At 39.6% G+C, this 72,089-nt stretch overlaps 4 protein-coding genes across 10 annotated transcripts in view; all 4 read left to right on the forward strand.

Moving 5' to 3' along the window:
* The first annotated feature begins 1,055 nt into the window (after positions 1–1,055).
* miip (migration and invasion inhibitory protein) lies at positions 1,056–12,389 on the forward strand. 6 transcript variants are annotated; one of them, XR_008388903.1, is made up of 11 exons: positions 1,056–1,709; positions 2,426–2,497; positions 3,336–3,499; positions 5,076–5,178; positions 5,842–5,953; positions 7,397–7,479; positions 7,585–7,711; positions 7,790–7,886; positions 8,033–8,164; positions 8,627–10,240; positions 11,562–11,699. XR_008388903.1 is itself a non-coding variant. In XM_053653395.1 (10 exons), exons 1-10 carry the CDS (start codon positions 1,376–1,378, stop codon positions 11,709–11,711), a joined length of 1,374 nt encoding a protein of 457 aa, XP_053509370.1. In that variant the 5' UTR covers positions 1,058–1,375; the 3' UTR covers positions 11,712–12,389. The 6 variants fall into 6 exon arrangements, 4 of the variants coding, with proteins under 4 accessions (XP_053509370.1, XP_053509371.1, XP_053509372.1 ...); XR_008388904.1 differs by having other exon boundaries at positions 8,627–10,221; positions 11,562–11,687; XM_053653395.1 differs by lacking the exon at positions 8,627–10,240 and having other exon boundaries at positions 1,058–1,709; positions 11,562–12,389.
* A 2,365-nt stretch (positions 12,390–14,754) lies between these two features.
* On the forward strand, positions 14,755–29,489 carry si:dkeyp-61b2.1 (tumor necrosis factor receptor superfamily member 21). The gene is made up of 9 exons (XM_053653448.1): positions 14,755–14,895; positions 16,294–16,336; positions 17,940–18,050; positions 18,144–18,324; positions 20,209–20,564; positions 20,711–20,851; positions 23,056–23,075; positions 23,177–23,348; positions 25,244–29,489. The coding sequence occupies exons 1-9, from the start codon at positions 14,842–14,844 to the stop codon at positions 25,462–25,464; spliced, it is 1,299 nt and encodes a 432-aa protein (XP_053509423.1). The 5' UTR covers positions 14,755–14,841; the 3' UTR covers positions 25,465–29,489.
* A 393-nt stretch (positions 29,490–29,882) lies between these two features.
* tnfrsf1b (tumor necrosis factor receptor superfamily, member 1B) lies at positions 29,883–41,903 on the forward strand. The gene is made up of 9 exons (XM_053653387.1): positions 29,883–30,097; positions 34,439–34,532; positions 34,613–34,738; positions 35,130–35,288; positions 36,251–36,341; positions 37,721–37,968; positions 38,291–38,356; positions 38,790–38,824; positions 39,967–41,903. The coding sequence occupies exons 1-9, from the start codon at positions 30,038–30,040 to the stop codon at positions 40,342–40,344; spliced, it is 1,257 nt and encodes a 418-aa protein (XP_053509362.1). The 5' UTR covers positions 29,883–30,037; the 3' UTR covers positions 40,345–41,903.
* Positions 41,904–47,088: 5,185 nt separating this feature from the next.
* LOC128624878 (E3 ubiquitin-protein ligase TRIM62) overlaps positions 47,089–72,089 on the forward strand; it is a 38,611-nt gene continuing 13,610 nt past the window's right edge. For both annotated transcript variants that reach the window (XM_053652707.1, XM_053652708.1), the window contains exons 1-2: positions 47,089–47,224; positions 48,810–49,388. In XM_053652707.1, coding sequence (XP_053508682.1) covers positions 48,975–49,388 — 414 coding nt within the window. In that variant the 5' untranslated portion in view covers positions 47,089–47,224; positions 48,810–48,974. The remainder of the gene's footprint in view (positions 47,225–48,809; positions 49,389–72,089) is intronic.

Here is a 72,089-nt window from a genome sequence, read left to right on the forward strand (position 1 = left end):
CCAGAAATGTGACAGATTTCCATATAAGGCTAAACGCTGTTAATGGCTTACACCAATCAGCCATAAGATTAAATCCACCTGCCTGATATTGTTTAGGTCCCCCTCCACTTGTGCCACCAAAACAGCTCTGACCCGTCGAGGCGTGGACTCCACAAGACCTCTGAAGGTGTGCTGTGATATCCAGCACCGAGACGTTAGCAGCAGATCCTTTAAGTCCTGTAAGTTGCGAGGTGGGGCCTCCATGGATCGGACTTGTTTGTACAGTACATCCCACAGACGCTCGATCAGACTGAGGTCTGAGAAAATTGGAGGACAAGTCAACACATTGAACTCGGTGTCTTGTCCCTCAACAATTTTTTGCAGTATTGCAGTGCGCATTATCCTCTGAAAGAGGCCACTGCCATTAGGGAATACTGTTACCGTGAAGGTGTGTACTCGGTCTGCAACAATGTTTAGGTAGGTGGTAAGTGTCAAAATAACATCCACATGAATGCCAGGACCCAAGATTTCCCAGCAAAACATTGCCCAGCGCATCACACTTCCTCCACCAGCTTTCCTTCTTCCCATAGTGCATCCTGGTGCCAAAACCTGCCGTTGTCTTGCCATCACAAGTCGCTCAGATCCTTACACTTGCCCATTTTTCCGGCTTCCAACACATCAACTTTGAGAACTGATTGTTCACCTGCCTAATATACCTCAACCCCTGACAGGTGACACTGTAACGAGATACTCAGTGTTATTCCCTTCACCTGTCATTGGTTTTAATGTGAAAATCAGCTATAATGTGTGTGTATTTGCATGTAGCCATGTTGTAGAAATAACTGGAATGTAGGATATTTTTGTCCCATGTGTATAGGTTTTAGAGTAAACCTTGAAAGTAAACAGATTTTTTTCCCCTGTTGATTCTTATATTTTATTGTCTTGTTACATTTCAGCTCTAACCTTTTAGAAGTATTTCTTATTTGTAATTGTAAAACAGTCATACAGTACATTTACAAAACTAGCAAACATTTTGTGGATAAATTAGGCTAAATCTGTCTGTTTAAAACGCAAGCCACTGGTGCATTGTGGGAAATTGCGTTAAGTAACCAGAGAAAGGTCTGCTAGCCGTTTGGGCACCAAACTCAAAAAGCAAATGGACGCTATGGTTCAATTTTTGCCACGGAATCCAGTTTAAGGCTTTAATTATTTTAAATAAATTCCTATTAAATTCGGGCGAAAAACTTCCGTGACGTTTGCTTTTGTACTTTAAATTCATATTGGTAACATTCGTTAACGTCATTGCAGCAGTTGCCATGGAAACCCGAGAGGCGACTTTAAACATGCTAGCTAGCTAGTCCGTTATTCAGTGTTAGCGAAACACAAAGCGGTCAAGATGTCGTCTTTTGAACACTTGGATGCTTTGCGAAGACGAAATAAAGAACTGCTGCAGAAATTGAACCGTAAAACCGAAAATATGCAGCGTCAAAATTTGGATTGTTCGATTAAACACGTAGAAAATGAAACCAAAACAACGGAGTCCGTTTGCGATGTTTGGAAATTAGTGAACAGTAGCGCACGCGACCGGAAGCCTCTAACAGAGAGAAGCAGAAGTTCGTTAAATGTCTCAGATGCTTTTATAAATCTGAGTGTGAGTGGAAACCGTTCAAAAGTGGTCCGAAATGCTTTGTGTAACCCGAGAGACGTCGTGAAGACATCAAAACTAGCAGGTAAGAAACCGGAAACCGAATTCGTTTACACATTGTCACTTCCGGTTCCGTATGTATTGTAATGCAGTGCTTCTTTTAAAGCACATTGGATCTGGAAATTCTTTTATACCACTGTCCTGATCAATATCTTTTGATAAGTGCATGCTTTGTAGAACATGGCTTCAGCAGTCAGATGAAACCAAGAAGATGTGAAGAAAATCCTACAGAAACAGCTGATCTTTATTTGGGATTAATCAGAATAATTTCATCGCTGACAGCTGTGTGATAATTACTTTTGAACTTTAGATTGAATGTGATTGGTTCATCTTGTGCACATTTATACAACCAGGTTATTGTAAGGTCCCCCTGTTTTTCCCCAAAATGTCTTTTCCCTAGATTGTTTTTCACTTAATTTTTAATTTATACGTTGTAATTTCACATTGCGGTGGAACAATTTCTGACATGATTTATCTTAGCTTAATTTTTATTTTTTATTTTTTTTGCATCACAAAAACCTAGACTTTTTATATCCATTATATATTTATTTTTAAGGTTAACTGAAGTTGATCTAAACTTCAAAAACAAGCCTGTAAATAAGATTTATCTGGACCACATGTGCTCTCTCGGTGGAAAGTTCAGAAATAATTATAATAAAATAAAAACAAAAAAGTTAATGATCTTACTGTACACATTTAACCAATGAGTTTGATATTGATGTATTTCCTTTATTTATACAGATAGCATCATAGAGATCCAGAGCTCTTTTTCAAGAGAGACCTGTTCATCATTAAGAAATAAAATCTTAGAAGGTATAGATTTATAGGTGCATCTAAAAAAAAAAATTTCATTATAAATGAGTTTGACCCCTCCTCCTCTGCCAGTTAGATGGGGCTGATGTATATAACTGTATCCAGGAGGACTGGCTTCATTCATCTACGTATTATGTTGTTTAACACCTCTAGATTTAAATACCAGGAAATATAATCTAAAATCTTAAACTCTCATCTCATATCTGTCTTTTGATCTCAAACCCAAATGTCCTTGATGTACTGCATTAACAAATGAATTGGCTTTGCTGTTCCCATAGTTTTGGAGGAGACTGTAGCTTGTCAAGGAACATTTACGTTTCACAAGGAAAGCTGTTTAAAAGCAGGATATTAATTTACATATGACCTGCACTCAGTGACTACTTTGTTTACCTGTAATCATTTACTTTTTTTGATGAAGTAGTAAAGTAAAGATGATGTATTTCTAGTTGTAAGGGCACATCGACCTTCCACTGAGTATCAAGTCCTGGAACAGGTCACATTTCTTCCCGATCCGATTCCATCGAGGTATTTCACGCCATGGACATTTGTGAGGTTGACTGAAGTTTTGCATTACTGCAGCAGAGTCAGATTGCTCACTCTGTCCTATCAAAAATATATGTAAATTCAGTCATATAGATATACAAGGGGACTCTCCTTAATTTGTTTGCTTGCGATATGGTTCATATTTGCATGGAGTTGCCCAGGAATGTTGAAGGAATGATAAAATGTTCTAAACACGCTAATTACGTTAGGGGAATAACAGAGACTATGACATGTAAATCCTTGCCTCATGTCTGGAATTATAACAGCTTTGTTAACGAAATTCTCTTATCCCCAGTAGAAATGTCAGACTGTTTACCAGAAGAAGAAAGGAAATTTCCATCAGAAGACGCCACGAGTGACGTCCTCCTTCAAGACCAAGGGAACAGTCGCCTACACGTTCGGTTTAATCCTACAGGAACGATGCAGCCCAAGTCCGTTATCTCACAGGAAAAGGGTGAAGTGAGTGGAAGTTTAATAAATGTGCTCACAGAGATCTTCCTTCCTGAGCAGTTTAATTCCAGACCTAATTTATACACTGCAAAAAAATATATATATCTTGTGTGGAAATATCTTGAATATGGGCTTATTTATCTAATGTTTCTTATAATCAGATTATAATGAAATGAGTATGAAATGATTCCCCTGTTTTTAGGTGAATTTACCCCTTTCACGCTTTAAATTTTCATATTCTGTGGGAAACAATACAGTATTTGTTTCTTTCTAAATAGTTTTAAAATATTTTTTTCTTTCTGTGGTTTGGAAAAAGAGGAAGAAACGCTACTATCCACTACATGAGCAATTTACTGACCTAACTACGGGGAGGAAAAAAAAAAGGCACAGATGTGTAATCTGCTTGTTGCAAGTGGCAGGCTTCTCCTTTAACCCTCAAGGACCCAAATATATATAATTAAAAAAAGGTCTATTTTTTTTCTCCACCTTTTACATATTGTTGTAGGAAGCCTCTAATGCAGAAATAAATGGGTTTGTGGGTTGTTTTTTTTTTTTTTTGACATTTCAGGGAAATATAATATTGCAAAGTTGGGCCTGTAGGAGAATTTCAGTGATTTTACTCACCGTCTGAAGAAATGTAGAGAACATCTAAGGTTCGTTTGCAGGGTGTACTGCTTATATAGCCCCATAACAGTAGCCTATATATCTATTGTCTAATAATCACACAATAATGATAATCAGACATAAACAATTTATTATAAAATTATGTTCAGATTGTATTTACAAAACCTGATGAACTGAATGAAAACTTTGGCATTTAGTCTGTTTAGTTCTGTTCGTAGCCATGTTCAATTATGATAGTCCCGGCATAAATGACGTCATACACGTTGTAGATAAGACGGCCTTTCCTGGCTGTTGTTATTCTGAAATGGGGGGAAAAAACGCTGATTATTTTCCAGGATAAATAATCTTAATTCAACTCAATCCCAATCCTACTTACACATTTTACCCATTCCACAGATTTCACACAAAACTGTCTGGCTAGCTTATTGTGTCTTCTACTTCTCATGCTAATATAATTTATACCTCCCACATTCCCGAACATTATCACCTGAAAAAAATACATATGCAGGTTTATTTTAGTAGTGCTAAAATTGATGTAATATTACAACAGTGTGCCTCACAAGGTTAACCATCCCCGGATAAGATTTTGCTATATAAAAGAATAATTGCTTGACATGGCAGTTCCATGCAGATGGAAAAAGTCATAAAACCTTGCTTAAATGTTTTAACCTCGTTATGAAATCCATATTAAATGAATATGAAAAATGATTAACCCTAAACATCCTGCAATGTGTCCTAGTAAACCATAAATGCCCTGTATTTGCATATTGGAACGTGGTGTGGAACGGCTTGTACATTTTATAACACGTAAAACATAACACACTAGCGGCAAATCTAAATGAATGGCACCGATTTAATAATAATGAAGATTTATTTATTTTATTTTTTTAACACTGATCGATTAATGAAAGAATTTGTAACTATACAGTAGGTGCAAGGATTCTTGCGTGTGTTGTTACAGAGCGTCGTGGGCCGAGTCAGGTTTGCAGACAATGAGCTGGAGACCGTATCTAAGTCGGAAAGACGACGTGTGCAGCCTTTACTGGGATATGACTGGATAGCTGGTAAGCTTATAAACTCTGAAATGAACCCAGATGAATGATGTTTCATACAGTAACAGGGTTTTTTTTTTTTTTTTGTGAATGTTGAAATCAGTAAGAGAAATACCCAGAATACCCAACAGCCATTCACTGCATCTGTAGCTGATGTGCGATGACCACGTTTGTGGTATCCATGCATCATCACCTAGACACAAATATTATGGTTTGGGGGGGGGGGGGGAGGGGTTAATGAAGTGGATTTACTGTTAACACTCTAAAATGCTATTCTTATCCCAGTGGGTTGTTCATCTTATACCACAGAAATTTTCCAACTTTCTAACCATTGTACTTGTTAAAGAACGTTCTCAGTTACGTTATAGCTGCTATACACTCAGTCATACACTCACCACCCTCATTATTTCTTTATCTGGAAATTAGTGAGACCAATTTTACTGGGAAAACACAAAGTGTAAACTCCTCTGTCCTGAAGACTTAAAGAAATAAACTAGAAGCTGTTTTACATAAATGTGTTTTGCATAAACTGCCCCATAACTGCTTTCATTATAAGTGATTTTGGAGTAAACTTGTCTAAAATTCATGTTCATGGTAATTAAGACATGGAAAAAAGATGAAGAGGTGCTGGAATGTTCATGTAAACAACCCTGCTCTTGATGCATTTGTGTTTAGGCCTGCTTGATGCTGAGAGCTCCCTGAGTGACCGCTCCGAAGACTTTTTCAGCGAGCTTCGCACCTTTCGCAGAGTCAATAAGGAGGAGTGTGTCCACAGTGTGTCCTCATGGTCAGAAGGGAAACGTTTTGTGGTTGTTGTTTGTTTTTTTGTTTGTTTGTTTTAATTTGTCATATGGAAGTCTTTTCAGCTTGTTTTGTGTGACTTCTTGTATGCGTCGGCGTGCATCGGCATGCATGTGTGCGTGGTTGTCGTGGTCTTGTGTTTCAGTTTCGGTTTACGGGCAGATAATATCATATTGAGAGAATATGAAGAGAAGTTCCTTTATCGACATGGCATGCGTCTAGTAGTCATTTGGGAACTAGAGCTTGTGACCGAATTTTATGGGAAATATGTTGAGCATATTACAAAGCGTTTTTATATTTACACTGCATACTACAAGGCAACGTTTGTGGACATCTGACCATCACACTTAAAACTGTTGCCACAAATTGCGAAGCACACAATTGTCTAGAATGTGTTTGTATGCTCTAGCATAAAAATCCCCCTTTACTGGAACAGCATGACAGTGCTCCTGTGCACAAAGCGAGCTCTATGAAGACACGGGGTGTTAAGCTTGTAGTGGAAGTGGAACAGAACCTCGACCTCATTACCATCGAACACCTCCCCAGACCTCATTACCCAATTCCTCACTAATTCTCTTGTAGCTGAATGAACACAAATCCCCACAGCCATACTCCAAAATCTAATGGAAAGCCTGTCCAGAATAGTGGAGCTTTATTCTAATAGCAAAAGGGAGAATAAATCTGGAACGGGATGTTCAGCAAGCACATATTGGTAGGATGGTCAGGTGTTCATGTACGTTTGGCTGTATAGTATAGCATAAAGTAAAATTAACTCTGACTCAGCTATTATGTAGTCAGATACTTGTTCATTTTGTTTTGAAAGACAAATTTAAAATCAGTACATGAGAAAATAGTGAACTGCGGAGAGGCCAAGAAACTTCAAAATAAAAATCTTTGATCGCAGAGGTGCCAGCATTTACGATTTCCTACTCTAATCTAGGACACACCTGCTTTTTCAGCTAAAGTGGTAATCAGATTCAATGCGAATTGAATTCATCTGGCAGAAAAAGCTGATTCACGGAAGGGGAAATAACACGTGGTATGAAAGATGCGCATTTGCTTCTGGTAGCGATTACAGTAAAAATAATAATAATAATAATTCTAACAGCATACTTGAGGATTTTTATGATAAATTTCCGTTAAATTTTTTTTTTTATCTCTGCCTGCTTGGATCTTTGTGTTACTAATTTATGGGAATTTTTTGCAAAAGGCAAAGGCTCAGATTGTTTAAGGCTAAGATTGACAAACTTACTTGCTAATTAGCTAATATATCTCTGGATTCAATAGAAAGTATAGAATTGAGAAACAGTGATGTCATAAAGACACTCACTGGGGTTAAAGAGTTAATTCTGTTTTCCAGACAGGAGTAGGAAAATTCCACAGGGTGAATCCCCAGAGTCATTCGAATCTTTTTGTTTGACTTTGACAGGCTTCCTGTTGCAGCCGACTTCTGGACACCTTCAGTAGAAGACAATGTGACTAACCACGAGCGTACAACAGACACTCACCAATGTGGGACTCTTTGGTGTTTGTACATGATACTGTTTCAATAATATGTACTCTTAAACCTGGTAATGATCTTGTAATTTTAACACTTTAAAAAAAAACATTTTTTAGGCACATTCTGCTACCGAATCAACAGTCGGCTTTTTGCAACTCCTCTGGATCCTCAAGCTGCGTGTCCCGTTTGCAAGATGCCCAAAGAGAAGCATCCACACACAGAGAACGAGCCTGCTTTTATTAGGTGCAACTGTGATCAGAGAGAAGTTGTGTTCGTTCAGAAAAATGTACACTGTTAACTTTAATCTTGTTTTTGCAACAGGGTTAGTATTCCTCGCGCAACACTTCTGCCAGCGTATCGATACAAAGCGCACCGCCGCTGCAGCTTCGATCCGTCAGACAGTCTTGGTTTGCCCTCTGTGAGTTCTCAGTTGGAGTTTTGTTTTTTTATATCAATTATTAAAAGTAAGAGATCAAGATTTAATCAGTGACAAAACAAAAATAGTTAGTGGTAAAGTGTGGATGAACTTTTGGGAAACGAGCATTGTTTTGGTTCCTCATGCAGCACTGTCTGTCTGGATGGTCAAACATCTCAATGGGAGCAGGCTCTGAGATGAGCAACCTAGATCTGAGAAGCTCCATGGAGATCAGGCCAAATACAGGAACAGTGCCTTCAGCCCAGCCTGAGAACCAGCTGGTGAGAACATAAAGATCCACTCTTTCATCCACTCTTTCATCCGCTCAGTCATCCACTCATCCATCCATCTGTCCACCATCCACTCATCCATCTGTCCCCCATTCACTCATCCATCTGTCCACCATCCACTCATCTATCCATCTGTCCATCATCCACTCATCCATCTCTCCACCTTCCACTCATCTATCCATCTGTCCATCAACCACTCATCCATCCATCCATCCATCCATCCATCTGTCCACCATCCACTCATCCATCCATCGATCTGTCCTCTTTCATTCACTCATCCTTCCATCCTTAATCTACTCTTACAAACATGCATCTACACTCGAATCCATCCATCCATTATTATCCATCTGTCCACTAGGGATGTGATGGTGAGGACATTTTCCCAAGCATTCAGTTTTTAATTGTAGTGTCCGTTCTCTAACTGAACTAAACGATTTTTATTACTATAAAAAGGCAAAACGACGGTGGGGGCGGTGCCGCGGTGAGCAAGTGATGTAATCCGTGTGCGGCCCCAACACCAGGAACACCGTCTATTGCAGCAAGCCTACTGTCCAACATCCATTTATTCAAACATGTATAATACATCCATCCATCAAGTCAACATCCACTTACTAATCATCCATGCATGTGTGCATCCATTTATCCATCAATCCATCCATCATGTACTCCTACACATCTATTCATACATAGTAATTTCATAATAATGGTTAAACTGATGGAATCTCTTTTATAAACAACTTTAACTGAGCAACAAATGTAGATGAGTCTGTCCATATAATGAGTATGAAACTGTTTCTGCAAATTTGTAATCAGGAATCTGAATGCAAGAACCACAAAACATTCCATGTATTTTATTATGTTCCATTATTACAGGGTAGTTGTTCACAAACCAGTTCTTTTTACCCTTTTCTGTGAATTGTTAACGAGTAATTAAACTCTATAATCAGGTCACCATGGTTACATCCAACCAGCTGTCATCATCACCACACAGACACATAATTCCAGTTCTAATACCATGATGGGATTGTGGAATTTCTAGACTAGTTTCCTGTATCCTCTTCCTCCGGAATATTTAAATAATCATTCAGTTGTTGTTGTTATCTGCCAACCGGCCTACTGAAGGGTAATTCCAGGGTTATGGATGGTGACATTTTATCTCCTACTGACTGAGTATGCAAAGCTGGTCAGGAAGATTGGAGACCGGTCACTGGAGATGAATGATCAATCTCCTCTTCAATCAAATCAACACTTAAGTAGAACTTTTTCAACAGCATAAAGTTGGTTAAAAGGTCTTACCCAGTAACACACTATGCCAAAGTTGAAAGAAATTCCAGAAATGATGAGGATGAATGTGATCGAAATCCATCAGTCTGGGAAGGGTTAGGCTCTGGGACTCCAAAGGGCCACAGCGAGAGCCGTTATCTCCAAACGCAAAAAACTCTGCACAGTAGTGAACCTTCCCAGAAGTGGCCGACCTTCCAAAATTCCTTCAAGAGCACAGCATTGACTTATCCAGGAAGTCACCAAAGAGCCAATGACAACGTCAAAGGACCTACAGGCCTCTCTTGCATCAATAAAAGTCACTGTTCATGACTCCATTATCAGAATGACACTGGGCAAAAATGGCATCCATGGAAGAGTGGTGAGGTGAAAACCACTGCTAAGCCAGAAGAACATTAAGGCTCGTCTGAATTTTGCTAGAACACACCTTGATGATCTCAAACCTTTTGGGAGAATGTTCTGTGGACTGATGAGTCGAAAGTGGAACTGTTTGGAAGACAGGAGTCCTGTTGCATCTGGCATAAACCAAACACAGAATTCCACAAAAAGAACATCATACCTATGGTCAAGCATGGTGGTGGCAGTGTGATGGTGTGCGGATACTTAGCTGCTTCAGGGCCTGGACAACTTGCAATAATTGAGGGGAAACATGAAACATTCTGCTCTGTACCAGAAAATCCTAAAGGAGAATGTCCGGTCTTCAGTCAGTAAGCTGAAACTCCAGCGCAACTGGATTATGCAGCAAGACAATGATCCAAAGCATAGGAGTAAGTCCTAGTCCTAGAGGTAAATGAACAATGAGACTGATCTCCAGTTATCAGAAGTGTTTTGGTTGCAGTTATTGCTGCTAAAGATAAAGGGGCTATTAGTTTTTCACATTGGTAATAGGGATTGGATAACTTTTTTGTGTGTTTTTACTCAGGTTGCCTTTGTTCTATGTTGTATTTTGTTTGAAAATCTAAAACTGTTTAGTACGAGATATACACAAAAACAGAAGAAATCAGGATTGGGGCGAATACCTTTTCACAGCACTTAATAAATGTCACACGACTGCATCATGTGGTTAACTGTATGGAAGTAAGAGTAAAACTAAAAATTAACAAAGTTAAATATATATTTTTTTTTTCTGTGCTGCTGATAGGGTACAGTTGACATTTGTTGACATTGTTTCCATGTCAAGGTTGACATTTGCATGGAATTGCCCTGAACTGTTTCCAGTATGAGCCGGTCAGGATGGGGCACACAATGTTAACTGATTTCAATATTATTTCACTAGAAAATCAAGGACTGAGAGCCGTGCTTGGTTCCATTGGCAATGTACAGAAGAATAAGGCAGTAAATCGTACCACATCGTTGCTTTGAAGAGATATTATTCACTGGAAGCTAATGACCTATTGAAATAAGGAATAAAGTACTTGGAGTCATTCTGTGTTATAGTAAAATAAGGAGTATCACGGTGAAGTGATGAAGTCACTGTTACCATCAGTGATAATTATATTCCTATAACAGCATGCCCCCAAGTCTTTTACTCCTCTTATACCACAGCCATTTCCCGATGATGAATTAAAATATATATATTAAAGAATGACATCCATTTTATCCATTTACAGTTACACATATAGCTACATGTTGTGAAGCATCTACAAAACAAGAACTTCCTTTTGTCTGTTTTCATTTTAAATACTGAATCATTTCGAGTATTAGCCAATATAAATTAACTGGCATTGCATGGAAAAAATATTGCGCAGATATTTTTAACGCTTATTAGAGAAATATGTATTGCAGGTTATTACCCAGGTTATGTTTTTTATTTTCATCTCTTTTTATATGTGCATATCTGTAGACCGTTTTTTTTTTGTTTTTTGTTTTTTTACTGCAACACTATGACATTTAAATGCTGGGATTTCCTGAAGTGTAGGAATAGTAGACGTTACCACGTCTGGTCTTTTTAGTTTTGTTTTTTTTTCTTTTTTTCATGTTCGAAAATGTTTCTCTGTGACCTTTTTTTTTTTTTTGAGTGCTCTTCAGATTGTTATCTTTCTTCTACTATTTTGGAGATCGGTGCTATGTTTTTATCTTGGTTATTTGTGTTGTATCTCATTTACAGGATGTCTCCAGGTCCAGGGCGTCAGGATGCCAGCGCTCTGATCAGCTTTTGGACGTTTCTCGCCTGGCACGATATCAGTTCCAGCACCTCGCCTCCATGAGGACTAAACCGAATAAGAGCTCCTACCCATTTTACTTATTCAGTCACTAAATGCTGCTTTCTGCGCACACACACACACTCAGAATAATGTTTGATAGACATCACTGTGTTTCGTCTCTATGCAATCAGACTTTGGTTAGACGAATTCTGATCACACTAACTTCATACAGCCTGATAGATGCAGGTGAGGATATTACAATAAGCTACATCTTAATCATCAGTTTCTCAACATGTTACACATACTGTCTGGATTTAATCATACAGACTGACTGCTTCAGAAATGATAGCCAGGTAAAAACAATGAATGAACGGAAGTGTTTTATTCCTTTTATACCACAGCAAACAATTAATTTTTTTTACATTTATTAAAGAAAACACTAACACATTTTTTATCTGTTTATAGTTGCATTTAATGTTGTGGTATGTCTGTGAAACAAGTTAGTTCCTGAGAGAATAGTCGTTCTCTCAGTAGTCTCTCTCTCTCTCTCTTTTGAAGCAAACTCCTTCGGCAAATGTTTTCTTTGTTAAATAACAACTTTTATTTAATACATTATTATTAGGCATAGATTATAATGAGCGTCTGCCACACAAGTCCCTACGTAAGTTATTACTGTAGAAATGATACAGTGTTAGAACGAGTGTATGAATGCTTAAATTAAAGCTGCACTACTGTCAGGACGAATTAATCAACCAAAATCAAAAATAAAAATAAAAAATTTTACCACATTACCCATGCATACATCCTGACCATCCCTTTCTGATCATATACATGTAGATAGTTGTTCATGTTTCACACACTGACGTCCACTGCTTTTTTTATGAAAAGATATCATCAAAAGTCTTTGATCTTTTGGAAAAAAGTGACGTAGCCCTTTATCATGTTTCCGCTGTGGTTTTAATAGAGAGGATCAAAAAGCTAACTGATAAAGTGTCAGAGCAGAGAACTAGCTGTGAAGCATACTAGTTTTTATCATATTGATAAGTCAAATGTTGAGAAAATAATAATAATTTGGGAGGGAATACCCCCTCAAACACTATGGTTTTTTTCTTGAACTCGATGCCAGTTGGACATTTGTAAGTAAACAGTGTTGTGGTATGACTGGATGAGATACAGCAGTGTTGTCTGGGGGATTTTAAACACTGCATGCATCCAGAAGTGACGTTTTTTAATACTTTGTTGGTCACCTTGTACTGTAGCTGTACAGTCATTCTCATCAGCACTGATGTCAGCTGGATATTTTTGGGTTTTGGAACGCAACAAGGCTGCTCTGCCTGATACATGACAAAAATGAACAAATAGTGTATGCGATGGTAACCGGATGATATTGCTTCACAAGTTTCTCCTCTGTTGTTCCTCTGCCAAACGTTTGGATGGTCCTGGCAAAACTTCTTTCTTCAGTGTTTTGGTTCAGAACAATTTTACTTTTGGTTCTGCATTGCCTTTTGGCTGCTTGTATTGTCTTGTTGCATGATGTATTCATTCATTTATATTGAACAATTTTTTTAAAAAAAAATTTTTTTTTTGTAAAACTGATGTACATGCTTCATAGGAGAAACCATAGGAGATGCAAAGTTTCAGCATTCACCTGTAAGTACCAGGTAGGTGTATCTATAAAATGAGCAAAAGCATGCATAACTATGCACTATGCACTCCGAGGGGGAAAAAAGTACTGACAAATTTCTTTTTACTTACTTGAATCACAATCCATTATTTAAAAAAATATTTGTTATAGTTTCATAGTTATTCGCTTGTATGACAGGTCACGTGAATTAGGGTTTAAACCTTAAAAGTGACCAACAATTTGAGCTATAAATAATGTTAGCTTGGACCTCATTTATTTTGTCAGTGAAATATTCAGGAATTTAAAGGAATATTAAATAAATATTCAGAATTTTACTGCACACACTGGAATAATGAGGTCTGGTATGTAAAAAGTCTGACAACCCCTGATCTGATTAAAGGTGCATAATTGGACATTAAGGACCACTCTTGTGCATTTGAATTAGCTTCTAGACTGATACTCAGAGAGAAGGTACACTAGATGCACATTATTTCCAGGTAAAAGGTAAAACACATTGAAGGTGCAAAAGGTGTTCGCTAGAGGGTACCACAGCAGTGACAAAGAAAGGTCAAGGTATTTCCTGTGAGTCAAATGGGATAGTTTATCCTGACTTGTTGATTGCTGTGGATTTATATGAAATGTACTTTTTAACTCGGTGCTTAGGGTAAAAGTGATGAGTGATGTCACTAACCATAACAGGTTGAGGTGTTAACTCTTGAAATTAAGCATATCCCTTGTTTTCTGAGTGTGTGTGTGTGTGTGTGTGAGAGAGAGAGAGAGAGAGAGAGAGAGAATATGGGTAGTGACAGCTTAAATGGAATAAGCTTTAACGTACAATTAAGCTGCATGGTATGTAGTTTTACCTCAGTGCTTAGCTAGAACGGTGAGGTAATAAATCTCGAAATGAGAGTGTATGAGAACGAGCGAAATGTGATTAATGTGCAATGACTGTCGAGCATGCCTTTATGCGAAATGTACTTTTACCTCAGTGCTGAGGGTAAAAGCGTCGCTTGAGCCTACCCGGGGGGGGGGGGGGGGGGGGGACAAACAAAAACAAAGTATAGAAACCGTCATAGGAGTTGTAATGGTTTTAATGGAAACTGTAATGGTCCCCATTGGGTCTTTATGGGTAATTTGTTGCCTTCTATTGGTGGCGTGTTATGTCTAGTGGATACCATTAAGGACCAGTCATGGTAATGGTTTTACTGGTTGGCTGATGGTTTGTAATGGTGTTTATAATGGAAAGCATTAGAATTGTGATGGTTTCTGTTGTTTGGGGGTTTTTTTATGACTAACCATAAAAGGTTGAGGTGTTAACTCTTGAAATTAAGCATATCCCTTGTTTTCTGTGTGTGTGAAACGTGCCCTTTTATTTAGCATTACGTGGTGAAACATTTAGCTCTTCATTTTACTTCTGTGACAAGACAAGACGAGTGTCTCTCTCTGTCTGTGTGTGTATGGCACACGTTTTTTTTTTGGGTGCGCTTCGTGTGCACCACGTGACCACAGGAGTATTTAAATAAAGGGCGGCATCTTCGAACAGATGCGGTCGAGTCGAGCGGATTTTCTCTTTATATGAAGCGTCGGAATCACTGGAGATCTACAAATCCTTGCTGATCATGAAGAACCGGTCGTCTTTACCATGGCTGGTGCTTTCTCTACTCTTCTCTGCGGTGAGATCTGAATTCTTGTTAATAAAGGCTTGAGTGATGCTCTAACATCTGGGAATCTGTTGAATGACTTGAGACTTTAAGACCAGCTCACTGAGTTGAATGTATAGACTTCAATTATTTAGCATATACATTCATATATAATGTGTGTATGTGTGTGTGTGTGTGTGTGTATATATATATATATATATATATATATATATATATATATGTGTGTGTGTGTGTGTGTGTGTGTGTGTGTGTGTGTATAATATGTAAAATGAGAGCACGAGTCCAGTCATCACCAGTTGATTGTATAGATCTGCTATTATTCTAATTTATTCTAATTGAATTAGCATATATATGCATGTTGTTATGATCGAAGGAAGGATGATATGGAGCATTGTTTTTCTGATTCTAATGAAATTATTACTTAATTTGCACTCTTGCTTGATAGCAGCAGGTCATTTTCAGGCCACATCATCATATCTATATAAATGCTGAGCCATTTGAAACAGTATGTAGGTTACCCTAAAGCATCAAAGAATTTCCAGGCATTTCAGAGATGATTCTACATGATGGTGCAGTACAGACTTACTGGTAGGATTGACACTCATTTCTAGCCTTCAGCCCCTTGATCTGACCACATCGCCTGCCTGTGTGATCAGCCAGAAGATATTCTAAAACAGATCAGCTCAGCATCACTGACACTGATGTGGATGTGTTGGGTTTTTTGTTTTTGGTTTGGTTGGGTTTTTTCTTTTCTTTTCTTTTCAAATAACAGCACAGACACTTCAGTACTGTACCTTTCGAGATTGTGCCGAAGGTCAGAGCATTGCATTTCGGATATTTTTAGTTGTGTGGTTTTTGCTCTGATCTGATAAGGCTTTATAATATTTTCACAGGCTTGTACATCCCACAAAGTTCCCTTAAAAGTTCTCATGTCGTGTCAAGCGTTCTGTGGAGTTCCTTAATCTGTTCATTTTAAACACACTTTAATATTAGACTGTGATATGCCTTGTGGAAACTCGTCCGCATGTATAGTTTACTGGAAGAGATGAGCGTTAACAAAAAGGTGTAGAAGATAGAAGCTGTGTGTGGGGGAAATGCTTTTTTTGTTTTGTTTTCCCCTACGCCTTTTAATTCATAAATGAATGCGGTTTGGTGGTGCATTTGTTTGGAGTCTTGCCAGGAAGAACTCCAATAAGTTTACAACTACGGTTTGTGACTGCTTGTTGTAATTGGCAACATGACCTGAAGCTTTGTCTTTGTGCCAATTCCCAGAAATGACTAAACGCATGGTTGATGTTTTAGTACATTTGTGAATCCTCACTGAGTCAATTCTGACTCAAAGCGGATAAACAAATAAACCAACTGACTTGATGTCTAACTCTCTTGCTCTTCTTTTTCTTCTTCTTCCAGATACCTCCAGCAAAACCAGGCCCCTGTCCAACATGTGAATCTGGTAGGCTTTTCCAGAGAAATCAGTGGGAGGATTATTTATTCTGAGGTGTTTTCATGAGCAAAAAAGCAAACCTATCCTGTGGCCACAAAAACATATTTTAAGAAGGACAATATGCCTATGAAAGGTCACACCGGTGACATCATAATAATAAATAAAGGAATTGGTGTTTGGTAGACTTCCACAGAAGCATCATACAGATGAGCTCATGCTCTAAAATCAGCTTGTGTATTTGTTGTCCTTTTCCCATTACCGTGCGTGTGTTCATGAATGGAATGTTCTTGTCTGCAGATCCACTCCCCCCCCCCACCCCCCACCCCCTTCCTTAGTTATTGAGTAAGTAAAAGGAAATATCACCAAGCATGTGCACACAGGCTTTTAGACCCTGACCTTCAACAAAGAGGAAACACATTGAAATATCATAGGCTTCTCTTTTCCTACACGTAATGCATACTTTACTTACGCAACACATCTGTAATGTAGATATGGATACATGCCTGGTTTACACCCAACGCTTATCTAACACCATCTGAGTGAGCCATTTAACCAGAAAAGGACATGTGAAGGGGAACAGAACGTGTATACAATCACTCATTTTAATTTCACTGACCCACCCTTCAGTTCAGTAGTTCAGAATATATACGTGGGCTATGACTTTCCTTTTGACTGACCAAGAGTTAAATCGTGTATATGTGTGTATATGTGTGTGTGTATATATATATATATATATATATATATATATATATATATATATATATATATATATATATATATATGTGTATATATATATATATATATATATACACGTTCTGAGTCAGGAGATGTTGTTCTGTGCTAATCTGTAAATCTGTTAATACTCAACTTGTTTACCAGCGGACTTCCATGTCACAGAAGATGCTTGATTTTACTGTGAGCGTTGGTTTTCTGAGCTGGCTGTTTGCATTTCTTGCAAAAGAAAAGCTTGGCGAGTCATTTCCAGACAAAGCGTACAGTCATTGTGTGGTGCAGGTGACAGCCTCGTGGCTAGTTGTGTTATGACAACTCAGCTAACGTCAGTAGGGAATAAAACATGAAGGTGCATATGGATACTGACATTGATATATTTTCTAATTACGGCGTCAGCTGTCATGTTTTATTCCTCACAGCAGTTGTTTCGTGTATTAAATAGTCACACTTGATATCGCTGAACATCCGGGAAACAAGTTCGTGCTTGTTGTCGTTTACGTTATAGCAGCTGCATACAGGCGTTCAGTTAAAAGCACGACTTTTCTTCTCTCGCTCGTCAAGTTAAGGAGAAACCGCGAAAAGCACGAACTCCTCTGTCCTGAAGCTGTCAGAAAAGTTACAGCTTTACCTCCGAGTGTTACAAAGCGCTGACACTGAAGACTCCTTCCATAAATGTTAAACAAAAGTCTCCTTAGAGAAAATTTCCCCCTATCGACCATTACGCACGTTCTCGTTGCAGATGCACTACTGTCAGAACTGTAGTTAGGTAGAAAAACTTGTTTATTTTAACACCCCCTCATCAGAAATCCAGAATTCAACAGCACTGTTGTGTAAATATATATATAGTGTACATTATAAAGGCTGTACTGTGTCCTCACAGGCTATCGCAGGGTCTCTGGAGGCTGCAAGTGCGAGCCATGCAAAGCTGAGTATTTCTGGTCTCTGAGGAATGGACAGGGCATTTGTAACATGTGTACAACATCTTGTACTGGTAAGATCAGGAAAAATGCAAAGTGTGTATACATATTTTTTTTAATAAATAATTGAGATTCGCTCAGTTCTCGCTGTGTGTGTGTGTGCGCAGCTAAGAAAAACCTGATCCAAGTCCACCCCTGCAATCAGACAACTGACCGTAGGTGCCAGTGCAAACCCGGCTACTACTGCCCAAGTCCAGTGAACTTGACCTGCAGGAGGGACTGTGAGCCGTGCACCAACGGCTTCACCAGCACATCTAATCTACAGACATCCTGCCAGCAGTTCACTGAGTAAGCACCATGTTCTGCTTTGAGATAATCATTTCTATCTGATAACATCACTAAGATATCGTGCAGGAGCGAATCAGGATAACATTTTATTACTGTTATAGATGTAAATGCTTTATCTTTGCATTTGTCAGCTTGGATAGGTTTTGCTATCATTAGGCGTGGTTCATAACAAGCACTGCCCACCACCATCATCTCTGAAATTCCCTGAGTATGGGAGTTTTTTTCACCACTCATGTGCTGCTCATTACAGGAATGCTCAGTACATAACCCGTCACACCCAGCACTAGCTCTGCGCTCTTAACCTTGTGCTGTGTACATGTGAAATATGAACAGAAACATCTGCATCAGGTGGATTTTAGTGCTTCTCTCGCTCTCTCTCTCGCTCTCTCTTCTGGACGCAAGATTCAGTTTCAGTGCTGAGAGCGAGGGTGTGCGGCTTTTACTTTCCAGACGTGTGAAAAGACGAAAAAAATCTTTCGTGCTGATTCGGGACGTTTGAACACCGCCAGAACTAATTTAACATTTCATAAAATGCTGTTGAGCTGAGTCAGGAACGACGAGTCGATGAATCAATGAAAAGGCAGGAACTGCTGTCCACGAAGAACAGCCATGTTCATTAACAGGGGAACATAAATTTATGTTTATATCAAAGATATATAATCTAATAAATCTGATGTCTAATAAATATCCCATTTCTTTACAGAGTAGGTGAGGGAAAGAAAACATTCCTAGGTACAATATTCCTGCATGTAGTGTGATTGGAATTTTGGCTCTTTTCAGTGAGTCAGATCATTTGACTCACCAATAAGAGTGAACCTGACTCATTGCTTAAAAAAAAATACAAAATTCCTGTTTAAAGAGTTTTGGGATTTCTTTATTTTTTATAACAACGATTGGTCTTCTAGTGAGCGCTTATTCTACCTTTAATTAACAAACAATGACATGATAAATAAATAACAATGCACTATAAATAAAACAAACTTACCAAAAAAGATTCATTTTCATTTATCCTTTTAACTGAGGTTAACAGAATTACATACAGAAAATAATTATTAACACGTTGAGTCGACTCATTTGCGGATGATTCATTTTCATTTATCCTTTTAACTGAGGTTAACAGAATTACATACAGAAAAAAGGCTCACATGGGAGTTGGCTCTTGAGCATTCACATAAACGATCCAACACGTTGAGTCGACTCATTTGCGGATGACGCATCACTAATAACTTAGGTTTCAGTTCAGCTATGGTGGAGACACACTTCACGGCAACCAAACCGTTGTATGATGATTCGTTATACCTCATACCTTTTATAACTTTAAACACTTGGAATAACCGTTATGATATTTCCGACAAATGTTGCACTCTTGCTCCACCTTTTGTTTTTTGTTTTGTTTTTTTATACCAGAAATGTTCTCTGTTATAAAGGGTTTCCCATTAAGTTCAGTTCAGCCAGTAATTCATAGCATAGATACCAGTGAAAATATCTCACTGAGGTCGGTAGGGTTTACAGCCATTATTCGACATGATCATGAGAAGGAAATCAGGCTTCTGGATTCTCATGGCATGCCAAGGATATGCAGTTCTTCTCCTAGTCTGCACTTTTTTTCAACAGTAACGATGTTGTGTTCATTGAGGGTGTATGAATTTAACATACATAATAGCATTTAGGACACAAGATCTGTTTAACCGTCTGTACTGACAGAGTCATTATTAAATACGGGTGTCTATAACATCGGTATTAGCATGTTGATTCTGTAGCAGACGTGGGTTCAGCCGAATGTATGGCTTTTGTAGGTAGGCCCTGTGAAAACCCCAAACACCTACCATGTATGAAAATGATTTTGCTTGCATTTCACATGCCCGGTGTTTATGTCTCTGTCAGCTGTGCCAGTTTAGGGAAGGTGGTGATTGAAGAAGGATCGCCAACTGCGGACCGTGTGTGTGGACATCCGAAGATCCACAGCACCCAAGCAGTCAATTGGCCCATCTCTCCAAACCAGGTGTCTGAAATTTCGACAGTCCTTCCTAAGCTAAACCCCACAAGCGCAACGCCAGACACACCGAACACCACGACTCAGACACTCCCATCATCTATCCTCAAGCCCAACAGCACCCGAGCAGTCAATAATTCAGTCCACACGGTGTATCAGGTCTCTCAGAACCTGGACAGGTCTCTATCCTTTGAGACGACAGCTCCTTTAGGCGTGAGTGCCGACTTCAGAATGACTCGAGAAACCAGTACGTAGAGTAGCGTAATATGTTTTATATTATTTACTGAGTATTGTTCACACCCTTCCCTGCTTGTTCTGTTTTCGTAGCTATTGTGTAAGTTGGGTTTTCTGGTCTCATGAACTGCACGAGCGTTTTTCTCATTTCTCCAACAGAGGGCCCTGTTCCACCATCTGAGCCCCTTTCGAAGACCACTTGGATCTTTTTGCTTCTGCTGCTTGTGTCCCTGTGTCTGGTGACATGCGTGTCCTTAAAGTGCAAAAGTAGAGCCATCAAGAACAAACTCGAGTGGGCAGGTGTGTACCCACAATGCATTGCACACACTAATAACAAACAAGTTCCACATGATCTACAAGTAAATAAAACAATATTTTCAACAACACAATTTTGTGTGTGTGTGTGTGTGTGTGTGTATGGTGCTTGATCCTGACACACTATGGGTGTGTCATGATACTTATCATGATACAGATCTGATTTTTTTGATCTGATACATAAAAACCAGTCTTCAAATTAGTCCCGAGCCACTTTCATATGTGGTCCTAGATACAGATTTGATAGATATACGAGATGAGGTCATGTGACATGAATGTGGGAATTTATGCGGCTTTATCACAGTCATCATCATCCTCATCTAGTGTCTGCAGTGCGGCAAAACAACGGTGGTAACACAGCAACAGCAGTGACGATATTCAGTGGAAGGATGGGGAAATTAATGAATTACACAATATAGCCAAAAGTATGTGGACACCTGACCATCATACCCATATGTGCTTCTTGCCCAAACTGTTACCACAAAGTTGGAAGCACATAATTGTATAGAATGTCATGCCTTCCCTTCCCTTGAATTTCCCTTCAATGCAACTAAGTGGCCCAAACCTGTTCCAGCACGACGACGCCCGTGTGCAAAGCCAGCTCCATGGTGTATTAAGGTTGGAGTGGAAGAATTCGAGTGTCCTGCACAGAGCCCTGACCTTAACCCCACTGAACACCTTTGGGATGAAATGAAATGGCAACTTTGCGCTAGCCCTTCTTGCCGAAATCAGTTCCTGAACTCTTGTGGTCTTGGTGGTGAATGGACACATCTCCATACCCACGCTCCAAAATCTAGTGAAATAGTCTTAGAAGAGTCTGTTATAGCAGCAAAGGTGGAACATCTCCATATTAATGCACATGGTTTTGGAATGGGATGTTCAATACTCAGGTGTCCACCTACTTTTGATCATACAGTGTACTCGATATTTGAGGAATCAATTCAAGTAAAGGTGAAAAAAAGGAATCTACTGAAACTGAGTACTGATGGAAAACTATTGCCTAAGAATTGCCTAAGTGTTCTCATTAACGACAGATATGGATCACTTGTGGTTATGAACGTGATCTTTTAAAGGAGACAGATACGATCTGACCTGCACTGCGGATGTACTGAACATCCTTTTAACACACTCAATAGTGTTTGTATTTACTCTTTGACATTGTATACTATAACGATTTAGAACGGCATTATCTATCACCCAGACGAGGATGGGTTCCCTCTCAAGGTTTTTTCCTCATGTCGTCTCAGGAAATCAAATATGTTTGCAGCAGGGGGAGCACGGTGGCTTAGAGGTTAGCACGTTTGCCTTGCACATCGAGGGTTGGGGGTTTGATTCCCGCCTCCACCCTGTGTGTGTGGAGTTTGCATGTTCTCCCTGTGCTTCGGGGGTTTCCTCCCCAGTCCAAAGACATGCGTCGTAGGCTGATTAGCATCTCTAAATTGTCCGTAGTGTGTGTGTGTGTGTGTGTGTGTGTGTGTGTGTGTGATTGTTTTCTGCGATGGGTTGAGTTCCCAGGGATAGACTCCAGGCTCTCGCACGACCCTGTGTCGGATAAGCGGCACAGAAAATGGATGTTTGCAGCACAAAAAAACATGCGACTCAGTTCACAAATGTGTTCCCTTCCCCAGGTCTCCATCTTGAAAGGAACTTTCTGCAAATGCCCGCATTACTCTGACCAGCAGAAATGTTGACTTCTTTCTTTTTTTTTTTATGGAACTGCAAATGATGCAACAAAAATACCCCTTGCATGCAAAAACTATTTTTGATGAACAAAAAGCAAAGGAATGAACGTGCACGAAAAGAAGCGACGCTGAAATATGTTTATAATTTGTACTTCTATGACCTTTTTTGCCTAAAATAAACCCAAAGTTGAGATTATCAGCACTCATACTGGAATCTCCCTCGGTCTGCCTCTTACTGTAAACCGCATTGCCTCAGAACTCACGTGCTCTCTTTCCCATTAAAGCGCACTTCGATAGAGTTTCAGAATTACATCCTGGCGAACGCTTGAGACAACCTGAGAAACCACGGGAGTGCTTTTAAGTAGTGCATTTAACACATTTAACTCGGGCAGATTGTAATGAACTTTCACTTTATGACAATGCAATATTTAAATCAATCATCTTGCATTTATGAGAATAGGACATGCTGCGCAGAATTTCATTCTTATTCTCTTATTGTCTCTTTAGGTCTGGCATTTGAAAGATACGTGAGTGACTTTTTATTTTGCTTAATATTGCACAAAGTCTTTTTGATGATACACACAAAATCATCTCGAGCTCATTTCCGCTTTCTTCTTGCTCTTTGCAGCAGCCCGTGTTGCCCACAGCCCACCCTAACCCGCCCGTCGACATTGTGGTACCTGTGAGCGATGTCACCGACACTGTTAGAGAAGTCCAGGGTCAGGGGTCATTCCCTGGGAAAAATCAGAAGGTCACCATGGAGCACGTCGGGAAAGCGGATGGCATCAACAACACTGTTGGTGAGGAGAGCTTATAGGTTAGCCCAGGGGTATTCAAATAAAATTTGTGAAGGTCCAGCTACATAAAATTCCTCGCTTACGAGGAGGAATAAATCCGGATAAGTGATTTAAACATGAATAAATGGTCGCAAAAGGTTACCTTTTAATGCTTAAACATCTGAGCGATTAGTTTATGGCTATAAACGAGACAGTTCGTAGTGGTTTTGTTTTTGTAGTGGCGCTCCATGTTGACCTTTTTGCCACAGAACAGATTTGACGTGAATTTGACGCAGGGGTTATAAACACATACTTCTCTCGTCTGTTCTGTTTTTGTCATCAGCTTTTTTTTTTAAAGAACAAGCCATGTCATCAGTACACACAAAAAAACACTCTTCCCTTTCTGAACTGTCTGTAACCACAAGTAGGTTTAACTAGCCGTACTTATACGCTTAATCGAGTTAATTTTTTATCACAGAACAGAACTTTTACTTCGCTACGTTCTGTGCCATTCCACCATTACTGTTACATATTAATGAATATGTATTATTAATTTTTTTTAAGTGGCTCAGTCCTGGAGGGGGGAAGAAGCAAGCTAGACAGGGCTGTGCGTTATGACAAAAATGATTATCTCACGGTTTCTACGATACACGATGTAAGTATCGCGATATATAATTTTGTTATATATAACAAACCACCTGCAAAACAGCAGTAAAATAAACACAAAAGGTTAAACTGAGTTTGAAGGTACTTTTCTTTAATGCCTACAAAGACAAAGAAGATTACGTTTTTAAAAAAATTACGTCAAATCGACGGCATCCTTTCCGTACCATTTAATTTGTTGTTATTAAAAACTTTTTTTTTAAATTGCATCACCGTACCAACGATATCTCAGAAAAAATCATCACGTAATCATTTATCGCGATTATATCGATATATCGCCCAGCCCTACTAATAAAACAAGACTATTTCAAGATAGTTAAATTCCAGATTAGTGAGAAATGTCTAGAAATAGGTTTAATAATCCTAGATTTTGTTTATCTTAAGATATACAAATATATATTTGACTATATTCAAGAAATTTTCTCATGCTAAGATCTCTCATGCTTTTTTCAGTGTATGTCTATTTGTCACACATTTTCACACGTGTGTATGTGTGAATATGCATGTGCATAACTATTTGTGTTATGCACAAGAGGTAGAGTTCATGTGACAGAGCCTTAACAAAACTAAAGGCCCAGCCGTGTTGTGTCAATGCGTGTGAACGTTTGGGAGAGTGTATTATTTCACCTTCAACAAGAGTTAAACTTAAACATGTGAGAGTTCATTTATTTTATCTTGTTTATCCACTGCTTCCCATTTCCCACTTTCCTTTTGTTTTCATATCACTGTTTATATATATATATATATATATATATATATATATATATATATATATATATATATATATATATATATATATATTTTAATCATTTGTCCCATGGCGAAACAACATTTCCTGTTGTATCAGCCAAAATTTGAGCAGGGTTTACAAAGTCCTGTTTTTGTAGTTTGGGAACGAAACTACAAGTCAAGTTGCAGAAGTGAAAATCCGTACTTCCCAACAAGCATTTCAGTAGTGACTAATGTACAGAAACGACAGTTTCTGCAGCTCTCACTCCATTCCATATCCAAATCATATTTAAATTGGGGGATCCGGTCTCATTTTTCACATCTGGGTTTTCTTTCAACTATTACACTACTATTTCCTGCGTGTTTCCTTTCCACACTGTGCGTTTCTCTCCTCCCCTACATGCTGCATTGTGGCTTTAATAGTAAAAAAAGTAAGGGTTTGGTTTCTGTGTCCCAGATTTTTTTTTTGCCTGCATAGACTGTCAGGTTCCACGGCGAACCACACTCAATGCTTCTTGTCGCCGTAGGGTCTATTTTCATCTACTCCCCCGGGATGGTGATCCTCGGCTCGAACTCGAACGAGAAAAAAGAGGAGGCGGAGACGGGCACAGAAGACATCGGCGAAGACACCTGTCTCATGAGCGTGCCTCAGCAGGAATCCAGCTCCGAAGAAGACTTCGTCAGAATGGCTACACAGGAAGAGTTTGGCAAGGAGCTGAGCATTCCAGTTCCGGCCACGAGCAAATGAAATGTCCGGGTCTGAACACCGACGTCGGCTCAAGCAAAGGAATATATGAACCAGAACGGGGCATTACGAGTCACAGAGCCTCTTTGCTGGCCCATGAAGTGTAGAAAACTTGTCCTGTTACAGCAGCGAGGCTGTGAATAGGGCTGAGTTTGTTTGTATAGCACTGTGACTTTCAGGGTTTTTTCTTTCTCAGTGTGGGAGGCTGTGCGAAGACAGTGACGGAATAAGAAAAACTCCCGGGTTGCTATAGTGATAAGATGTACTGTAAATATTAATATATTAGAATATTATGATATAACGATATAATTAGAAATATCAGTCTATTATTTTTTTTTTTACAGTCATTAGACACCTTTGTGTTTGAGTACAGCTTTACCTGTGAGTTGGACAGACAGACACAGAGACAGGTGGGCCGACAGGCCGTGTTTTACTGATGAAGTGTGGGTGCACAAGCACGCAGAGCTAAAAATACCTCAATGTGGGATAAAAAGACTGCTGAATGTCAGCGACATTCACTTTAACCTGCATGTTTCAGTCACTTATTACTGTGCATGTCCCGGCAGGACCCAATGTGCTGCTGTTCTGTATTACTGTGCAGTTGTCTATTTTTCTTTTCAAGCTGTTCAAATTTCTATCGATTCATTTGCTAGGGTTTATTATAATCCAAAGCATCTTACAGTTGAGGGAAATAAGTATTGAACACGTCAGCATTTTATTCAGTAAATATATTTCCAACGAGGCTAGTCACATGAAATTTTCAACAGATATCGGTATTAACTCAAGAAATCCGGAAATATAAAGACTTCACAACATTAAACTCCATAAATAAGGTTATGTGTAATAGAGTGGAATGACACAGGAAAAAAGTATTGAACACGCTAAGAAAAAGCAGTTCTCCAAGGCAAGGTAAGGCAAGGAACCAGTTGAAATCCATAAGTAATTATACCCCTATCTGTGCAAATTAATATCAAGGTTAGTAGCTAGGTTAGTACATTGATGGTCTATAAAAAGGCTTTTCGTTAACAAGGTGTCACACAAGAAACATCTCATGATGGGTAAAAACCAAGAGCTCTCCCAAGACCTTTGCAACATTATTGTTACGAAACATATTGATGGAATCAGATACAGAGCACCATTGAGTTAATACTGGTGTCTGGTGAAAATTTCATGTGAATAGCCTCATGTAATATAATTAATATATAAATATAATATATAAATATATTTACTGAAAAAAATGTTGACACATCCAATACTTATTTCCCCCACTGGAATTCAAAAGAACTTCATCACTGAGTCATCAGGCATCAGCATCCCATCACAGGAGCAAGGATGTTAAAACACTTCTTTAGAAGTTAACAGGAAGTCATTTTGATTTTACTTGGAACCCTTTTCCAGGTCTTCCACATTTCCTCAGGCAATTTATCGTGTTTATTCTTATCTACTGATAAGGGAATACAAGGCACAATGTCGTGCTGTTGTAGCAAAATAATCGACTATAACAGCATGTCCTGAAGTGTTTTTTTATTCCGCTTCCATCACAGCAACTTGCCATATGATTGTCATCTACTAAAGAATCACACATCATACTTCTTTTTATCCGTTTTCAGTTACAGTTAATGTGGTAGAACACTCGTCGCCTCAACAGACAAGAAACCTCAAAGCATAAAACCTCCACTGTTCCAAGGGCTTTCCTGTTATGGCTTTACCTCTGACTGTTGCAAAGTGTTGACACTGGAGACTCCTTCCATAATCGTGAAATGGAAGAAAACTTCATATTTACGATTACACTGTAAAGACATTACAAATGCTGTGACTTTGCTTGTTGTTGATCTTCATGCAAAGGGGAAACGTATTTCAGTTCTGGAAAGTCTGTAGTTTTCAGACCTAGTCAAAATTTCACCATGTGAAGGATTTCCCCAAGTCTACACACACACACACACACACACACACACACACAGAGGCTGGTGGTTCAGTCATTTGTTCATTTGAAACACACCTTCTCTGTGTGTAAATATCGGGGAGCGTTACATATCAGCTCACTTTACTACGTGAGCAAAAACATGAGCACTTTGCACACATAAAGCTACATTGCTTTAAAAAGATGTCCAGGATTATTAGATGATGGCGTACTGTACTCGGACATTTATTGCTTCAGGACCTGTGTGCTAAACTAGCTAATTTAGCTAATGTTCATGACAAATGAAAGTTTGTATGTTTATTGTTAGATTTTTATAGGCTTAGCTATTGTTAAATAAACCACTGAGAATACGCTGATGCAATTTTAACCTGTAACAAATGCGAGCTAGTTAACTAGTAGTGACCTAGCTGGCTAGTGAGAAGGGTAGTTAGCTAGCTGGTTAGCTAGTGTTCATGATGGTTGTAATGACGTTTGAGGATAAAGTCCAATTCACACCAGACATGTTCCTGAAGGTTTGTTTTTGTTTTGTTTTGTTTTTTAAAGTTGCCCGTTTCACAAAACAGAACATTCTTCATTTTAATCATTGTTGTGAGGTTTGTTATTAATGTGCGGCGAAATCTATCCTGCTGCGTTTTTGTTGTTGTTGGGTTTTTTGTTTTTTTGGCGTTTTTTTTACATGGTGTTTCTTTTCACTTGTGCAAATGAATAAAGCCAAAGCGTAAACTCCATACAGACTGCTGTTTCACTTTCTGTAAAAGATTTTAAATGTATAACATACAACGTTATAACGCAAATAGGTTGCTTGTTTACTACTATCTCATATTACATTTTTAAGTAAACTGTTGTAACTACAAATTTACACGATCTGAATTGCCATCGACCGCTAGCGCATATGAAGTACACAAGCTGTGTGAATTGGACAGAAAGCTACGGTTTCTATTATTATTTTGTAAACTACATTTACTACTATTATTATTATTATGTTCGCGCTACAAGGAAGTTTCCGGTGTTAAATTCTAGTAAACAGAGTGCCGATCGAAATTCTGATTTCAAAAATCCCTCTCGTGTCTTCATGTGTCAAATGCAAACTAGCTTACGAGCAATTACGTAACTTGACTAGATATTTAAGGAAAGAAGGAGGTACGTAAGGATGTGGTCAGTTTTCATATTAATGCATATTCATAACCCTGGGATTTTTCAAGCAGGTAGATGCTGTAGAAGTGTTTCTAGAAACTGTTTAGTAATATCTTCTTCAATTTTTTTTTTTTTAAATCTACGTAAAATACAAGGTGTCCCAAAAGTCTCCATATATAGGAGAACTTAACATTTTAGTAAAATGTCTTCAGAAATTTTTCATACTTGGTTTATATATTATATATTAGTTTATATATTATTTCATACTGATGAAGGCCGAACCATCGTGGTGCTGGCAAACATTGTATGGAGACTTTTGGGACAACCTGTATTTTATTAACGGAATAAAACATGATTATTTTCCAATAACAGCACACGCCGAAGTGTTTTATACCACCACAATGATTGCAATATTTTTTTTATAAAATAACATAGTTGCATTTAATATTGTGAGGACAAGTTAGTTCCTACAGCAGCTATAAACAGTCCTTCCTTCACCTGCCTCTCTTTACTCTCTCTCTCTCTCTCTCTCGAAGTTCCATCCATCCATCCATTTTCTATACCGCTTATCCTACAGGGTCGCGGGGAACCTGGCACCTATCCCAGAGAGCATCAGGCACAAGGTGGGATACACTCTGGACGGGGTGCCAATCCATCGCAGGGCACAATCACATACACATTCATACACTACGGTCACTTTGGACTTGGGGAGGAAACCGGAGTACCCAGAGGAAACCCTCGCAGCAGAGGGAGAACATGCAAACTCAGCACAAACAGTGCTGCGGCGGGAACTGAACCTCCAACCCTGGCGGTGTGAGGCAAATGTGCGCCCCTCTCTTGAAGTTAATAAGACAGAAATAAATAAATAATAAAATCGCTGGGTTACCAAGAAACTACACCACATAAACTCCTGTCCTGAAGATGTCAGAAAGCTTACAGCGTTACCTCTGACACCGGAGGCTCCTTCCTCAAACGTAAAATAAACGTCTCCTTACAGAAAAATCCCTGTGAATGAGTTGTTGCTATAGAAACCATAAAGTATTACAGCATAAACCTGTGAGTTGCAGCTGCACTGCTGTCCAAGCAGCTAAACAGAAGTATATAATACAAAACAAAACTTCAGAACGAGCATGCTCGGACAAGCTGCCTTAATTCTTCATCATATCTCTCTCTCTCTCTTTCTCTCTCTCTCTCTCTCTCTCTCTCTCTCTCTCTCTCTATATATATATATATATATATATATATATATATATATATATATATATGTATATTGTTTTGTTTCGTTTCCTTCCTGATTTTCACGAGTCGCAGAGTTATGTAACCATACACGTGACGCTGAAGAGTCAAGAAGAAGTTTGTCTGTGTGCTTCCGGGTTCTGACCGCAAACCCTTAAGAGAAAAAAAAGAAAAGAAAAGTGCGCGTTCACATGCAGCGGGGCGGTGATGCCGTGAATGCGCTTTCAGGTCTCCGTAACGGTGTGAGCGCGCTTTTTAGTGTCGCGTAAAAAAAAAGCTGGAAAAATGAACGTTGGGCTTCGATGTTTGATCCTCGGCGTTGTCGCGTCGCTTGCAAAAGCAAAGGTAGGAAACTTCATATCTCTTTATTACTTTTGCTGAGTAATGTTTCGCGGTAATGAATGATTCATAACGATAGTCTTGTTAGTTTTCAGCCTCCTGCTTTTGAGTCCTTTGGGAAAGTCGTTAGGACGTTTGATCAGAGGAGGTGCACAGGATTACTGATGATAAATGATGACAAATTGGGGGGAAAGGGTTTATATTTGTTCAGATTTTCTCTTATGTAAATATATGGTTTGTTGGTTACACACACTGACACACACGCGTGTATATATATATATATATATATATATATATATATATATATATATATATATATATTATACACACACACACACACACACACACACATATATATATATATATATATATATATATATATATATATATATATATACACACACACACACATATATGTATATATATGCTGTATTTATATTAACCACCTGTGTTGTTTCTCCTGTATGAAATTGTACATTAATTTGAGTTTTATGAACTTTTATACTCCTCCTTTTTTTTTTTTTTTTTTTTTGCTGTTGTAATAATTTTCTGCTGTAGACACTTGAACTTCACCATGAAAGTGTGACTCACGTTGTGTAATTACCCACAAAATCCCGGTTCAGCAGAACAGACTTGTGGTGAACTGAGAATAAAGGAAAGTGTTAAATGGTCAGGTTTGATTTGCTGTGTATGTCAAACCAGAACTGCAAACCGATCATCCCGTTAAAACTGTTAACGACCTAATAACGACTGCATGACTTTTAATTATTCACCAAGGGAGTGAAGATGGTTTCTTTAACACCAACGTCACACCTGAAATGTGTTTATGCAGCTCTTCTTTACTGAGAGAAAAGCGTTGCACGTGTTCAACTTTTATATCAAGCAGAAGTAGGGTTTAGGTTATCAGGGCTTCTGTGTTGTTTTGAGTTTTAAGGCTCTTTTGCTAATATCACACTAAAGGGCGTTATGATTCACCACGTTTGCATGGTTTGTTGAGGAAAAGTTCTGGAGAAAGCAAGTAATACTCACAATTACCAGGCAGTTCTTGTAGAATATCCAATTTTCAATTTTTATTTTTTTCTACTAGACCCATGAGCTTGAATAGTTTGTGTAAATCATGTAAATTTCATGCTCAACTGCTTGTTCCAACTGACATTCTGTGGCTTATAAACCCGCACGTGTAATATAAAATTAAGCGATTTTCAGTTTAATCAAACCAAAACACTTGAATCCCTCCGAAGAAAATAAAGAATCCAGTACACACCCTAAAAGGTGTTAAACAGAAGGTGTATCAGAGTGCTGAGGAGTTCGTAATTGAAATTAGGGATGCGTTGGCGCTCATTCTTGACTAGACGCTTCTAGCAGCTTTTTGCTTTTTCTGTGTAGAGGATTTCCTTTTCAGATATGGTTCTGAGTAGAATCCGTTTAGAAAGACTTTTGAAAAAACATCGACGAATCCTTTTTTCATTAGAGTGCATCTACAAAACAAAACAAAAAAGGACTAGTACACTTAACAAAGCAAAAAAAAGGTTCCCAACGCCACATTTTGAAGTTTCCACCAATGAGACACCAGAGGATTGTCCAGGAAACTTTGTTTTCTGTCAGAAAATGAGGATTCCTTAATGGTTTCTTGGATGGTTAAGAACTACAACTGCACTAAATGGATTCCACTTAGAACCGTATATGAAAAGGAAACCATCTGCTCTACATAGAGCTCTTTACGGGTTCTCGTGGAGTTGGTGTAAAGAGAGTGCAGAGGAACAGTGCTCACCCACATTTGGTTTATTTGACTAAGCAGAGACAAGCTCTGGTACTTTAATGTGATGGAAATGTAATTGTTGACATGGTGAGACACTTATGTAACGTTTAAAGAAGGAGTCTCCAGTGTCAGAGATAAAGCTTCAGGATGTACTCTTATAAGAAAACAATCAACTTCGGTTCTGTAACAGTAACTTCACTTCACCACTGGATTATTTTACTATAGCTGCATGACGCTCTGTGTTTTATTCCTTACTTAACATCTTTTATGCAGTATTTCATCAATGGTTTCGCCTCTGTGGAAATCCGTAAGGTTCTACAATATATAGAACCCTATAACAGATCGTTTCCCTTCCATAAACGCTAGAACCCAATTAGAAAGTTAAGAATCCTTACCTATATAAAGAAACCTTGAGGAACCCCTTTGAAAAGCATAACTGTCAAGAGCATTTTCTGATTTCTAAGGGGAAATGATTTTAATGATAAAAACAACAATAACAATTTATATTTTGGATTTTTATGAAAGTTTTTGAGCACATGTGCATGGCATATTGGTGGTAATAATGTTGAGTGATGTTCACTGTTATATTTTATTCTTTTTTTATTTAAAAAAAAAAGGATTTCAGGGAAGGCTGAATGTATTCACACACAACTGCTGTGTGAATCCATTTTTATTGTTAAACAGAAATGTATTCGTGTCAGGATTTGAAATGGATTACGGTATCATGTATGTATGCCAGAAAATATAGATTTTTTCATTTATGATGCCAAAACTGACAAACAAGGAAGGTCTGAAACCTTATTCTAGTCTTTTATTATAACTTTTTGTAAATAAGCGTTTAAGTTATCAGTAAATGTTGATGTATTGATAACTTGCTTTAATCAAATTGTTATGAATTGGAGTGCAGAATTCTTTAATATAACAGAAGACATTGAAGTGTAATGGTTCAGTGTTTAAAAAAAAAAATCCACTTCAAATGTTCCACTTCAAGTCACATGCATGATGTCAATAGATTTATTGTCAGCTTGTAGAACTACTGCAAAGCAAGTGCAAAAGTCGGACACCAAGCGTGTCTTTGCAGGCGGCGTAAGGTGAATGTGTGTGTGTGTGTGCGCGCGCGCGTGTAAAAGGATGTGTGTCAGCTCTTGTGCGCTTAGATACACCGTATGTGGTTGATGCGTCATGCAGCTTGCTGCTGTTCAGGAAGTGTCAAGGCCTTTCCCCACCGAACCCCGCCCCCTGCGCTGTGATTGGTTAGACGTTCTTACGCGCGAGAGCTTTGCGTGAAACCCTCCAACCGGCGGACTGCGACAATAAACATCTAACCAATCATGGCGCAGGGGGCGGGTGCTGTCTACAGGCAGGTAGAGGAATGCATTCCGGAAGCGATTACCCTTTGACTGTAGCTCGTTTCCCGGCAACGCGTTATGCGTTTCCCAGAATGGGTGTTTATCTCTCTGGGAAGAGACGTGGTTAATGGCATGTGGTGGATTTATCTTCAAATTTGTGCAACTGCACCATAATGCGTTAGACTAAATGTTAAACTATTAATCTGTAAGAGTATTTGTTGTTGTTTTGCTGCTTAGCTACAAATATTTTATTTTATGGGTCTGAATAAAACATCATAATTAAAATTCTTCTCTTGTACGTTGAAAGAAGTGAATTATTCCTCTTATACCACATCAGCTGCTATAATAGCAGAAGGTACAATTAAAGAATGAACCTAATTACATTTACAGTTACATTTAATGTTGTGGAATGTCTGTTAAAGATGCACCTGTTCCTGTTATCACTTCTTTTATAGCAGCTATAAACGGTTGTTCCCTCTCCACCCTCTCTCTCTCTCTCTCTCTCTCTCGATAAGACGTAAACTGCAGCTTGTCGTGTAACTGAGAAAACGCAAAAAGCGTTAACTCCGGAAAAGTTATAGCTTTACCTCACTGTGTTACAAAGCACTGACACCGGCGACTCCTTCCCTAAATGTTAATTAAACATCTGCTTATCGACCAGAAAAGGTCACCATTTCAACAATTATACATTTTTCTTTTGTCAAATAACAGCATGTTTTAATCCGGACATATAACATTGACATGCCATAACATTAAAAGTATGTGACATTTAATAAATAAAACATTTTAATCATTAGCAAAATTACTGTGATATAAGAGTTATAATAAAACACTGTTACTCCGTTACTGGAAAATAATCAACTTTGGAGTGGCAACAGTAGCTGTACTTCACTATCACCATCCTTCCCAAGCTGTTCTGTATGCCTACAGTACTGTTATTAAACTTCTGTGGGGTTTTTTAAAAATATTGCTTAAATTGATGCCTAATTGATTACTCAACAGGTCTGCTGACAGTCATGCACATTTTTGAGTTGTGCAACGATACCCACTTACAACGATAGATTGTACACTCTGTACTATAGGGAAGATTTGATGCCTTGGTGTATAAAAATATCCCAGTGAGTAGGGAAGTGGAATCTGCTTCTGCTCTTTTGCTGGGATCTTTTCAGCAGTGTCGGTTCCTGGTTGCGGGTCTGTCTAAATGTCAGTCTCTGATTCCTGCTGTTTTTTCATCTGCAGTCCTATTCGCTGCCATACAAAACGAATGGTGCGTGCAGGGACAGCTCTACTGAGTACAAGGCCGACAACTTCTGCTGCAGCAAATGCAAACCTGGTAAGATGATGTGTGATGTGATGATGTGTTTAAATGCTGAAATGTTTTGGTGCTTACTAGGTGTGTTAATATTGATACAGGAACCCGAAAGGCGAGAGGTTGTACCAGCACGGAAGATACAGTGTGTGTGCCGTGTCCTGATGGAATGTACTTGGAGAACATGAATTATTACCCAAACTGCTTCTCATGCACTAGATGCTATGAAGGTAGGGATCTTTTTGTAATGATCATAATCTGCCCATGCCTAACATCATGCCTATATATTTATATTTATCCTCCTGTGTATTTGAATTCTCAAATACACAATTCTCTGTGATTGGTCAGAAGATGTTGATGAATGTGCTTGATCTAATATGTTAGCTTTTCTATAGTACCAGCTCATTCACAGGGACTTGCATAGAGGACACTGAATAAAGATTAATAATAAATTGAACAAAAATAATAGCATATCATATGCATCATACCACCTCGTCATCGATTACTTTCCTATAATAGCCTACCCGGTTGTCGTTTATTCCTTACGTATGTAGAATCAACCATTTTTACATTTTTACTGCCCCTTTTTAATGCTGTTTCAATTCTCAATTGTTTTGGCAGACAAGGGCGTGGAATACGCCAAGCAGTGCACCAGGGTCAGTGATGCAGTATGTGTGTGTAAGCCTGGGTGGTACTGCGTTCATTCAGATGATTCTCCTTCTTGTACTAGTTGTGAAAAGCACAGGCCGTGTACCCCTGGCAAAGGAGCTATATCACCAGGTAGGAGGGAAAGTTCAGTACAATAAACTAATTTACATTTATTGCATTATTATACAACAGCACTTTCAATGGCTCGATTCTGATTGGGTCAGAAAGTGTTTATTAATTTTCTTTAACAGCAGCTCTGACAGTAGTTCCAGCTCTTGTTCTAATATGTTATCATTTCTACAGTAAAAACTTACACTTACAACTTATTTGTATGGAAGACATTTTACATGAAGATTTTGAAAGTGTGTGTGATGGATGTGTATTTGGGGTCAGCTTGCGACAAAACATTAATTCAGAAGTAACCAACTTGTGTTGGTTTTGAACTTGTGACCGCATCTTCTGTTGTTTCATCATGAGGCTGAATTGTATGATAAGGATGGTGAGTAGTTCAAGATCATCATAGCACATGGCTCCTTTCTCAAAAACAAACAAATAGGCCTAAAGCACAGCCCTGCTGAAAAAAAACGACAACAATAGAAACCGTCACAGAAATTCTGACGGTTTCCACTACAAATACCGCAACAAACCATCAGCTAACCCTTAAAACCAATATTGGTCCTTAACGGTATCCACTAGACATAATATACCACCAATAGAAGGCAACATATTACCAGTAGATACCATCAGGGACCATTACAGCTTCCATTAAAACAATACAATTCCCATTATGACCATTAAAACCATTACAAATTCTATGAGGGTTTATATTGTTTTTTTTTCAGCAGGGAAAACAGTTCTGGTTTGAACCAGTTTTTTTTCTTCCTCACACATCATAATCATCATCATCATACTTGTGAGGGATAGACAATGCTTTCAGATCCATCATTGTGTAATCATGTAGTCAAGATGTTTATTTAACATTTATGGAAGGAGTCTCCAGTGTCAAAGCTTGTTGTTGATTATTTTCCTGTTTTTCTACCACTGAACCATGATTTGTAAGATTACTTGGGTATATTTGCATGTGTCTGATGCAGGTACGGCTACAGAAAATGTCAGGTGTGGTATTTGTCCTGAAGGAACATACTCTAATGAAACCAGTACGCAGCCATGCTTGCCACACACTCGGTAATAATAATAAACTTTATTTATATATATATATGTATATCATTTCTCGTACACTGCTATAACAAAGCACAGCATTCGGTACCTGAGTGATAATAAAACTATAAAATAATTGCACACAAGTTAATCAGTGGCAATTTCCACTTTGTATTCCTATCCCCTTCTAGCACGCAAAGGTCGCTTGGTTAATTGTTTTAATCACCTAATAGTTAGTCAGCCCTGCTTAAAACAAACAATAGAACCATTACAGAAATTCAAATGGTTTCCACTACAAATCCCATTACAAACCATCAGTTGTTAACCATCAAAACCATTACATAGAAGTACGTATTAAGGACATAGGTCCTTAATTGTATCCACTAGACATAACATGCCACCAATAGAAGGCAACAAATTACCAGTAGAGATCCACAGGGACCATTACAGTTTTCATTAAAACCAATACAATTTCCATTATAACCATTAAAACCATTACAAATTCTAAGAGCGTTTCTATTGATTGTTTTTTTTTTTTTCATCAGGGAATTGTTAGCTAGCATGCTAACGAGCTTAGCTACTGTTTACAATATGAAAGCCTTATGTTGTCTAACGTGCTAGCAAACCGGTTACTGATTTTAATATATAGTTAACCAATTGTTTGTTAGCTTGTTGGCTAGGTTCCTAGCTACTTAATGTTGTTTGTTCCCTTTATTGCTAGCTTATCCTGGATTTAAATACAAAATATAACCATTAACCTAACATAAGCTAGCCTGCTAGCGAGTTCGGCTAACATTTAGCACACAACAAAAGGCTACATTTATCTAGCATCTCTCTTGCTAATGAATTGGCTGCTGGTTTTTAGTTAGTTTAATGTTAGCTAGCTTGCTAGCGAGCATGACTAACGGTTAACACTTGGCAGTTTGCATCTGCTTTTACTTAGCTCGATGTTAGTTAGCTTGCTAGCGAACTTAGCTGCTAGGTTTAATTAGCCTAATATCAGCTAGCTCGATAGAGACCTGGCTACTGCTTTACACAGTATAATAGGCTAACGTGAGTTAGCTTGATATCAGATCTTGTTAGCCTTAAAATTCACATCAGTTGGAAATCAGTAAAGCAGGAAGAACTATATATTTTTTATTCATGACTATTCATTTTATTTGGTTTTCATTTCAAATAAGGTTCAAAGTAGAACTCTTAAATGCTTCAAAATAACCCTTGAGGAACTTTTGTGTGTGATCTTGTGAAAATCTCAGTAGCTGACTCACTTTTCAAGCTGAGCTTTACTGAATGTAGCTCAAAACACTTTTATTTTATGTATAAGGAGACATTTTTCTCTCCACCTGCATTCAAGGCACTTATTTGGCACTTTGCGTACTAACACTAACAGGGCTTTTTTTTTTCAGGTGTGATCTGTATTGCAGGAGTGTGCTGGTTCGGGGCACTGCCACAACCGACACAGTGTGTGGTCCAGTTCTGAGCACAGTCCCAAGTCGTGTTACCACTTGTCCCCTAACCATCACGCCAAAGACTAGTTCTTCACCCACCGAGCCCTCTACGATGCCTCCATTCCTGACTTCTTACTCCACATCACAGAGTTTATTCCCTGTATATTCACCACGTCCTCCTGACAGATTCATCGCCTTATGGATCGGTAAAGCAAGAATTTTTATAGTAGGGGTACAAGCCAAAAGCTGATTCCTGTAGATAGATTGTTCTGTGTATTTATCAGGATATTGGTTGTGTTTTTCTTGGCTGTTATTGTATTTTTTAATGAGATAAGCAGGCCAGTTCCTGGGAACCTCAGCATGCAATGGTGTTAAAGTGTTTTGTGTTTTTTTTTGTCCCTCCCTTCCTTGCCCTATATGACATTTCCTTCTTTACTTCCGTTCTGTGTTGTTCCCCTTCTCTCTCTTTCTCTTTCTCTCTCTCTTCCTTCTGCTATCTCTTTATATCTATCAATCTTGCACCATCAGGTTTGCCTGTCGCTGCATTGCTGATGGTTTTGCTGATAGCAACTTTCTGTATTTGTCACAGGAAAGGTAATGTCTGCAAGATTTTGTATATGTGGCATGTCAGAATCAGCATAGATCAAAGTACAGCATTGAAAGTTTTTTTTTTTGTATCATCATCTTTTATCGTACTCACTTGACTCTGATGTAATGTAAACTGTCCTCCATGAACCATGAGCCTGGTAGATACCCTTTCTTTTCTGGTGTTTCATGGCCATGATTTACGTTTAGTGCGATTTGCTTTTAGATTTTATGATGTCATAAGACTTGTTCAGTTCTAACATGCAAGATTTTCAGCTCTTTGAAAAATGTGTGGCAAAAGCACAATATTGGCAATTTTTCTATTTTAGCCAGTCTGTTCTTTCAAATGAATTTCAATAAATTATAAATGGTAAGATTGTTTGTTTGTTTTTTTATAAATATTTTTCTTCTAATCTTTTTCCCCCCACCATTTTCTTCGCAGCTCTAGCTAAACCTGCAGTTCATGAAGGTGTCGAAGTAAGTATCTGAATGGACTCATATTTTACGGGGTACGAAAAGTCAGGAAGCAATGGGAATATTTTGAGCAAAATCTGCAAAAACATGATCTAGAGAAAATGTGTAGAGCCCTGAATAAGCTATTTCACATAACAGATGTTTACATATAGTCCACAAGACACAATAATAACTGAATTTACTCAAATGAACCAGTTCAAAAGTTTACACACGCTCGATTATTAATACTGTGTGTCGTTACTTGGATGATCAACGACTGTGTTTATGTTTTGTGATAGTTGTTCATAGATAGAGTCCCTTGTTTTGTCCTGAGCAGTTAAACCGCCTGCTGTTCTTCAGAATAAATCCTCCAGGTCCTGCACATTCTTTGCTTTTCGAGCATCTTCTACATATTTGACCCCCTTTCCAACAGCGACTATATGATGTTGAGGTCCATCTTTTCACACTGAGGACGACTGAGGGACTCGTACACGACAATTACAAAAGCTGCAAACGTTCACTGATGCTCAAGAAGGCAACACAGGATACATTAAGAGCCAGGGGAGTGTAAACTTTTGAACAGGTTGATCTGTGTAAATTGTTATTTTTTTAAAATTTAGTACTGCCCTTCAGAAGCTACATAAGATATTTCCATGTTTCGCAAAAGACAAAATAATAACAATTTACACCGATCATTCTTTTCAAAAGTTTACACTCCCTGGCTCTTAATGTATCCTGTGTTGCCTTCTTGAAAATCAGTGAATGTTTGCACCTTTTGTAATAGCTGTGTAGGAGTCCCTCAGTCGTCCTCAGAGTGAAAAGATGGTCCATTTGTGTAAATTCAGTTATTATTGTGTCTTATGGACTATATAGAAACATCTGTTATGTGAAATAGCTTATTCAGGGCAGAACTAAATAAACATTTTTTTAATTATTAAAATTTAGCAAATTTTGCAAGGTGTATGTAAACTTATGACCTCAACTGTGTATAGTTTTGATCTCACTGGAAATTGTAGTAGCCACATGCAGTACTGGAGCATTCGTACACAAAGCTTACAAGCTCACAAAAGTGATTTAGTCTTCACATGACAGTCATTGTTGTCTCTAAGTTATGTATGCCGAGGCCTTCACAGTCCAGCTTAAACGCTCGTCTCTCTTGTCTTTAGGCCAGACAGAGTTTAAACTCAGTCCACCTCTCCAGCCCGACAGAAAACCAGGGACTGTTAGCAGATAGCAACAGCGACCCGTCCACTTCATCGTCATCTGACAGCCACAGCCAGGGCACAGGCATGAGTCAGGACTGCATCCATGTCGAGCAGCCCGCTGTCTCCAGCCCCGTTCTTAACCTCAGCATCACGGCCACGTTTAATTGCCAGGTGAACCCGGCCACGGGCTCCTGTTCCATTCCCATCAGCCCCTGCGTGCACCAGCCGGAGCCTGAGTTTCCTCTTTCTCAAGAGGAAGAGCTGTGCGTATCCTGTGAGCAAGAGGACAGCAAAGACGCGATACAGTCAGTGCAAGAAAGTGGGATGACTAAGTACTGAAGAAGACAAGGGGGAAATCCACTGGCTTGTTAGCGGTGAACGTTTAATCTCAGGCTGAGTGTGTATGTGTGTGTGTGGTGGGGTTTGGCGCTGTAGTGGATCATCATCTGACACCAGTAGTCATGTGTAGATTTTATTTCACACGCAAACCCTGTTTTAGAGTCCACTAGACAACAGAAAAGGTGCAAACACACCCACACATTTATCGTCAAAACACATGTTGATGAATATGCAAATGAAAACCCTACACACGTCCACCAACACACTTCCCCTCATACACTGGCACCGAATGCAAGGACACAAAGTAGACAAGGGGCTAAGGGAAAGCCCACTTGTATGAAATTTGTTCGAGGGTAGCGTGGAGAAAGAAGGTCATGCATTAAACTGCCGAGGGTCATTTGCATGCCTTAACCAGATAAGCTCTTAAATATGTATGACGCAAGAAAAAAACATTTGCATACAGAGAACATTACTGCTCTGTGACTTGTCTGTACAATCAACCTAATTCCACTGAAGTGAGAAAATCAATTTTGTTATTGTGATGGAGCTTTAACACAGTATTTCATCGATACCCCAGGTGTTTGTGTTGGTTTCCTACGGCTTCTCAGGTTTCCTCCCACCTCGCAGAAATATGCCGGTAGGTTTACTGCCTCCACTGAATTGTCTCTAGGCGGGAACGTGTGAATTTAGACATGAAGTGCTCCGCGATGGTCTGGCATCCCGTTCGGTGTGTGCTCCCTCCTCTGTGATCTAAAAGCTTACAGAAGATGGATGAGTGAACACTTGTTTTTTTTTATTCTCTCTCTCTCTTCGTTGGGAAAAAGCCAAATTGACTGAACATATGATGTGCAGTTAAAAAACATATCTCAGGGAAGAATTCTGTGGACCATTATCAGAACAGTTACATCATTCATTAGTTTAGTTAAGGAAGGCTCAAGTATTCAAGACCCCCTTTCCTTCCTCCTTACCGTCCTTCATTTTTGTAATCATTAATGTTTAACAATGTGAGTCCTCCTGAATTTATAGCCAAGGCAGAATTCAAAAGAAAACTGAATGCCCTTGTTTGAATGTCAAATGTCAAATAACAAGTAGGCGAGTTGCACTTTACCCACACGTTCACTCTGAGGAAGTATTGTGGTCTTGCACTGTATATCAATAGGAAATGCAAACATTAGTAGATGTAGATCACTGACGCCCCCCAGTGGTATTAGAAAAAAAATCAAATCAAATAAAATGACTGTAGATAGGTCTTATATACTGTATACTTTATTGCTCAAAATGTCTTGTGATGTAATGTAATCTGAAACATTTAACACCTTAAACTCCCAGCTACACCTTTTTTCTATTGGTTTGAGTGTTAATTTGTAGCAGTTACTGTGTGTTATACTTTAAAATAAATATCTGAACAGTAACCTGATAGTTTAAGGGGTTCAAGTGAAACAATTTATTTTTTATGTGTTTATTATTTTTGTACAGATTAAATTTATATTTTATACAGCACAATATATATATAGAGAGAGAGAGAGAGAGTGGAGGAATGAATAAATGTTACAACTTTTCTTTTTTCCTTTCTGTCATTTCAGCCAGGTGTGTGTGTGTGTGTGTGTGTGTGTGTGTATATATATATATATATATATATATATATATATATATATATATATATATATATATATAATTACACACCTTGTTTAACAAATCATTTCCTCTAAATAATTTTCATGCTCAAAAATAATGTCTCACATCCTGCTACTGCTGTCTGGAAATAATTACAGCTCACAATATCTTTATTTATGTCCTTTGCATCACTGTATGAGACCATGGGACTCATTTGTAGCTGTCTCCAAACTTTTTCATGTAATGAAAGTCTTTCATCTTACTGATGCTATCTGGTGATTCTCACAAGCCGGATACGTCAGTGAACACACACACACACAAATGATTTCAGTCAGATCTTCCCCAGAACGGCGCTGAATCACATCCACCATGTATGATCGATACAGGTGGTAACGGAGATAAAGAATCGTGTAGAAGGATCTTTTTTTTCCCGTAACATATGAAGTACTGATTGATTACATCTTCTGAGGCTTCGCAATTGAATGTTTAAGCTGGTGATGGGAATTCTGGCTCTTTTCACCGAGTCAGATCATTTGGCTCAGCTCACCAATAAGAGTCGACTCTTTCACATCATAAACTTTGCAATATTATGGCCAGTGATTATTGTTGTTTTTGGGTTTTGTTTTTTTTTGCCTAACCATGGCTGAAATTGTTCCTTTCTGTTTAGCAAAAATAAATTGACTTTGTATTGCATTTAAATAATTGTTAAATTAGGCAAGGCACTAGAAATGTGCACTGACAGACAGTAAAAACCAATGCATTACTGTTATTGTTCCAACTGTAATTGTTCTTGTCATCCACATCAGTAAGGTATAAGCATTTGCTTCAGTTTAATTATCACGCATTTGGTTAGTCTTGTCTATAGAGCAACATGGTAATCTATAAAGTAATCTAATAGCTCAGAACCAGCTGTACAGCCATGTGCATGCTTCAGCAAGATTAAGAAGTAGTTCAGTCACAAATCTAAGGTCGGGCAGGTGTCGGTTGTGTATTCTTGAGAATTTGCACACCTTTCCCTGAACTGCAGCGCAGCAAAACGGAAGTTTCTGAGTAATCGCAAAAACCTTAAAACGGTTTGTAGGAAATGGTTGGTTTGTAAACGATGACAGGAAACGATCTGTCGTAAGTCAGCACTTTGTTTAGGAAAGACGCTGAGGTGAAAACCACCATTACCCAAAATGATTGAAATCAGAAGTTGTGAAACGTTTAGCAACAAGAAACCACTTCCGTAAAAAAAATAAGAAGAAAATACACACCCACTTTTTTATTATACCACAGATGAATTTTATTATCACAATCCAAATCTTCACACATAGGCACTATACAGTACACCAAGATGTTTATTTACTGTGGCTGTTTTAGATTTTTATTCCTGAACTTTCCATCCAGGTTAGCACGTTTGCCTCACACCTCCAGGGGGTTCAAGTCCCACCATGGCCCTGTGTGTGCGGAGTTTGCATGTTCTCCCCGTGCTGCGGGGGTTTCCTCTGAGTACTCCAGTTTCCTCCACCAGTCCAAAGACATGCATGGTAGGCTGATTGGCGTGTCTAAAGTGTCCGTAGTGTATGAATGGGTGTGAGTGTGTATGTGATTGTGCCCTGCGATGGACTGGCACCCTTTCCACGGTGTACCCTGCCTTGTGCCCGATGCTCCCTGGGATAGGCTCCAGGTTCCCCGTGACCCTGAAAAGGAGTAAGTGGTAGAAGATGGATGGATGGAACTTTCCATCCATAGAAGCCATAAACCCACAAATTGGACAGAAACTGAAAAATGTATGTGATTCGATTTACCTGACTAGTCAATTGGGCTTATGCAGTTGAGTGCAAACGGTTCATCCTCCTTCATTTCTGGTTAGAAATTTATCTTCATTCTACTGTTATCTTCAAAATTGGAATCCATGTTCATTTACTCTTGTTGAAAAACTTGTTACGACATACAGCCTAAATAGCATCAGCAGGTTTCCATATCTAGCTAATGTGCATCCCTGTTGACAGGCTCAAGTTAATTTACTAGCACATGCCTGATTTAGGTGTCTAACAACACTGTTATGTCTTGTTTAAGACCTTAAAACAGAAAAGTTTATTATTAGCTCTTATATCCATCCATCCATCTTCTATACCGCTTTATCCTTTTCAGGGTCATGGGGAAATCTGGAGCCTATCCCAGGGAGCAGCTCTTATATCACATTCAGAAATTCTCTCACTGGCCAGTCAATCAGCCAGTCATGCGGCAGTGACACAATGCGTAATCATTCAGATCCAGGTCAAAAGCTTCAGTTCACATCGAACAGCAGAATGGAGAAACGTGTTCTCAGTAGCCGTGGCATGGTTGTTGGTGTCAGTTTGAGTATTTCAGAAACTGCTGATCTCCTGGGATTTTCACATGCAACATTGCTTGCTGTTTTTCCAGGCTTCAACTATCCAGTTTGGGTGAGTTCTTGACTGACAGGAGTGAAACCAGATGTGTTCGATTGCTGTTGTAGCTCATCCACCTTGACGTTTGTTGTGTTGCGCACTTTGTGATGCTTTTCAGCTCAACTTGGTTGTGAAGAGTGATTATTTGACTTACCATAGACTTCCTGTCCACTCGAACCAGTCTGGCCATTCTCCTCTGACCTTTCACTGGGCGCTTTTTGCTTTCCGACACACATCCAGAGACGTGTGCGTGAAAATCCCAGAAGATTAGAAGTTTCTGAAATACTCAAACTGGCACCAACCGCCATGCCGTGGTCAAAGTGATAAGAATGTTTGATGCGAACATGAACTGAAATTATTGACCTGTATATTTTTGGTGCATTGCGCTCCTGTGACATGATTGGCTGATTGGGTTTACAGCTGTTTCTATTAAAGTGTCCAGTGAATGTATATTTAATTGTATCACTATTAATACCTTAACATACTGTTTTTCAAAAACCTCTATGTCTTGCAAATAATGGTATGCAGATTCATCTGAAACGAAATAATAGCTAAATAATAACTGTGATACTGTAACGAGTTTCTATAACTACCATCGTAAAAACTCCCTGTCTACTAGGAGTGTAACCGAATATGAATACATCATTCATAATGAATATATGTTCTAAATACATACAAATAAGAGGAGTACTATTCATTTGTTTTCCATCAGTGGTTCGCTCCAGTAATCTGACCTAAATACTGCTTCACTATGATCTAATCTATGATCTAAACCACATTTCTATTATATTTTTATACAAACTGAGTTTGCAGGAGCATATAGGTGGGGTTCATATTGAATAATAATAATAAAAAAAAACTTGTTCAGACCACTCCCCCTCCTGGTTCACATCCACATACAGATATTTGGCGCTCTAACCAGGTACGAAGCAGTCCCTCCAGGATTTTTCCATCGCAGAAATTAAGGCAAAATCAAGGAAACGCTGCAATATTTGGAGAAGCATGCAATTTTTCAAAATTACTGCAGATTTGAGCCAGGACGCATCATGAGATGTCATCACAACGCGCGTTCAGCCAAAGCCCTCTTCAATTCAATCAAACTTTTTTTGCAGCAACAATCACAAAAAATCTCAGTGAAATACTGTACAGACTGACAAATGCAGAAACAGGCAGTGGCATTGCATTTCCCCCTACTAACTGCACACCACAGACCCCTGGAAGTCACAGCTTTAACCAGAGATTAAAATCTTCAATGAAACTGAAAAAGTTTGCCACATCGCATCTGATTGCACTGCACAGCATTTATTCAACTAAAAGCTGTGATTTTGGATTTGCATTATCTGACTTTTAGGATCATTCTCGTTCTCCTCATTCACTGAGGTCTTGATTTAATGCCAGTGATTCAGTCAGAGTGAAACCCACCACTATATTTGAGGTGGTGGGTAGTAGCAGCATTTTCCAGTAGCATCACCGTATTCTTAACCACATAGGCTGTGTAGTTTTAAATCAAATGAAAGTGAAAAAGTCTGGTGTGCTAGTGTGAATTTCATTCACACCTAAATATCTGCCAGATGTTATTTAAGGCCATCTCTGAGGGAAAATAGGTTGCATCAGCAACTCTCCTGACCTATCCTGTAAGCAAACTTGTCAAAGCTGGTTAAAATAAATCTTGGTGTGAAAATGGAGCAAGGCCGCTTCGAAAGGCATCGCAGTGGCCCAGTTTATAGCTTCAACATAACGGATTTATTTAAAAAAAAAAAACAAAAAAAAAAAACTCCTGGACAGCAGAGCTGCTGATAAAAATGCTTACTTCAAAACCTTTTCTATCATACACAATATGTTCAGATTGCTTTTAATTTTAATTTTAATTCAGAGTTTCCGCTTCTGAGGTAAGTTAAATGCAGCATGCTGACAGGCAAGTACTACCTACATTCTACGGCACAAAATATAAGAGCCAATAGGCTTCTAATATGCAAATAAACCAGGAGAAGTGGGCGGGGACTTATTTTGTTTTGGGGGCGTTGTTGATTTGCATATTCATATGGATTAACTGATGAGGGTAAATAAGGATGTTGAATTGTTTCTCCACCTTTTCAGCCACGAGCAAATTAATATTCATTAAACAAAAAAATAGTGCTGAAAAGAAGTTTTTGGTGTCTTTATGTGATATTATCATATAACCATGTAATGTAAATTTATTTTCTTGTTTTGAATGTCTAAATTATGAAGGACTGAAAATGGTATAGTAACTTTATATATCAAAGGTGGGGTGGTTTAAAGTTTTATGTAACAAATTAAAAAGAAAACATTTTAAATTGGGAAAGGAAAATTATTAGCAAAAAAACTGTTTTATTAATATTTTTACTACGGTGTGAATAGTGTCTAATTTATGCCAAACATGATGAAGCATGAGCCATACCACAGGGTGAAATCCCAGGGTGATACATTTCTCTTTGCGTTCACGTTTCAGACCAAGTCAGAACGAAACGTCAATTCGTGACAGAAAGCACATGTTTTACGTGTAAACATACTTCGAAAATCTGAAAGTATCCCCAGAAAATTTTATATTTCTCTATTATAGTTACTTTTCATTCCTCCACACACACACACACACACCCCACAACTCTCCGGGAAATGGATCGCTCCGTTGCTGTGCTCCGGGCTCGCTCCTCAGCCAGTCTAGCTCACTGGCATTGAGGGCTCAGCTGAGGTGCGGGAAGGCGTGGGCTTAGTCCTTAATGACGAGAGAAATAAAAGTTGGACGAAATTAATTCGATTAAAAGAAGGACTTTCTTGGACGGATACACGGGAAGAAGCGTCTTCGAGGCCGAAGCGAACCAGGACGAGTCACAGTAAGATAAACAGCTGTTGACTGGTTAATTTTTAAAGCGCTTGTACTAGCTAGCACTGTTTATACTTAGCCAGCTTGGCTAGCCACTCTAATTAGTTAGCTAGCTTTTTGTGCATGATGATTAAAATAAAAAATAAATAAATAAGAAAAGGGCGACTGGACAGTCGCTTTAAATCAGACATATACTTATGTTTAAACTTCTCAGACTCTTATTAGTTATCAGTTAGACAGCAAATAATTTATATAGATAGATAGGTAGATAGATAAAGAGAGAGTTAAAGAGAGAGAGAATGGCTGCTTATGTAAATTGGCTCTCTGGCGTTAAACCACAGCTTCTTCTTTTATTATTATTATTAATAAGAAGAATAATAATATTTGCATAAAAAAGCTCTTCCTCTTTTGTCCCTGAGCCCCATGATGATATTTCTACAGAAATGCCACCCTTCCACTTAACTGACATTTATCTTCTATAATGATTGCCATCACCAAATAATTGAAAGAAATTAAAAGTGAAAACTGGCTCAAATCCAAACATCCCAATAATCACAATAGTCACAATAGTCCCATGCATGTAAAGTGCACTATACAGTTTAATCTGTATTTTATACTGCTTGCTGTATATATTTCTATAGGGAAAGTCATTTGGGATTTCAGATCTTGTTATAGATGATCAATGAGAGATTTTACGCCCCTCCTGCTTATATGGGGTGGTTTATTGGTTTAAAAAAAAAACCCAAACAAACAAGCACCTATTTTACGAAACTGAGAGAGAAGTTTAGAAGTTTGAAGATTTGGAAAGCAGAACGAGAACGGAGACGAGGTGAGAGATACGTGAGTAAATTTATACCCGAGTCTGAAATCTGTTCAGAGGACAAGAAACAGGTTAAAGGAAGTCGAAAGATTAAAAATATTCTCGCCGCATCAGGTTCAAACTTATCAACTGGTATCATTCTGCTCTTCGTTTTCATACTACTACTACTACTAATAATAATGATGATGATGAGGATGATATATATTCTGGAATGCTTGGATGATGGATTTATGTGATTTCCTACCTTGAATGCATTGAAAAGGTGTGCGGTGGAAATAATGACACCCATAAAGAGTGTTGTTTACAACAAAACAACAACTGTGTTTCGTCGTTCGGGCGAAGAATTCGCAGTTAAAAGAATTCACATTTAAAAGAATTGAAATCTCTCGATCTTGGTGCCGAAGAGCAAATCTTAAGAGTAAAGGAGGTTGCGGAAACATAGAGGATGTCGGAAGGGTTAAAAAGGTGAGACGGTTTTAAAAAAAATATTTATCGCCTTCGGTTAAGAGGAACCGGTTCTTTACCGAAGGAAGGAACGCCTGTAAAAATCGGACAGATCGAGACTTTAACTGTATGTTGTCAGACAGAGGGCCGTTGTTTTAAAAAAAACAAAACATTTTTACAAGAACAAATATAAACGAAGAGGTAATATTGGAGGGGGAGGACAGTAGTTTGCAGGTAGTTTTCCTCATCATGTGTATGATTATTTAATCGCATGATATTTTTCTGTCTGTTGCATCTGACCAGAATTTCTTTGCGCTCTCTCTCTCTAAAGGAACAACTAAAGGATCCATCCTGAGGAGCACTGAGGATTTTCGTTGAAAATAAAGACAAAAACAAAGCCACAAATTCTGTAAATCTATCAATCAGTAAAATCTCAGGCTCCCCAGGCTCTCGGTTCTCTCGGTGCGTGTCACGTTTTCCAGGCGTCTCCCTGCGCATGCAAATGGCGTGTTGTCTGAAGGACGAGCTCCTGTGTTCCATCTGCCTGAGCATTTACCAAGACCCGGTGAGTTTCGGCTGCGAGCACTACTTTTGCCGTAAGTGCATCACGGAGCACTGGAGCAGGCAGGAGCACCACGGCACGCGCGACTGCCCCGAGTGCAGGAGGACCTTCACCGACCCGCTGCTCTCGCCCAGCCTCAAGCTCTCCAACATCGTGGAGAGGTACTCGGCCTTCCCACTCGACGCCATCCTCAACGCCCAGAGGAACACATACCCGTGCAAGGACCACGAGAAGGTCAAGCTGTTCTGCCTCAGCGACAAGAGCCTGGTGTGCTTCTTCTGCGACGAGCCCGCTTTACACGAGCAGCACCAGGTCACCACCATCGACGAGGCGTATGAGGAAATACAGGTCAGGATTTTAATTATTTTTATTTTCTAGATATTTCAACATGACACGGTGCTGACGAGATGATTTTAAGGCATTCGCTATGGATTTATTTTTCATGATGCGGTGATGTTCACGAAGCATCGGGTTATGATCGGGGGTAAAAAAAAAAAAACCTGGCTTTACTCGAACAGATAGCGAATCTTTCTCAGAATTAAATTCTTTTAAAATGTTATATGAAATTATAACATTTCTCTGCTTAAAAACGTGTAAATGATTAGCACCCCTAAAATCTTTTAAAATAAAAATAATAAAATAAAAAAAAAGACGTGTCATCACTTTTATGTTGTATTTTTAAAAAATATAATCAAATTATAGATGTTAATTAATGTAATTAATAAACAAAACAAAATTCTAAGAATATGTGTTTATATTAGATTTAGTAAATTCTGGTTTTTAATATACAAAATGTTTTAAAAATATTTTTACAGTCTGTAAACAGTAATAATGATGTGTTTATGTTTAAATATGTTATATTTAATAAATATAAAAATATTTAATTGGCACCCTGTCCAGGGTGTACCCCGCCTTGTGCCCAATGCTCCCTGGGATAGGCTCCAGGTTCCCCCGCGACCCTGAAAAGGATAAGCAGGATGGATGGATGAATAAAAGTATTTATTATATATGTACCATTTAAAATAATAATTATTATTATTAGATGAAATAAAAAATGTAGAATTTCCTAAATAATTTTCTGTATCAGTTACATATGTTTGAAACTACACCAATCAGCCATAACATTAAAACCACTGACAAGTGACGTGACTAACGCTGATTATCTCGTTACCATGTCACCTGTAGGGGGCGGGATTTATATATTAGATAGCAACGGGCAACAGTTAGTTCTCGAAGTTGACATGTTGGAAGCAGGAAAAATGGCCAAGCGTAAAGATCTGAGCAACTTTGACCAGGGCCAGATTGTGATGGTTAGACGACTGCGTCAGAGCATCTCCAGGAACAGCAGGTCTTGTGAGGTGTTCCCAGTACGCGGTGGTTAGTACCTACCAAAAGTGGTCCAAGGAAGGACAACCGGTGAACTGGCGAGTACACCTCTTCATGACGACGGTATTCCTTAATGTCAGTGGATTCTTTCAGCAGGATAATGTGCCCTCACACACCGCAAAAACCGTTCAGGAACGGTTTGAGGAACATGACGAAGAGTTCAAGTTGTTGATTGTCCTCCAGATTCCTCAGATCTCAATCCGATCGAGTGTCCGTGGAATGTGCCAGACAAACAAGTCTGATCCATGCAGGCCCCACATTGCAACTTACAGAATCTCCTGCTAACGTCTTGGTGCCGGATACCACAGCACACCTTCAGAGGTCTTGTAGAGTCCACGCCTCGACAGGTCAGAGCTGTTTTGGCGGCTAAAGGCGGACCTACACGATATTAGGCAGGTGTTTTTGATGTTATGGTTGATGTACATGCACACCTTCCAACGCCGAATCTTCTAACACCTTAGAAACATCACCTGTAAGAATGGAGCTTGGTGACTTTTTTTAAAAACTCCACAATTACAGTCTTTTTCTCATAAATCTCTTTTATCTAACACACTTTTCTCATGTTTTCCCTGAATGTCTATCACGTGGGTGGAAAAAAAGTCATCTAGCAGAGCAGCGATTCCTTTTTCACACGTTGATTACCGAGTTAGAGGGAGTGATGTGTTGATCAGAAAGATCAACACGTCACTCCAAAATATCAGTGTGAATACTTTATGTATTTATTAAGACAGTGGTGTGATGATTAATGACCTAGACATAAAACGATGTTGAAGCTCAGGTGATGTTTCCAGCCTTCTCAGTTTCTCAGTAACATCACAATATTTGAACATTTTTCTGTTAATCTATAGGTTTGCTAACAAAAATCCCGTAATACTATTAAAAGAAAAATGCATTCTTATAATATCTGTGGAAATAAATGATTTAACACTGAAATTCGTTTTCCACATTTTTAAATATTCAGTGTAAAATCAGAGACTACACAGAATCTTCTCATGATCGAAGAAATATGAAGAACGTTAACAAAGACCTGATGTGGAGTTAAAGTGAGTTTAAGCAATATTAAACATTAATAAACAGTAATAAAAGAGTAACACACCTTCCTTCATTTCAAGTCATAGCCATGTACCGTTTAAAGTTGTCTTGCTTCGAAGTGCCAATGATTCTTCCATCCAAATGCTACCAATATTTTCACAAATATTTGTCCTCAACGCAGATGATCTGAAAAGTCTTGCCGTAGATGCTTCGATCTCAGGCCTCGTCCACACGTATACGGATATTTTTGAAAATGTAGGATTTTTGGTCTTTCGTCAATACAAATACGGAGGTTTGGGTCAATGAAAACGATGTTTTTTTTGGGGGGGGTTTTTTCCAGAAACGCACGACATAAAAAAAGTACAATTTTGAAAAACGCTGACGTGTGCGTACAAGGTTTGTGTGGTTTTGCGTGTTATGAACGTGCCAGATCTTTGGAGAAGACTCGGACTGAACTTTTTTTTTATTCAAACGTAACCTTAAGCAAGAGTTCGACCTCATCATGAGTCCGCAGTAACGAATCCAAACGCAAGCCGTCTCTACGTCTCAATACGTAACTTTTTTTTTTCTTTCATGTTCACGCTTTTTGTGCAGTAAAAGTGATGTTTGTGGACAGGGTTCAAAGCAGCATCTAGGTTTCGTATATATCTACGACAGCCACGTTTCATTTTCATTCAATCCATAAAATATTTTTCTTTGAACCTTAAGGCAAACAAGCCTCTCAGCTTGCCTGATTCTCCCATTAGCACTTTCAAGCACACGACTTTGACACCAAACAGGTCACGTGATGTCTGAACACGTGTAAACCTCAGCGTAGAGGTAATTGGCGTAACATGCCACGGTTGATGGACGATTCGCGATGGTCTCTCTGGAGATGCGCTCCACAGGGAGCGTTACGGAACTTGTGTTTCCTTTGCTCGGGTTTTGAAACTCCTTCCCAGCACTTCAGAAGGCCCTGAGGTAGGCACTAAGGCCCTTCATCAGATTCGAAGCAATCCCTGCGAGGAAGCTGGCGCGCTTTATCAACAAGCGTGTACTTCAAACCACAAAGAGCAAATTGGCAGCGAATTCCTGAGCAGCTGCTCAGGGCTCCTAATGAGACTGTTTATCCTCAGCAAAACCTCTTCTGCCAAATGAGACGTGTTCAGTACCGAGCGTAGCTTCATAAAACACGAGAGGTTAGAAGGGTCACGACGGGCGTGTTACGCAAAGCTTAATTGCAGCGAGGTCGCCGTTTTCCTGTAGTTTCCTTTCCCACGCAGATCAGATCATGTGTTTTCTGTTCAGAGCGTTTGCATTTTTGAAAGTTTTCTGGCTTTTCCTTTCCCAGATTTGACATCTTGCTTTTCATGCTGTTAAATTCTCAAACACGTAAATAATTATTCGTTCTTGTTTCTTAGTGGCCGGAACGATTGTGTTTAGTAACAATGTGTCATGTTTAGCATTCTAGCCTGCATTTGTGGTCCTTTTCCTCTTTGGCCTGGCGAACACGTCGGCTGTTTTATGCAAAAACTATTTGAAATGTCGACTTGTTGGACCACAAAACACGTTCTACTGTGCTACTGTCCATCTCCGATGACACCGGGCCCAGAGAAGTGGGCGGTGCTTCTGGACAGTGTTAATTTATGGCTTCTGCTTTGGATTATAAAGCCTTAAATTGCATCTGTGGATGCAGTGTCGAATGGTGCTGACTGACAAAGTTTAACCAAAGTATTCCCAAGCCCATATCAGGATATCCATTACAGACTCATGACTTAAGACACTGACATCTGAGGGATCAGAGATCATGCGCATTCAGAAGTGGTTTTCGGCCTCGCCCTTTACACACTGAGATTTGACCAGATTCCTCGAATCTTTTAATTATATTGTGCACTGTAGAAGGTGAAATGCCCAAAATCCGACCCATTTGTCTTTGGGGAATGTTGTTCTCAAAGTGTTGGATTATTCTCTGACGCACCTGTTGCTCTGAACCTCAACCCATCCTCGCTCTTGGAGGACTAGGCCTTTTTTGGAGGCTCCTTATATACTGTGATTAGACGATTGCCTCACCTGTTTCACATTACCTTCTTATTTCAACTTATCGCTATTAGTCCTAAGTTGCCCCTGTCCCAACTTTTTTGGAGCGTGTTGCATGCATCAATTTGAAAATAAATGTTTACTTTAAAAAAAAAAAAAAAAAATGCAGTTGATTAGATAAAACATCAAATACCTCGTCTTTATATGTTTTGGAATTGGGGTTGTAGTAATATTTCTTTGTGTGTCATGTAGGCTGTGTTTGATCTCATTTGTGCTCATGATTAGGGCTGAGAACCTGAAGCACTGGTTTCAGTTGAGCTCCTTCAGGCTCATGAGGATTTTTTAAATGAATGTTGGGTTTAGTCATGTAATGGATTAGCTTTAGGGCGGAAAGGTTTCACATATTTGGTGTCTGTGAGGAAAAAAATCTGTCTTCCAAATCATGCCCTTCTCTTCTCCCTTCCCTCCTCCATCCAAGCTAGCTAATGCACTTTATGATCAACTCACGAGCATTATAAAGAACGAGCCTCGTAAGCTGCAGGCAAGTGGATCTGACTCATGTTAAACAAGGCGTCCCACAAGGCTCTGTCCTGAGCCCTCTTTTCTTCTACTTTTGGGAATATGTTGAGGAAAAACGTGGCTATGAGAGCGCGAAGGTGAGCGTGTAGATCACGTTTAGTTTTTTGTGTAGTTGTACTCTCATGGTTGTACAGATTTTCAGTTTTACACGTCCACTAAACCTGACCGGACTGATTCCCTTTTTCCTTTTTTCTTTTTTTTTTTACTTAAAATTATCCAGCAAATCCAAAATGCTTTTGTGCAGCTCGGCAGAGGTTTTGCACTAGGTTCCTTGCCAGAACCGTACCTCCCAAGGACTGAAACGTGTTCTTCCTGTTCATGGTGAGAATGTTGAGAAACATCTCGCAAACGATTGGTGTCACGTAGAGAAAAACGGTCAGCGGCTCCGAGTTTTTAGAAGTCGTGCAGTGCGCGCTTGGCATCAGCAGCCTGTACACATAATCTCATTTGAATTTCTCTCCTTTTTCCTGTAGAATGCATTCTGCAGCCGCTTCTGCTTTCCGTTCTCTCATCACTTCTTCCCCTCAGGTACCTTAGGTGCTTCTCTAATGCACTTATGCATCTAGAATTGCATTGACTTTTACTTTAACCCTACACACACACACTCATACATATATACACACACTCACTCACTCACTCACACACTCACAGACACACACACACACACACACACACACACACACTTCTGTCTGTCTTTCTCTCTTTCTTTGTCCCTCTCGGTCTCTTACCCTCTTTTTGTCTTTTTCTGTCTGTCTCTCTTTCTCTATCTGTCTGTCTGTCTCTCTCTCTCTCTCTCTCTTTCTCTCTCTCTCTCTCTCTCTGTAGAGCGCTCTGCTCTTCGCTTCAGGGAAAACCGGACTCTCAGAGTAAACTAAAACACACTGACTTGTCTTCAGGGGTCTTGCGTCAGTTTAGAGACTCGTAGCTGTGAGTGTTATTTCCTGCTTTAGGTTTCTTTAATTATATAATCTATTGGCCGCCACGTGGAGGATGAAATATGACTTCATAAAAACGCAGAGAAACCTCGAGTGTGCGAAATCTGAAATGAGATCCGAGACCCGATAAGTTCTGAATCGCAGAAAGAATAATGATGCAGTTCTATATTTTCATTCCAGCGTGCTGAAAAATGAATGAATATTCCAGCATCCCTGTTGCCGGTTCAAGCGGACCCACATTTAGCTTGAGATACTTCTCATGTATATTCAGCGTTATGTAGATATCATTCATAACATTTCATTTGCATTAAATCCTCAGCCTGAAACACATTAAATTAGTTTATACTGAAATGTTTGTCAGGTGTTTAGTGAGCGTGGTGCTAATTTGTTTAAGCGTCGTGTACAGATGAGTCATTGAGATAGACTAAAATGCAAAAGTGCCGCTGCATCGCTCTTTTTTTGATAGACATGAAGCAAGGGTTGTAATTCCTTCCAAATGTAATATTGCGAAATATTCTTTATTTGTATTAAACCATGATGCTTCCTGTTCTCAGTGGCATGCTCTGTAAGATTATTCCGAATTGCTGACGGGCCCATTTTTCCGCGTCTTTGGCGGTGTGTTTGTCGTAGCGTTGAGCGAGAAAGCATCATCCGAGCTGACTTTCCTCCTCCTTGCTTTTCCTTCTGTGTCGTTTCCCTTTTTCTGGGTCAAAAGAAGCAGAGGCTCACAGAGCCGTTCATTTCTGTGGTGTCTTGCCGGCCTGAGGGGCACGTCAGCGAAACCGCCACAGGGAAAGGCAGAGCGTCGCGTTCCGTCACACACATCGCAAGATTTACACGCTTGGCCAAACCCCTAATACAAGGCGACGGAGTGTGCCGAGGACGTATTTGCACACGACATGCCGTTTAATGAGGTGGCGAGGAAGAATTTTCCAGTAGTGGCCTTGCACAGTGACTGAGCATTCGGTCGAAAGTCCACACGGGAGGACGGAAACGTTCACGTCGGTTTGTCCTACAGAGATGCTCTGAGAACTGTTGTGACACCGTCACAGAGTGATCTCCAAACCATCATTTGTGTTTTATTTCAGCTTCCGGCAGATGTTCCTTCGTCTGCTGTGCATGAAATGCAATAAAAACCTGTGGGTTTTCCAGTCCTTATTTCCCTGATATGAGCAGGTGTTGGGAAGGCTTTCATTTTCATTCATAATTAGATTTTTTATTTTTTTTAAACTAAATGTAATTTGCAGTTCCTCCAAGTCTTATTCGGATGGGATTAAATTTACACCGAGTCCTGGGGTCACTTCCTTATTTATTTATTTATTTATTTATTTATTTATTTATTTATTTGATTTTTTTAAAAAAATTTACAGGTGCTACTCTGATTTTATTTCCGTCCCTGATCGCCCATGACGGTGGGGTTTTTTTGTTTGTTTTGGTTTTTTTAAATCCGTCCTTCTACAGGCAGAATTACCTACTGTGAACATGCACGTCTCATAATTTTAGTCTGGATATGCACATCTGGGATTTCCTATGCAGATGTCACCTCACGGTGGGGAAAAAAAACCCATATTTGAACGCTGCTACTTGCTGTCTTTCAGTTCAGGATTTCAGGATTTTGTGACCGTAGAAAGTAACCCAAAATCGAGCAAACTCTCTTCAAAATCTTTCAGATTTTCCACAGATTCAGGCCGAGACGCATCATGTGACGTCGTTCAGCCAAAGCCCTCTTCGATTCACGTGCGTACAGCTAAAAGGTCTCATTTACCAACAAACATCACTGCGAAAGATCGTGCGATAATATTCCGTACGATCACGATTTCGTCGATTCTAGTAGTTTTCTCCAAAAAAAGTACAAAAAAAGCAACAATTTTGGGGAAAAAAACCCCAGCAAAATTGAGCATTTATGGCTGCAGTGATCACAAAAAAACTCCAGAATACCATAGGGACTGATATTTATTCTCGTAGCGCACATATCCATGACCCTCCTCCAGATGTTAAAGGCTTCCTGAGTCTCCAAACGGAAAATGTATGCTTTAGAGGAGGTATACTCGGTCTGTTCGGTAAAAACTCTACACACGCTACCTCAAAAAGCATTTTCAGGAGGAGTAAAAAAAATCATTAAGAAAAGTGTTGGTGATTAAAGCAGACAATGCTGAACATTTTCTAAGGTTGCTTTTTTTTTTTCGTTGACGGATAAGTGTTTTAGATTCCGATGATCCGCTTTCATTGAAGTGATTTCCTTATTGAAGCAGGTCTCTAGTGCTGTATAAATAGGTGACTTAAGTTTTAGTTTTAATGCTAAATGTTGTTTTAGAGTTTAGTCACAGATGCTGCCTGGATCGCCATCAATGATGATGATGATGATGATGATTGTAGTTTCCCTGCCCTCAACTAGTGCTTAATGGGGTTGGTTTGAGTTGGCGTGTGTTGGTTTTTTTTCTCGATTGATGCATCTGTTCACGTTTGGTGCGTGTAATTTTGACAAAGTACAGATCACTTCGAGTCTAATGAGTGTTTTTGGTGTTTTTTGTTTTTTTTTTCTTCTGAGCTTTATGTATTTAGATGAAACAAATGAAATGAATGTCCATATGTTTTAGTTTATTAAGCGCCTTTGGTGCTTTTATATACAGAAAGTAGAGTGTATAGAAAATCTCTGTGACTTTGGCTTACTGATACGCCGAGTCTGAACACTAACCTCGCTGCTAACGAAACACTCTGTGATGCGAGAGTAAGTGCTGAAGCCTGACCCCGAGCCAGAGCACCGCTCGCCCACGATTACGCAGGGGAATTAGCACTGATCGTTGACCATCGTTCTGTAATCTAGTGTAATTCCTCTGCGTGCAGGTGCCTAGGCTTTTTATAGATCGCTCCCGATGAGATTTAATTATGCAGGTGGGGGTTGTCTGTTCGATTTCAGTGTCCTTAAGCGTCTGTCCCTGCGCACTTTCATCAGGACCAGACCATCAATCACGTCATTCCTGAGCGCCGCCCCCACGACACGGCTTCTTAGTTCCTGCATTCGCACAAAAGGGGAATAAACTTTCGCTCTTCCCCGAGTGACCCAAAAGCTTGTTTGCACTTCGCAGCTATTTCTCCAGGATAAATTATCGAGCCAAGGTTGCGCCGTGGAGCACTCCAGAAAAATGCTTTCTCACCTCCATAAACATGACCTTAAGAGTTGGAGAGTAGGTTAACACGCCTGTGAAGTGCTCTTCACAGCACCTCTTCAGCGCAAAGCTTCAGAGAAGGTTCCTTGTCGTGCTGCACAAATAACAACGGCGTGATTGTAGCGATTGTTATAATTAGCGTGAAGTAACTGTGAAGTGCTGCTTGTTTTTGGCAGCATGCTTGAATTATCCTTACACCGTGAGAGTTCCATGAAACGTCTTTCCTGAGGCCCGAGACGATGTGAATTTCTGAGGAACGGTAATCTGAGCTTTATTTTGTTCTAAATTTTCCGTGCGGTTGCAGGTGAGCAGTTTCAGAGGGCCGAGCAGGTCGCAGAACACATCACAGTGAATAGACGCTACTCGTCAGACCTATTAGTCCGGCTGCTGAGTCTGAATCAGAGCTGAATTGATATTTTGAGTTCGTTTGCTATTTGGTTCGGTTTGTTTTCTCACTGCACATAATTAAACGGAGCGCGGGGGGGCGAGTGTGTAGAGCTGAAAACGCATGCGTAAAACTCCTTCATTCAACGAGAAATACTACGATGGACAAAAGGTAAACAAACCTTTTTCAAGTGGACGTAAAAGAAATCACACGAGCAAGGAGAACGCGTAGCCACAATCGATAATTATAAAAATTGCTAGTTTTAAAACGTCGTGTGTCTCATCCACTGTTTATTTTCTCTTTTCGTTCCTCAATCCAAATCTCCAGATCTCAGCACGATTCCTCTGGGAGAGTTCCAACTTCGCAGTAGGAAAGATTAGGGCTGGGCGATATATCGATATAATACCGATATTGTGATAAACGATTATATGATGCACTTTTGAGATATTGTTGGTACGGTGATGTATTTTTTACGTTTTTAATCATTTCAAATTAAATGGTACTAAATGGATGCCATCGATTAATTGAAAAAAAAAAAAAACCTTAATCTTCAAAGGTTTTTTTTGTTTGTTTGTTTATTTTACTACTTTTTTCTGGACAGTTTGGTAGCTAAATTATATATCGTGATGCGCAACGTGCACAGTAGGAATGTCTTCAAGTAACGTGATATGATATTTTTGTCATGTCGGCCAGCCCTAGGAAAGATCTTTTTGAATGACTTTCGATCTCTTAATTCCTACTCGGGAAGTCTGAAAGAGCTCCGAAAAGTAAGAACAAGAAATAACAGCGCGATGTTTTAGGATTTTAAGACATCTTTTTGAGTTGATGTTTATATTTGAAATCACTAAATGCCAGGTGTTATGAGTAATTTATCAAAGATTTCTGCAAGCTCTCTGTAAGACTTTTTTAAGATCAGACTGCTCTTCCATGTCATTGTTTAGCGCTATTAGCAGTGAATTATCACATCTCATTTAAAAATACATTTAGAAGCTGTGAACAAAACAACTCTTTAATTCCATGTTCATGTGAACGCTCTAATGTTGGAAGTAGGAGGGTCCGAGTTGGAAAATTCAAGAGTTCCCACGTGTCGTGAACGCAACTCTCAGCTCCATCCTTTGGCTCAGTTTGCAGCTTATTTTAGAGGCTGCAGAAAAAAAGTTCACGTCCCGTATTCGGGTCGATTCAGGTTCGAAATGCTTTTGTCACATTACTAGAATTCAGTTGGAATGGGTTCGATTCATGTGAAAGCACCCTCAGTGTTCGAAGGACCCCCACTTCCAAAATTTGAGCCGTTTTCATTCTGTAATAAATGGATAATCTGTAACCGAGGTGGTGAGGGGATGAAATCAGAACGTGTGAGAATGTAATAACGACTCACTTTACGGATTCATAAATGAGACAGCCAGTGGCGCAGCTGCGTAAGCGCGGTATAAGCGGTGTATAAGCCGTGTAATTAGGCTTCATCCCTGTTTAGTTTCCGTTCGCCGTTTACATTTCTATACAGCAGAACAAACACGCTGTGGGCACTGAGAATTTATTTATACTGGGTTTTTGCACATAATCCCCACGTACATGATATTTATAATTTGTTTCACGCTGCTCATGGCGGTGCACCCGTCAATCACTCGTCTGCGCTCGTTCTCTAATGCGATTCTCCATTCGGGGGACTGTGTCCTTGGTCCAGTGGCGACCGCTCTCAGAGACCACGCTGCTGATGAGATAACGTCCGGCTCAGGTGCAGAGGTGCGAAGCTGTGTGCTGGGCTTTGGGGTTATGTTCCTTCCCCCCCCTCTCTCTCTCTCTCTCTGTCTCTCTCTGTCGCTCAGCGTTTTCCAGCTCAGTGGAGCTCTTCTTCCTGCTCGGAGGTGAGAACACCCCTCCTGTTCCCTCCACCATCAGAATGCTGCAGAGCTCTCACCTTCCTGCCTCTGCAGTCGCCTGTGCAGAAACGTTAGTGCCATTCCTTTTCGTTCAGGAAAATAAACTAGCACTCGAACCTCAAGGATTCATGATTATTCATCTAGAAATCGTGTTTAAGGGCTTTCCTTGCATTTAACCACATATTAAACCCTTAAACCCTCTGACTTTACGATACAGCATAACGGCAAGTAGCCTGTAGCAGCCATTTTCCAGCAGCAACAGTTAGCTACGCAAAGTGGGCAGGGCAAGTGACGTCAAAGCGACCAGTGATCGTTCATTTTCGGTGCAAGTTGATGATTTCCAGCGATTGACACGACAAAGCACCTGAAAGAGACTTCTGGTGGCGTAGCACTGTAAAGTGGCCTGCACAAGCAATTGAGCAAAAAGGTTTAAAAGTTTTCCATGGTTTTTTGGTTTCGCGTATTCGGTCCTACTCGTAACTCCTGAGCCAGATGATGAGACTCGCTTTGATGGTTCAAGCTTGTTTGATTTACATGAAGCAGAACAGTGCCAGTGTTTACACTGTCGTATTTCAGTACACCAAGCACTGTAATCGCACTAAACAAAAGAAGACATGATTTATGATCAGATCGGTAGTGTTTTTTTTTTTGTTTTTTGTTTTTTTTTTGTACGTTCCAAAGCTAGATTGTTTGGGTGTCACACTAACCTGGTCCTACCAGTAAAACCATGGCAACTGGCAGGAAACTAAAGATTCGACACGCCCACAAGCTACTTCGCTTTTTAAGCAAGGCGAAATATCGCCTGATGTGAGCACGGGGTTAACAGATTATCTAGTTTTCTAGCTACTCCACCTTTTGTGAAAATTGCTTGTATCTTTTGCATGGTTACTATAGCAACAGCAACACTAAGCATCATTAGGACTAAACCAATGAGGAGTGCCCTCTTTTAAAAAAATAAATAAAAAAAATTTGCTCCATGTTGATATAATATTTGCCTGATGTATTATTTCAGCAAAATATTAATGCTGGTGAAGAACTTTTAAAATTAGAAGTGTGTGTGGGGAGTTGTTTGTGAGGGTCAAGCTCACTTGCTGCTCCATTTTTTTTTAATATTACTTATTTACTTTTTTATTTTACTTGATCACTTATCCTCGGAGAACTTTGCGTGCATTTTCAGTCGCACAAAAATCTGACGTGTTCGTAAATATTCGTAGCTCTTCAGTCACTCTGGAGTGAGATGGGGAAGCCTTTCAATTGACTCAATGCCATTTCACACTGCCTGAAGGTGTAGTCTTCCTATAAAAACTGATGTAGAGGATCAATTTTCTCCTGCGCTCTGCCTTTCTCCTAGCCTCTCGGTTAGGAAGCCGCCGAGCTGTTAACGTTGTCCTTCCTTCCTTCCTTCCTTCCTTCCTCCCTCTGCGACTGCAGTAAGTGAATCATCAGTTCAGATTTCCAGCCTGGAAATGTGTGACCGATTAAAGTGTCAGCGTGTGTGCCTGGGACGAGAACCGATGTCTGAACTCTTTCAGACATGCACAGCATGGTCATGACCGATCCTGCACGCACGCCGTGTTCATTTGGCGGACAAATTGCGCACAAGTCAGAGGAGTTCTGGAAGTCTGCGTGACGTCTGAAGTCCAGTGTCTCGGCATTGTGCAGGAGCAGCAAGCCGTGCTCGTCCTGTCTCCCAGCACCCCGCTCTTCAGGCTCTTCTGCCAAGACGGCATTCTTTTCATATCGGTCATCTCGGGTATTCACATAGAGGCTGTTTTATATTAAACCTCACAACAAGCGCGTAGATCCGGGATCATCAAACAACCGATCCAGCCCACAAGGAAGTTTTTTCTCACCTCAGCTCCTCCCCGAATATGTTCTTCAGTTCCATGAAGTGTATAACGTTCTGGAGATGATCTTCTCTAGCTTGGACCACAGAGCAAAAAAAAAAACCCAACCATATTCGTATAGCTAACAGCACAATAGGGCGGTAAGTTTAGCTGATGACCAGCGGTGGCTTTTTATATTAAATAAATGATTCGTACAGTGAGGGGGAAAAAAGTATTTGATCCCCTGCTGATTTTGTACGTTTGCCCACTGACAAAGAAATGATCATTCTATAATTTTAATGGTAGATTTATTTGAACAGTGAGAGACAGAATAACAACAAAAAAAATCCAGAAAAACGCATGTCAAAAATGTTATAAATTGATTTGCATTTTAATGTTTGACCCCTCTGCGAAACATGACTTAGTACTTGGTGGCAAAACCCTTGTTGGCAATCACAGAGGTCAGACGTTTCTTGTAGTTGGCCACCAGGTTTGCACACATCTCAGGAGGGATTTTGTCCCACTCCACTTTGCAGATCTTCTCCAAGTCATTAAGGTTTCGAGGTTGACGTTTGGCAACTTGAACCTTCAGCTCCCTCCACAGATTTTTTATGGGATTAAGGTCTGGAGACTGGCTAGGCCAGTCCAGGACCTTAATGTGCTTCTTCTTGAGCCACTCCTTTGTTGCCTTGGCCGTGTGTTTTGGGTCATTGTCATGCTGGAATACCCATCCACGACCCATTTTCAATGCCCTGGCTGAGGGAAGGAGGTTCTCACCCAAGATCTGACGGTACATGGCCCCGTCCATCGTCCCTTTGATGCGGTGAAGTTGTCCTGTCCGCTTAGCAGAAAAACACCCCCAAAGCATAATGTTTCCACCTCCATGTTTGATGGTGGGGACGGTGTTCTTGGGGTCATAGGCAGCATTCCTCCTCCTCCAAACACGGCGAGTTGAGTTGATGCCAAAGAGCTCCATTTTGGTCTCATCTGACCACAACACTTTCACCCAGTTGTCCTCTGAATCATTCAGATGTTCATTGGCAAACTTCAGACGGGCATTTATATGTTCTTTCTTGAGCAGGGGGACCTTGCGGGCGCTGCAGGATTTCAGTCCTTCACGGCGTAGTGTGTTACCAATTGTTTTCTTGGTGACTATGGTCCCAGCTGCCTTGAGATCATTGACAAGATCTTCCCGTGTAGTTCTGGGCTGATTCCTCACTGTTCTCATGATCATTGCAACTCCACGAGGCGAGATCTTGCATGGAGCCCCAGGCCGAGGGAGATTGACAGTTCTTTTGTGTTTCTTCCATTTGCGAATAATCGCACCAACTGTTGTCACCTTCTCACCAAGCTGTTTGGCAATGGTCTTGTAGCCCATTCCAGACTTGTGTAGGTCTACAATCTTGTCCCTGACATCCTTGGAGAGCTCTTTGGTCTTGGCCATGGTGGAGAGTTTGCAATCTGATTGATTGATTGCTTCTGTGGACAGGTGTCTTTTATACAGGTAACAAGCTGAGATTAGGAGCACTCCCTTTAAGAGTGTGCTCATAATCTCAGCTCGTTACCTGTATAAAAGACACCTGGGAGCCAGAAATCTTTCTGATTGAGAGGGGGTCAAATACTTATTTCCCTCATTAAAATGCAAATCCATTTATAACATTTTTGACATGCGTTTTTCTGGATTTTCTTGTTGTTATTCTGTCTCTCACTGTTCAAATAAACCTACTATTAAAATTATAGACTGATCATTTCTTTGTCAGTGGGCAAACATACAAAATCAGCAGGGGATCAAATACTTTTTTCCCTCTCTGTATAACCGTGGTTTCAGTGGAGATTTATTGGAGAAGTTTTAAGCTTACTCGAGTAAACTTGTAAAGACAGATGGACTTTGGGCTTGGTGCCGTCTTTTTTTTTTTTTTTTTTTTTTTTTTTTTTTTTTTTTTTTAACACCACTTTTAAACACCTGACATAAATAATAATGTGTTTATGATGTATGCAAACATTCAGTAGGAGGTTATTTTTCATCTAAATGATGAAATATTAGACCTAGTTTCTTTCCTTGTACTTTGTCTGTGGTTTAACGTTTTGTAATCGATTGTCTTCGTAACTTTGTGGCGTAAGGGTGATGGGGTGGTGTAGAGATGCTTTTGGGGAAGGACTGTTTGTCTCTCTCTTACATAATAGCAATGATTGAGAGAGAGGTAGACAAATAGGTGGAATAATACAACAGTACAATAATGCAGGAAATGTACAATGCTATATATATATATATATATATAAATAATGCGAGTTAAACTACATACATGAATTTGTGTTTATTATTTATTTACATATTCACTTACACTGATTTTTATATTTATTTATGTTCCTTAAAGGTAAGAAATGGTATTAACACAGGATGAAAGAGTAGAGATACTATAGTGCTTCTTGCTACTTTCATTGGTTTCTGACACCCTGTACTATAACACTATATATGCACTATACCTTAAAATATATATTATATTATATAATATAATACAGGATTACGTCAAATTTTTTGCAATTGTTACGGCCAGAAATTGTTTCACTGCAGCTTTTTTTGCAGAGAAAACTACTCGAATCTGTGACTTCGCAATCGCAGCGATGTTTGTTGGTAAACTAGACCTTTTAGCTGTTCTCATGTTCGACGCACGAATCGAAGAGGGCTTTGGCTGAATGTGCGTCGTCGCCGTCTAAATCTGTGGGACAATGTTCTCATTTTGAAAAATCGCATAGGTCCAGCAAATATTGTGGAGTTTCCGCAATATTTCGCAATAATAACAAAATCCTAGAGGGACTGATAATACATACACTATAATACTGTCATCGATACATGATGCTACGTAACCACGTACGTTGCTGTATAATATCCAACAGTCATACAGTACTAATAAACTATCTGTGATCCTGTGTTAAAAGGAACTCATTTGTTTTGGGGAACATTAAACGCAACTACAGTACAAGTGGATGAAAACGTACAACGTGTTCTTTAATAAGTAAAAATGTTCATTGTTGGCAGATTGCTGTGGTACAAGAGGACTAAAATTGTTCGTGCTGTGCTGTTACAGGAAAATGAACACCTATAAGAAGTTTCTATAATGTAGACGGAAAAGCCATTTTTCTAGTCGGTATAAAGTAAAAATGAAACCCAGATGAGACATTACATTGCAATACATAACCCAGGGATCGTTTCTTCTAGGTTTTTTTCCTCCTATTTAACGAGCGAAATCTTTGCAGCGGTGCTCTGCAGGTTAACATTCAGGTTCCTCATCCATTCTTCTCCGAGCTGCGCTGTGAATCTTGCGATCGTGACCAATTTCCTCCCGCCATCCGCCTTTCCCGTGGCCTCTCCTCTAATCTCCTGGCTGACATCTATCAATTAGGAAGTTGGTGAGCTGCTAATGTTGTCTTTCCTTCGCCGAGTGCAGCAGCAGCAGTCACAGGGAGGTCAGACCTGACAGGAAGACGGACAGGCTGTGTCAGTGTGAAGGCTAAAGCGTTTTCATTACAGCTCTCTGTGACACGCTCAACAACAGCACAACCGCCCCCATCATCATCATTATCATCATCATCATCATCATCATCATCTCCGACTGTGCCCTGTCCTGTAGAATTATCCTGCTTTCCTCATTCACGTCAGGCCACAAACATTTTACTGCGCACGTCAAACCCCACCAACATATTGCCGTTATAGACCGGAGAGATGCAGAGTCACGGGCGTGCCGTGCCAGCGGGCCGAGGACGTGCTCCGACTGCACGATGGAGAAAAAAGCAGCCGTCGATCCCGAAAGCAATTTAGTCTGCTGAAAGGGAAAGGAATAGCTGTGAGATGCTTCTTCAGACCGACACAACACTCCATTTTGAGTGCACGTTTGTCGTTTTTCCTCACGTCTCCTGCTGAGGACAGTCAAAAAGTCTAGTCCAATTTTTCAGGTTTTTTTTTTTTTTTTTTTGGTCAACCTGACTGTGAATTTCCACCAAGTACAAGTACCTGTACCGATTCAGTTCCTGTTCGTGCCTAGGATCCATGCAGACCAGAATGCTCTAGAAGCGCAACAACACTGGAATGAATTATTAAGTGTCGCAGCCGCTGTAGCCCGTAACTAAAGGTCATGAATCATTATTTTAAAACGAACCCTCGGATCACGTATCGCCATATTCCGGGTCTTTTACGAAAGGTTCTTTTCATCCAGTGTCCTGTTTCTGTACGTTCCTTCTCTTTGCTGGAAATATGATAATAATCTAGCTGGCATGAAAGCAAGAACACGTATACATGATTTTAAATAAGCATACTGTTATGTTATGTTATGGCTTACACATGAGATATTTGTGTGTGTGCCGTGCCCTAGTAGGGTCACACGGCTCACTGCTTTCTGCTGCCTCGTTGGCCACTTGCTTGCAGAAAGCATTTAATATTCGGTGTGCCGTACGTTCTCAATTTCGCTGAGCCATGTGTTATCATAGCACAATCTGCTGACACCAGGGAGGCTCTACCTCACCGTAACTGCACCTGAGGAAGTAAAACAGATGACGTCCAGACGGTTTAACAGTGCCAGCTTGTACTGTACTTCCAAAGTGTTGAGTATTCTTGGAGAAACATTTGGTAGTTTTTCCCACGGTAAAAATTTTAGTATTAGTATTAATTTCTTCTGGGCAGTGTGCTTCAAAACTGTTCAGAATAAGCAGTCCTTAGCACATTATTTCTGTTTCATTTAATGTTTATTTTTTATCTTATTTTGTGTTTGACATGGGCTTTTTTACAGGAGTGTTATGTGTACGATTAATTTTATATAATATAATATAATGTGTGTGTGTGTGTGTGTGTGTGTGTGTGTAAAATATTATTTATTTATTTATTTATTCCATTCAAGCAAAGTAAGATCGAACTGGTCACATAATCCAGTTCTTTCATGGCGTGCCTGTGCCATTACCAGAACAGGAATCTTTTGCACTTCTAAAGTGACTGAAAGCCTAATAGCTCTGGATATCATTGGCATGCATGATGAATGATGCATGTCCTGTTAGAACTGTAAAAAAAAATAGCTCTTCAGTAGCTTTCAAACGACACCAGGTTCTGCAACTCTGCACTCTACGTTGCACAGAAGGTGGTCGTTTTAACCGACTTTGGAGCTCTATTTATGGCTATAAAGACACCTCGAACTCCAGAGACTTTGTTTATTTAATGGAACAAATTTTTGGAGAGCTGCAGTGCAGGAGCCCAGCCTCCATGATCGACCTCATTGTGCTCTCCTGGGCTTGGGAAAAAAAAAACTTATACAGTTCTTACGTAGTGTGCACACTGCCACGTGTCTATTTCACACATCCTGGTATAGGTTATTGTTTCCCATTTTGGACACCATATGTGCATGGTCTATATTTTAACTGGGTATATAATTATACATAGTTTATACCCTATACCTGCGCCAAACACAATCTTAAACTTCACAGTAGTTTGGTTTACTCTTTCTCATAGCAGAATTTTTTTTATTTATATGGTAATATGTATCCGTTTTACGACATTGTAGTTGCTTTAAATATTAACACATTTGCCATTTCTAGTTATTGAAGCTGGAATTTGAAAGCAGGACCTCAGCTATGAAGAATTTTGGTTGCTTATTGGGCTGATTTTGTCACGGATCTGGCAACCCTGTACACCAGAAGCAACCAACCAATCTCGTATAGAAACGCAAGCAAAACTAATTTAACGACCGCTGTGGTTTTAATGCAGAAAGAGACATGCGTTAGGTTTTTATTCAAATATAGGTGTTTCAGTAAAAATAAATTGCTCTACTGACTCTTAAATAGATTTTATTTGAGAGTATGTGTAATAAATATGAGAGAACCTTGGAAGAACTGTTTGAGAAAACTGAATGGCTTTATTCATGTGGTTTTGAAAAATCTATTTAAAGACATCTTGTAAATAATGGAACATGTATTGTTGAGTATGGGTTGACATTGGGTTGGATTTGTCAACCTGGCAACCGTGGCCAGCTTTTTTAAAATCGAGGCTGAAATTTTTTACTATAAACTGGAACGCAGTTTACAAAGTGGGCGGAGCTTGTGTAGCTTTTCATCTCCGCTTAAGTTTATTCATTGTTCATTTCAGAGCACTTTGCATGTCCTCACCTCTGAGCAGTCTTATGATGTCTTCCAAAGATATATCATGTGTCATCCTGGAGGAGAACGCACGGCGATGGCGGGATGAATCATGCGTTTGCCGTGACCTCTGTGTCTCACCTCCTGTCTGTCCCGGAGTGTGACTTATAGTGTCTTTGAAGAGGCTGCGGCTCAGATGATGGTTTTCTAGCCTGATTTACACAGCACTCAAATCGACGTAGGACAGAGAGCTTGTGAGAGTACGTGGGTTTTACGCTAGCTGACAGATTTATGCCACCGGCTCTGACGAGGTTACGCTGAAGCGTCCTTGCAGGAGTTCACCTTCCAGGAGCGGTGTTAACAAGGGCCACGCAATCGTGCAGTTAACATGAGCGTTGATGTTTCCTACTCAGCAGTGCTGCCACGCTGTCGTCAAGGGGTTGTGTTTGTGCAACCGTGTGTGTGTGGGTGAGTCCTGAGCATACTTGTTTCTCTTTATTTGTTCTTCCTTCAATAACTCTTCATCAAGTTGTTGTGTTTAATGAAGAGCGCCGAAACTTGACGAAAGCAGAGAAATCGGAAGTGCTTACAGACAAATGCCACTGATCGTTATTTTTAGATTTCTATTCCCTGTGAGTCGTTTCCCAGAGCGGGCATGAGAGATGGGAGACGAGGGGTTTGTTTATTTATTTATTTATTTGGATGTGTAATCACTAACCTTGTTCTCCGTGTGGTATCCTGGGGAAATGTCACGTCACACTCGGGTTCATCAGCACGGACGGACGGACGGCCTCTTAAAGCCCCTGTGAAACGTCGAGAGCCGAGATTCGACACACGTTGACGTATTTTCTTTTTTGAAAAAGGAAGTCAGAGTGACGGCTGGAAGAAGCCTTGGACTGATTTACACAAAGGCGTTCGAGATACGCCGTGCCACACCCACATCCGATCTAGCAAACTAGCTGAATATAAAGAACAGCAAGGAGTTTAACCGAGAGCATTTTTTCCAGCTGAGGATTTTTCACTGCCGCCGTCACCCACGCCTTCCCACTTTATTATCCGGGGCGATGTCCTAGACGGCAAAATGTTACGCCGTACGTTTTTGAGGCGAGGTCGAGCACCAGAGCCGCAGGGTCGTCACCGGGAGACGTCTGACGTCTCCGAGTGGTGGATACAACGATATTCTCACTCTTACTCATAGAGTTATCACGATGCCATAAACATCTTGCGATACTATACAGCTGATGTATCACGATACCACACAGTATTATGTTAATTCATTATTCAAATCTGCAAAGTGAACCAAATTTACAGAAATACATAGATTGGACAAACCGAATTTTCCTCTGAATACTTTTTTAAGGAGAACTGGCTGTTGGAAAAACTTCATACAACAATCATACAACTGGCAAGCGACTAATTCAGTGAGCCAGATATTTCATCTGTTGTACCCTAGAACATGCAAACGGAAATGGAGACGGCGTATAAAGACAGAATCCCATTCTCCGTCAGTCTGAGGTGCCGACATTCCCGCTTTGAGGAACCCCACATTAGCAAAACATTCCTCCGAAAAATCATATCATCGCTATCTTGTACAAACTCCTCCTTCTTCCAAATTAATAAACTCCAAATATACACCAATGAACCATGTTTAGTGATAATGATCTGCTAGAGCAAGACACAGCCCCATGGGCAGGACTTATGTTCTGGAGACGTTTTAATATGATGAACGCAAGACAGAATGAGTCATCCATCAATAGCTGGGGATTTTGAATTAATTTATTTATTTATTTATTTATTCATTTACTTTTTTAGATAGATTATTGTGTTAAATCTTGGGTCAGTCTGCAGCAGAAATGCGTGTTAAGCGAGGCTTGATGCAGGGACAGCTTGTTTACAGTCTGTCATGCAGCCTCAGCACTGCAGATGCTTGTTTTTGGGGCTTGTCCTCTGGTTACGCTTCAGTTCCAGTGTATGTATAAATATATAAATAAACAAATAACCCATCATGTTGTATAATGATCCAGAAAGCATTTCCTTTTGGATTGAACAAGCGCGCTGGGTTTAAATGAAACCGATCCTATTGCACTCCTCCAACATTAAAATGTATAAGCAGGTGCCATGTGAATGATGTGAAATTGCTTTTCTGTGCCTCTTGTCCTTGAAGTCTTGAAAGCTATATAAATGCAAAAGCTGCAGTAGACTGAGGCGCTGAGGCTCACTGCAGCCTTGCACGCTTCAGTGTGAAATAAGTCAGAACGAACTAAATCATAACAGTATTCCTTGTGACATGCAAGCGACAAAGGATAAACTGTTAAATCGTTAGATATCATGGGTATCATCAGTATTTCTAACAATAACTATTAAGAGCTCTGTTCGGAAGCTGCAGATTAGATTACATTTTGTAAAGCTTTGTCATTTTTATATATAAATATATTTTTTTTACGTTCATTGTTATTGATGCATCTATTCGATCTGCTGCTCATGCAGTGCAACACACTCAGAAGAAAGCGCTATCTGCCCTCTTCTACATACATGGGCGCACAAATGCACACAATTGGCTAGTGTCTCCGTGATTGACAGGATAGAGAGAGTATGCTCCTCCCACTCAGTAAGCAAAGCCAAGATTGCTCCCTAGACCTGGACGACTGTGGCATGATCAGGATTCGAACTTGCCATCTCCTGGCGTGCGAGTTGCTTGTTGAGTTTGCTGAAACTAACTACAGCAAATAAATTAACACTGGAGTGACAAGTCGCTGCCTACGAGCCCAAATGATTGGCACACATGGTCATACAGTATCTCACAAAAGTGAGTACACCCCTCACATTTTTGTAAATATTTGATTATATCTTTTCATGTGACAACACTGAAGAAATGACACACAATGTAAAGTAGTGAGTGTACAGCTTGTATAACAGTGTAAATTTGCTGTCACATGACACCGGGGAGGGAAAATGGCTAATTGGGCCCAATTTGGACATTTTCACTTAGGGGTGTACTCACTTTTGTTGCCAGCGGTTTAGACATTAATGGCTGTGTGTTGAGTTATTTTGAGGGGACAGCAAATTTACACTGTTACACACACTGTACACTCACTACTTTACATTGTAGCAAAGTGTCATTTCTTCAGCGTTGTCACATGAAAAGATATAATCAAATATTTACAAAAATGTGAGGGTGTACTCACTTTTGTGAGATACTGTAAATGATCACGTTAATTTACTTGCCAGCGTCTATCGTTAGATGATTAATGAACTTACAGTGATAGAGCTTTTCTCGACATATTCATTTATTTCTAGAAATCTTGCATTGGAATCCCTTTTAATCAGCTTCGTTTAATTTGCTTTTCTCTTAGAGGTACATTTATATAAGTCCTACTGAGGAAGTCACTGAGAGACTCCTGCGCAGGATTCTTTTCACGATTCAGGATCCGGATACATGCTAGGCATCTACACCGATCAGCAATAACATTAAAACCACTGATTGGTGACGTGAATTACGTTGATTATCTCGTTAAAGTGTCACCTGTCAAGGGGTGGGATATATTTATTAGACAGCAAGTGAACAGTCCGTTCTCGAAGTTGACATGTTGGAAGCAGGAAAAATGGCCAAGCGTAAGGATCTGAGTGACTGTGACAAGGGCCAGATTGTGATGGTTAGACGACTGGGTCAGAGCATCTCCAGGAACATCAGGTCTTGTGAGGTGTTCCTGGTACACAGTAGTCAGTACC

Source organism: Ictalurus furcatus, chromosome 21 (genome assembly GCF_023375685.1).
Source record: "Ictalurus furcatus strain D&B chromosome 21, Billie_1.0, whole genome shotgun sequence".
In the NCBI taxonomy this organism is placed as follows: Eukaryota; Metazoa; Chordata; class Actinopteri; order Siluriformes; family Ictaluridae; genus Ictalurus; species Ictalurus furcatus.

Coding starts and splice junctions, on each gene's coding strand:
- miip (XM_053653395.1), top strand. CDS start 1,376: ATGTCGTCTTTTGAACACTTGGATGCTTTGCGAAGACGAAATAAAGAA. Junction 7,712..7,789: donor AACGAGCCTGCTTTTATTAG/GTGCAACTGTGA, acceptor TTTTTGCAACAG/GGTTAGTATTCCTCGCGCAA. Junction 8,165..11,561: donor CCCAGCCTGAGAACCAGCTG/GTGAGAACATAA, acceptor TCTCATTTACAG/GATGTCTCCAGGTCCAGGGC.
- si:dkeyp-61b2.1 (XM_053653448.1), top strand. CDS start 14,842: ATGAAGAACCGGTCGTCTTTACCATGGCTGGTGCTTTCTCTACTCTTC. Junction 14,896..16,293: donor TTTCTCTACTCTTCTCTGCG/GTGAGATCTGAA, acceptor TTCTTCTTCCAG/ATACCTCCAGCAAAACCAGG. Junction 20,565..20,710: donor CAGAATGACTCGAGAAACCA/GTACGTAGAGTA, acceptor TTTCTCCAACAG/AGGGCCCTGTTCCACCATCT.
- tnfrsf1b (XM_053653387.1), top strand. CDS start 30,038: ATGAACGTTGGGCTTCGATGTTTGATCCTCGGCGTTGTCGCGTCGCTT. Junction 34,739..35,129: donor ATGCACTAGATGCTATGAAG/GTAGGGATCTTT, acceptor TTGTTTTGGCAG/ACAAGGGCGTGGAATACGCC. Junction 38,357..38,789: donor CTGTATTTGTCACAGGAAAG/GTAATGTCTGCA, acceptor TTTTCTTCGCAG/CTCTAGCTAAACCTGCAGTT.